Here is a 69,886-nt window from a genome sequence, read left to right as displayed (position 1 = left end):
TGAGTTTTTCTGTCCTAAAATTAAAATTCAATATTTTTTTTTACATAACCCAAGGCATCCAAAAGCCCTCCCAGGTTCGCCCACACCCACCCGCATGACTTTCCAACACACATTTGACTGATTGAATTTCTAATTAAATCATCGTAGTTTTAACTGTACAGCTTCTTAGAATATGGAAATATGATTATACTTCAGAATGGATTCTTAAAATACCATACTACCCTCCATCCACTTTGATCCTATAGTTACATTGGTCATAAAAAAATAAAATAAAATAAAAAGTGATATTGTCATGGATGAAACTCACACCTGAGAGGGAGGGGTCATTATGATTTGGTGTGTGTTTGTTGTTGTAAATAAGACATGCACATCCGTATTTGTTTCCTCAATGTTGACCTGTCAGCCTTTGTTATCTAGTCCCCGTCTGTGAAGAGAGTAAGGAAGGCCTTATATGGACATAACCCACCTACCACACCTCCACCTCAACCTTGGTTTGTTGTCTCCATGCTTTTTCTTTCTTCTTCTTTTTATGAATGTATTTTTTTGGAACTTCTGTAAAGTCTTGCCTGCTCACCCTGTATTTTCTTTGCCGTCGGTTGTCTCAGTTGAGTATTATGGGGGACGACGAGGCATGGATGTTGATTGTAGCAACGGTGCTGTTGTTAAGGGTTTAGGTAATCTAAACAGATGTTCCTGTGTGCAGTAGCTACAGAGATGGTGGACCCGTCGGTCAACTTGTGGCATCCCGTCCCGAGGAAGTCTTCCTGCTCTTCCTGTTCCCAGAGCGGATCGTCAGACGGCTCTCTGCCAAACGGGTGCAACCAAGACAGGTACGTCTGTCCTACTGCGGACAGAACCAGTCAGGACGTGCCTCCTGTCTTGTCTAGCGAAATCTGTACCGGCAGCAATATATTGTTGTTTTTCTTCCTTCTGAAAAATGTACTTATTGTAAATTGCTTTGGATAAAAGCAGCTGCTAAATACCATAAATGTAAATGTCACGATAACTATTGCTGTGTAGTCCCACGTGTATATAAGTCGTAACGTATCCAAACTCGTCTTTTACCTTGAATTCCTTCTGTATATATTTGTTCCCATTTTCCAACCTGGCAGGGCTCCACTGAAGCTCCTCTGTGACACCATGAAGTACCAAATCATCTCCCGTGCCTTCTATGGATGTGAGTGTAAAAATAAAAGGATTGCATGGGAATTTGTGTTGTTCTTTCGCCGATGTCCTAATGAACGCGCGATGCGTCTCTGCGTCTCCAGGGCTGGCGTACTGCCGTCATCTGTCCACCGTTCGGATCCATCTCTCGGCACTGGTCAACCACTCCATCGTGGACCGGAACGCCCCCAGCGACGCCCGGGGAGGTCTCTCCGTGGAGATCTGGACCAGCTTCCTCAAGGATTGTTCTGTAAGAACCCCCCCCCCCCCCCAGTTATTCCCAATCATTTGGCCACATTCTTTTGATAGTTGGGTTGGGAAAAATACAGTTTTTTTTGGATGGAAGGAGTTTGGCAACCCCTGGTATGGTTGATGATGAGGATGGTGATGATGATGAGGACGACGGTGTTCATTTGGGTTCATTTGTTGTGTTGCAGAACTACCAGGAGCAGGACATTTACAGGCTTGTGTATTTCGGCGGCGTGGATCCGACATTGCGCAAAGAGGTGTGGCCCTTCCTGCTGGGCCACTACCACTTCACCATGACGGAGAAGTGCCGGACGGAGGTGAGCGACACTCCGCTGCTGTTCAGCTCAAAATGTGAAGGAAAGAACCTCACCGTCTGAGCCAGGTCATGTCCCCGCTAATGTGGATACATTAGTGCACATCCGTTTTGGCCGACCGTCCTTGTCTGATAATCATCCTGGATTCCTATTTCGCTTCATAATTCAGTCTGAAGTTTCCGATGTCTGAGCTGTTTTTAGAGACGGGTCAGGGCTGTGTCCCTCTAAACCAATCAGGAAGCTCATGACGATTCTGCGAGAGACGTTGCCCTCTGTTGCAGATTTTTGAGCCGACATTTCTTTGAAAACTCCATTCAAAGATTCAACGATTTTAGGGACACGCAGAATCCAGACATGACGTTACGGTCATCTCCGTGTTGTTTTACTGTTACAGCAAGCAGATTTTGCACGATTCTGATGACCTTGATGGAAAATAATGCAGAGCAAAGAAACTGCACACGTTTCTCAAAAGTAAAAAAAAAAAAACACACTTGTGCAAACGCTGGTGCCAAAAAAGACTGAGACTGAGAGAGTAAAGGCTTAGATATGGTTGCACGTCGACGCAACGCATTGATCACCCCGTCGCTTCGACGCATTCGTGAACCTGTTTTGGTTCTGTGTCGGGTTTTAGTCAGCGGACCAATCCCAGCCCCTTGCTGCTGCGTCGCCTCCTCCTTTGCGGTGGACGCAAGGATGTTCCACAGGGACGTAATCGGCCCGTTAAACCCCCTTGCGTTGTGTCGACGTACAACCATAACTAAGCCTTCAAATGCCTCGCTGTCTAGGTGGATGAGAACATGCAGACGGCTTACGGCGTGACCATGAAGGAGTGGCAAGGCTGTGAGGCCATCGTGCGCCAGCGGGAGAGGGAGAAGCACGCCGAGGCCCTGGCAAGGTGCTCCTCTGGGGCCAGCGTGGAGAAGGGGCCCCTGAAGAGAGAGTCCACCATCAGCACAGATGTGAGTGCTGCTTCAAAATGGGCAGAGCTGTGAAACTTGCATAACTGCAACCTCCATTATGAATTAAAAGTTATTTGTTTGTGTTTGTATTATAAGTTCAACCCAGGTTTCTTATTAACTCTCTGCATATATATTCGTTTTTACAAATCATTGCGAAGATATGTAATGACCGCAGTGAGAAGAACATCTGTAGTGTAGTAGTGTATGTGTAAAACAGAAGAGAAACCTATGACTTATTTTAAGCGGGAGAGGTAAAATGACCCTGTCTGTCATTTATTCTGTTTGCGGTCTTATTTGACTCCAGTACTCTCAGGGTAGCAGCTCAGCACAGCAGAACGCCCGCTCACAGAGTGACTCCAGCAGTAGCACACAGGTAGACTCATCACTACTTCAGATGTTGATCTGATGTTATACTAATGTGGGTGACCTAAAACCCTACCAAATTGTCACGGAAAAACTCTATGCTCTCTGTTGGTTTTCCAGGTTTACGGATCGGTTGAAGACATGGATCAAATGGAGTCAGAGCCCAGATCTGAGGAAGGCGAAGTCAAAGACGTCAAAGTGGACACTGCTGACCCTAAAATACCTCCCCCTTGCGACCCCTCTTCTCCAGCTCTGTCCGAGAAACTTCAGGATTTAGACGTTAATATTTTTGTATCCGGTGCATCTGTTGGATCCACCGTCTCCCAGCTGTTGCCAGGCTCAGCAGAGCCTCCCGGCAAAAGTGTCAGCGAGGAAACAAAGTCTGGACTAGAGATCACAGACACGCAACCTGCTGTCCACCAATCACACGGCGAGAACGTTCCCAAGACCCCAGCACCGAAGGACATCACCAGTGACATCGCCAAAGTCTCGGGAAATGAAAAGGTTGAGGGTGTCTCCGAAGTCAACACCGCCGCTGAGGGGAAGTGCACTGAGGGGAAGCGCACTGAGGGCGAACCCTTGAACAAACCCGAGTTGGGCACGGAGAAAGTCACGTCACCGAAAACGCCGGTCAAGGTGATCCCCGCGGGCAAGACCCCGACGAGAGCAGAACCGGAGAACATGAATGTATTAACGCTGGAGAAGGAAGTGCACAACGAGTACTTCCAGGCCCCCCTGCTCGGACAGTCCTTGGCCCTCAAAGCACAAGCGGGCAAAGACCTGGCGCTGTGTCTCCGCAGAACGGGGGAAACCACCCCGGACGTAGTCGCGGCGGACCCCGACAAATCCCCTCTCCCGACCCCCGCCAACGAGCCGGAGGGAGAGGACACCGACGCCGACATCTCCGAGCTGTCGGAGCCCAAGAAGGACAAACCCGGGGAGCTCCTGTACGACCGGCCGGGCTCCGACTCGCCGGTCCGGCAGGTGCTGCTGAACGCGCTGCAGACGGCCTCCAGGGGGAGCCTGTCGCTCTCGTCCCACTGCAAGCAGTCCTCGGACACGGCCGACTCGGACGACTCCCCCTCGGCCCTGGAGATGGAGGACATCCCCACGGGCATCACCTGCGTGAGCTCCGGGGACGGCCGGCCCGGGACCCTGATCAGCCTGGCCGCGCCGCCCCTGTCCCGCATCCGGATGAGACTGCTGGACGGCCCGGCAAGCGAGAGGGTCCCGGTCGGCTTACCGGACGCCGGCGCGAACACCAGCCCCGAGGGAACGGAGGCGGGCCTCTCTGAGGACGAGGAGGAGGGAGAGCCGCAGATGGAGAGCCTGCCCACGAGACAAGCGGCGGTAGAGGAGGCGTCTGTCGTCTGTCCGGAAGGCTCCGGCGATGGGCCCCTCTTGTCGTCTGGGGAAAGTGCCTACACGGTAAGCTGTGACAACAACAACAACAGCAACAACAACAACGCCACACATACCGTCCATTAGTCAAATGAGTCGGGTTACACTCTTTTGCAGCAAGAGCAGCTAGACATGTATCTGCTGAACTTGCATCGCATCGATAAGGACGTGAGGCGGTGCGATCGGACGAATTGGTACTTCACCCCCGCCAACCTGGAGAAGCTACGCAACATCATGTGCAGGTGAAATATCAACGTTATGGAACACAATTTGGACTTCAGTGCTGAAGTACTTATTTATCAGCTGCCTGCAGCTTGCACCTTAGCATCTTAGCTCCTTTTCTAGCACTAGCACCTTTTCTGTTTCGAAGCATGCTGGGTAAATGAGCCTACTAGTTGAGCGTACTTGCCAACTTGTTTGTACATTTATTCATTGTACATCTGGGTGAACACTCCCACTTGTGATATCGCTAGAGGTACATTTTGAAATGGCGTGTAATGGCTAATCAACAACTCACCTGACGGTAAGATAAGAGCCCTTCAAGTGTTGTTAATTCCCAGGCTTTTAATGGGGGTAAAAAGGGATATGCATTAAAAAAAGACCCCATGTCACAATTTGGATGTATATACAAAGTCAGTGAAAGCATAGAAATATCAATATGACTTTGTGTCAACAGTTATGTTTGGAAGCATTTGGACATTGGTTATGTCCAGGGGATGTGTGACCTTCTCGCTCCGCTGCTGGTCATACTGGATGACGGTCAGTAAAGAAATTCATCTATAGGAGCCTTGTGTTAACAGTAGTCTCTCACTCAATCACTCACTCACTCACTCACTCACTCACTCACTCACTCACTCACTCACACACACAGCTTAACGTGTGTGTTGTAACGTTCCACAGAGGTGCTGACGTTCAGCTGCTTCACAGAGCTCATGAAGAGGATGAACCAGAACTTCCCTCACGGGGGAGCGATGGACTCCCACTTTGCCAACATGCGCTCCCTCATCCAGGTCAGACGGATGGTTTAAAGTTGAACCAACACACACACGCACACACACACTCGCACTCAAACACACACACATACTCAATCTAGGGCTGTGCAATTAAATGATTATTAATACATTTCATTTTGGCCTTTGCAATTAGCTAATCGTGAAAGGTTAAATGAAAATAATCAATAGATAAGATCTATGAAAACAATGTTGTACAAAATAAATCTTATTTTGTTTGCATTTTACATTCAAATAAAATGACAAACTGTTACAACTCAGATGTAAGCAAATGATTCCCAGGCATTGTGGTGAAGGCTGCTAGAATCTTGGTTGCCAAGCGGGGTCTGAGGAATGACCACCCCTAAATATATGACACAAATAATGTGACAGGATGGCAAGATTTGCGAATTGAATTAATAATCTGTCAATCGCAATAGATAATCACAATCACAAAATGGGGTAAAAATGTTTGATTCACCTTTTTATCACAATCACGCAGCTCTTGCTCACAAACACACACACACACACACACACACACACACACACACACACACACACACACACACACACACACACACAAACACCTTGATGACCTCTTTATGACCTCTGTTGTGGTTTAGATCCTGGATTCTGAGCTGTTTGAACTGATGCAGCAGAATGGAGACTACACCCACTTCTACTTCTGTTACCGGTGGTTCCTACTGGACTTTAAAAGAGGTGAACACACAGTATCATGCCTAGCATCGCCCACCAAGCACAAAGACTGGGTGCTGGCAACGGCAAAATAAGCCATTTTAATAATTTTGTTGAAGTGCTGTTTTATAAGAAAAGGTAAGCCGGAATAACGATTCCTAGGCTAAATTCCCTGGAAGGATTGACTTGTATGGGAATGGTTTATTCTTGAGAAACAAATTATTGAAAAGTTATATAGTGCAGATTTAAGAGATTATATTCATACAAATACTTCAATACAAAATATATATTTTTACTAATTTACTACCGTTTTTATTTTTTTATTTGTCAAATATGAATATTCTTATTGGTGTGCATTGTGTTTTTTTTGTTGCAGAAATGGTTTACGATGATGTGTTTTCGGTGTGGGAAACCATCTGGGCAGCAAAGTACACCTCTTCTGACCACTTTGTTCTCTTCATCGCCCTGGCGCTCGTCGAGATGTACAGAGACATCATCCTAGAGAACAACATGGACTTCACCGACATCATCAAGTTCTTCAACGGTAAGGCTACCCATCACACCCAGACTGTTGGAAGATTAAAGATATCTACGGACAAAGCAAATCAAACCAGATCCTAATATGTTGTTATGATACCATGCATCCACCCTAACCGAGCAAAATAGGAAATAACGCATAAACTCGTTCTCATGTATTTTACATAATGTTGAATTGTTTTCCGTCTTTCACCTCCTCAGAGATGGCTGAGCACCACAGCGTGCCCAAGGTCCTGTCGCTGGCTCGCGACTTGGTGTACAAAGTCCAGGCGCTCATAGAAAACAAGTGACGACGCACGCCTGCCCCTACTCACTTCTCTGTGCTATCATCATCGTGTGTGCCAAGTTGTGACCACAAAAGAGGTTCTAGTGACACAATCACATTATACTCATGTACTCTAAGAGGAAAGACAGAAACACAGACGACTCCACAGGAAGATGTGTTACCACAGCTGAGTATTCTGCAGTAGTCATGAAGCAGTTTTTTCGGTTGCTAGTCCCTTTTTCAGGTGACACAATTATTTCTGGGAAGTGTATAAATGTGCGTGTGCTTTTGTTCACTCGGTGAATGGGACCTTGTTAAAAGAAAAATCGCTTCAGGACATTCATTATTTTACCTTAGATTGAGCTATGTGTTCAGGGATAGCGTTACCAAATGATTCAGTTATTTTTGTTCAGTTCTTGCAGAGCTATGAGAGAGAGAGAGAGAGAGAGAGAGAGAGAGAGAGAGAGAGAGAGAGAGAGAGAGAGAGAGAGAGAGAGAGAGAGAGAGAGAGAGAGAGAGAGAGAGAGAGAGAGAGAGAGAGAGAGAGAGAGAGAGAGAGAGAGAGAGAGAGAGAGAGAGAGAGAGAGAGAGAGCGCGCCATGCCTGGGTGGGCAAAGGGTGGACCAGAATGAAAGAATTTGGAGGAAGATGATCTTGATGGATGTACTTGTGGATGGGTGCGTGATTTACTCTTGAGAATCTTTCTAGTTCAGAATTCTAATATACATTTATTTATTTATTTATTTATTTATATAAGACAAATTTAGAAAGTGCAGGTTTATGATCTCATTTTCGAATATATTGGAACATAATGTGCAGAGCACTCATTTAGTTCCTGGAAACTGATCACTTTCCTCCAAAGCCATCATTAGATAAAATAGCCTCACACCAGTTCTCTTGATGATGTGTGGGGATATAGGCGCAACATGGCCATGGTACAATCAACGTGTACCCATTTGAGCACCATTGGTCAACGTTGGTCAATGTTTTAAACCACATCTGAAACGTTGCTCTTCAAGGTGTCTTGCTGACACCTTGGGTGGGCCTGAGCTACCCTGTCATGGCAACCGACCAAACCTTACCCTGTCCCCCTCTCATAAACGTTGTTATGTTCATAGTTGTATAGTTGTCCTACAACATCTATACTAAACGGTGTTCTTTTGGATATCTAGTTTCTATGCAAACAATGCAAACAAGAAGTCAACAGAGGTCCGATATCTGAGAGATGATCTTTTAGCCGGTTTAGGGTGAGGTTAGCCTGGTCACCGGCCAGGGGCTGAACCCCCATTTGAGATACCCCTTAGACGTTAATGCTATGGTTTCACGAGATCCACATGGTTTTAAATACAGGCCATAATACAGACCTTTGCCTTTCAGCTTCATACTGACTGCTGCCATCAAGACTGAGCATTGTCTGAGGTTACTAGTAAAACGGTTATGGCTAGGGCAAAGATCCCTAATGCATAGCACAATGAATACAATGATGAAGATACAGTGAAGATGTGCAGCAACATCAACCTTTGATTTCTCAAGTTCATGTCATGAGAGTGGCTTTTAGTTTGCCTTTGCGTTCTAATCAATTTGCCTCCAGAACTTTCCATTTGCAACACATCCCATCGACATAACTCCTTTCACCGTTTAATTTGCTGGCGTCTCTGATGGGCTGTCAAAACAGCCTACGGTTGCCTTATTTCTGCATGGCTGGAGATGTGTTTGAAGGCGGTGATCACGGTCTGGATGTTCTTCAGCCTTTCACCAGAAAGGATGCTTCCTCACCAGCATTCACATCCTTGCCTTGTGGATGATAATTCCCCCTTCTTATACACAAACTGTAACACACAAATCTATTATCCCTCGAGTTTATCTCTATCTATATTGACCTCGGTCTTCTTTGGAGTTCCTTTACTCGATGGACTGATTTTTGCCTTCCTTGTTAGTGACGTTTCTCCCAAGCAGGGCAGAGAACCTTGATTTTGCTATCCTAGACGTAAAAGATGAACACAATGACTTTTAGTCATCCACAGCCATCTCTAGTGTTGGTGAAAGCCTTAAGTAACTATATTGCCCGGGACGCTGCATTTGAACTGTTCACAAAACCACCTCTTTGGCTGTCTTCTGATCATTATGCTTGAAAAACAAACATCACGGATAGCTTTACACAACAGACCAGAATGGGATGGTGGATTTATTACGCAAATGAAAAAGAGCACATTTACTCTCTTGTCATTGATACTTCTCGCTCGCACATCTGCTGACATGTTGCTGTGTCCCTGCTTTATTCAATCTCTTGTCTTGGAGTCGACTTCACCTTTAGAAATGCCCCATCTTCATCTGACCGCCCTTGCCTTACGCAATTGTCCGTTGTCCCCACTGCGTCTGGTCCCTTAGTAACTGTTGTGCGGCATTCGAGCAGAATGAAGAACCATCTGAGGCCATCTCTTTATTTATGTTTTTAATTTATTTTGCTCAGAGAAACGCTGCTGCTACACCCACCTTTAGGTGCAAATGAAAAAATTGACCTTCCTTTGGCTACCGTGGACAGTACACTCACACACACACACACGTTTTGGCTATGGATTTTTCAGTCACAATTGCACAATGGCCAGGATAATTCCATAACATTGGGTCGACCGTGGCTTATTTTCCAGTGGTTCTGTATCAGTGCTAACATGTGTCTCAATATTCAATTCTGATACATTTACTATGTGTGTTGTCTTTGATGTATATGTCGTGAGATTTGCAGTGTACTCTATGCTATGAAACTAATTAATTTGTTGTGCAATGAATCTGATATATTAATAGTCCATTAATATATTCCACATGTTTGAAATGCAATACATGGTCCGTGCGTGTGCTTTACCTAAGTAGAATCATCTGAAATAACATGAAAATGAGCCAATGAAAATAAATATATTTTTATTTTTTCAATGTCCTCTTAAATTGTCAATTCACTATTGCAATTATTAATTTACTGTCTATTAAACAATCGGTATATTTTCAGTCCTTGTGTCTTAGTATCATTTTTTGTAGGCTATGTATTCTGAAGTGGTAACGGGTGGAAAAAACAAAGAACTTTAAAATGCCCTAACCCTATGAGGTAACTTGAGGTTAGTTTATTCCAGTGATTTCTGAACGGTTGTCACCTGATATTCCTGTTGACAGTGTACCTAACCTCCAAATTCTTTATAAGAAAAACAGAATCAATGCAAAGTCCATTTGCTTATTTGATCTGTGGCTTTCAGTTCAAAGTTCACTACAGACGTACCTGTTTCTGACTGGAATCTAAAACTAAAGACTTTAATTTGTGATTTGATTTGATGAGGTCATTATTTGGATTCGTTTTTTGGATACTTCATAGCATTTTGGACCAGAAAATACATTTTTCAGCAAGATAAAGATAAGGTACAGTTGTTGCGATAATCTTTCTGACAATCTTGATATGATCAAATAATACTGAATTATTTTTAATTAATCAATGTTATTAATTATCACAATTTAGTATCAACTGGTCTCTATTTGAATTAAAATGGTAGGGTATCCCTCTGTATTACAGTTTTTCTCAGTCGCTTTGGTACATTTCTCAGATCAGAAGTGAAATTTGCAAATTTGTAAGTGCATTTCTCAAAACAATTCGTACAAATAGTAAAACACCATGGCTTTCATGCAAAAGCAAGTCTCTTGCTCAAAATCCTTAGTCCGTTTCTCAAAAGTAAATATCTGTGACAATGAACACAACTAACCCGGTCATCAAAATGACAAGTCCTTGTGTCATTGTGTACGGATACATGTTGTCAATATAACAGTGTACTCTGGAGGGATGTTCTGATGTAAACCATGGCTAGAAGTTTTGAAGATAATTATTGTAAATTGTAAGTTACACCTTAGTGTCTGTGGGAGATTGATTGCATGAGACTGGACAAGTAATGTAATTTGTTGACAGACCATGTCATTGCTAGAAATGTGAACATAGGAAAATCTCCTTAGGGTAAACTGTACATGCATTGCTGCAGGAATTACAGTGCAGTCCTCCTACACCTCCTGACGTTCCTGTCTGTTGGGCCACAAATTCTCAGACAATGTAACATTGTGTTGTGCTCCAGCTATATATATACTTGCCAGTTCATGGTTCAGGAGATGCACCTTTGATCAATTCCAGTAAATTGGTTGATCGTTGGTTGATCTAACACTTCACACATTTCCCTTCTTTAGAGAAAGTCAAGATTCACCTGGTAGCAATTTACCAATTCAGGACAGATTTAGAAAAAAAGTCGAATGGAAATGTATAGAAATATGCTTGACATATTATGACAACTTGTTCAACCATTTTGCATGTAAAGACTTATGCAAAGAACTAATGTTGTGGGGGTGAGACTATTAAATAGAGACCCATTACAATACATTTTTATCAACATGACATAAGCAATTGATAATGTAGGAAAGAGCTGAGAATTGGGCATAATCATTTGCATGGATGTACCAAAGCATTTGCAACTTGTTCAAAGAAATGAGAAACTGCTTTTTTGATGTGCACAAACGACACAATTATGTGAAGATTGAACAGGTAGTTTTGAGAATTTCAATTCTGATCTGAGAAATGTACCAAAGCGACTGAGAAAAACTGTTAAACCCTCTGTATTAAAGCACATTGTTTACGTCACCTTTTAAGGCCTACTCTAGCTTGGGGTTAGCTTTGATGGTGACTGCATGATATGTTTTGCCTACAGGGTTTACTAATATTGAGTGTTTGATGCTCCATTTTAATCCATTTTATTATTATATATAACTCACTAATAAATGATAGATGGCAGCAACCGAGTACGTATGGGGTTGATACGTTACCAGACTACTTGCGGAGTGCTACGAAAGATGGCAAAAAACCCACTTTCATTGACAGCGGTCGTTATATGCTTAGCAACGGTGAATTATCCAAATTTATTATAGATATAACTAGAGGGAGCACTGTACTATCAGTGCACACTCCTTCTCAAGCCTCTCTCTCTCTCTCTCTCTCTCTCTCTCTCTCTCTCTCTCTCTCTCTCTCTCTCTCTCTCTCTCTCTCTCTCTCTCTCTCTCTCTCTCTCTCTCTCTCGTTTCGTTTTGTGGAGAATGAAATTCACCAGAGAAACGCTCCCATTCAATATGCATTGGTTTACATTTCATTCGGTGGAGCACGTTTGTTTCAGTTTTTGAGGAGGTCTGCTTCCATAATCTGAAATATTGACATATATATAACTAGGGTGCAGCTTACTGTCTGAATTTGAATAAACGCTCCCATTCAGAATGTATTGGTTTACATTTCGTTTTGTGTAGCACGAAAAAAGTCGGACAATCGTGCTCTGGGGCACGATTCAAAAGATTAACGTTTGTGAAATCGCGTGATACCGGGTTGCACACACACACACACACACACACACACACACACACACACACACCTCAAACACACAGACACATACACAAACACACACGCACACACCTCAAACACACACACACACACACACACACACACACACACACACACACACACACACACACACACACACACACACACACACACACACACACACACACACACACACACACACAGTTTAACGTGTGTTCTGCCGTTCCACAGAGGTGCTGCTTCACGGAGCTCATGAAGAGGATAAACCAGAACTTCCCTCACGGGGGAGAGATGGACTCCCACTTTGCCAACATGCGCTCTCTTATCCAGGTCTGACGGATGTTTTAAAGTTGAACCAACACACAAACGCACACACACACTCACACTCACACACTCAATCTAGGGCTGTGCAATGCATTTGATGCTATGCATTAAATGCATATTACAGTTTTTTTCAATTGCTTGAACACTATAGACACATGCTTAGACCAAAGCAACACAACTTTAAGTTTTTGTTTCTATACTTTAAACACATGTAACCATTCCTTAAACAAAAGCGCTGCTTTGCACTTTAGTTGCAATTGTGCAACACAATTGCTCCTTTCTGCAACACACTTGCTCCTGCACACTACACACTATTTCATACATAAGACACTTAATTCAAAAATGACGTCTCATTGTACCATTGGGAAAACACATCTATTCAAAATCCTAAACACATTGGTTAACTGAGAATACTTACTTACACACCTGAAAACACTTTCTTCCAAAACTGAACACCAACAGTTTCATCCATAAATAAGGACATTCCGACTCGAAAACAGGTATGTCTTCAACTCTCTACTTTCTACTCTACTCAGACTGCATCTAGAGTATTTGCAGTACTGTACCATATCACATGTACTGTATTGCAGGGTGGCTAATGCTTTTTGAACGAAAGTGGTAGTTTTGTGATTACAGTTTTTTTCAATTGCTTGAACACTATAGACACATGCTTAGACCAAAGCAACACAACTTGAAGTTTTTGTTTCTATACCTTAAACACATGTAACCATTCCTTAAATAAAAGCGCTGCTTTGCACTTTAGTTGCAATTGTGCAACACACTTGCTCCTTTCTGCAACACACTTGCTCCTGCACACTACACACTATTTCATACATAAGACACTTACAGTTTTTTTCAATTTCTTGAACACATTTTGCAAATTTTGGCTCATTGTGTCAAAACTCAACACACAAGCAAATAAGACACAACACTGGGAAATAAACCATTCACATCTATGTCAAATTGAAACTCGGCTATCGAAACCTAACAATTCTTTGTAAAAATGGCACTCTGATGACAAAATGATACACACTTGCATCATATGAATACACTTTCAGATCAGCAGCAACACACTAGTCAACTTTATATAAAACACTGCAGTCTTCCATATTCACTGTTTTTATTCAGTTCCACAGAGGGCACGTTTTCACCACAACCATAATGTACTGTAATGTAATGTACAGTACATTGCAGTACTGTACATTACAGTGCAGTAAATACAGTTTGAGCAAAAAAAAATAAAAATAAACCCTACTGTAGTGTAAACACAGAAAAACATGGCAATTGTGCATGGGTGGGCTTATGGATCCTGCCGTCTGTTGGGGTCTGGCCATAGGATCTCATCAACATCACAAGCAATGTTTTCTCCCGCTAAGCATCGGGGAAAATATTGCCTTGTGTGCCGAATCCATCCATGGATTGACCCTAAGTCGATGTCTCCGCAGGCCTGTTCCATTGCCTGCAGAAGAGGCATGCAAGCATGTGGTTGGCGGTCATATACGCGCCATCTCCAAGCGCTGCCACGGGACTGGCACAATTGCCCTTTGGCCAATTATGTTACAACCCCGTCGTCTTGTTTTGCTGAGGTTGAATCCAGCCTCATCAATGTAACTAAATTCATGAGGCTGTGCAGCTCCATCCATTTCCAAGATGCTCTGTAACAAAACAAAATACATGCACTACATATTTTGGATGGCATTACTCAAAACACTCAACGACAGTACTACACATACAGAACCCCCACCCCATCGAACAGGTACCTGGTACCTCTCTGAATGTATCTATGTGGTACTGATAAAATGGCACATATTCAGCTGTAACTGGATGACACCAATACTGTATTGTAAATGTAAAGGACTGTAACACTTACCGGTACATATTCACGTTGAAGTCCTTTGACACTGACACTGTTCCTCTCAAATGGGACCCTGTACAATTGCTTCATGGTCATTTGGTGCTTTACCAAGATGCGTCTGATAGTGGAAATGGTTACTCGCTCTATGTTATTGAGCTGGTTGAGACGGTTTGCTCAGACTAGGTCCACAATGGCAAGTTCCTGCTGTTGGGTGAACAGGCGTTGGCGTCCGCCCCCAGAAGGTCTTCTAGTCATTCTATAGAAAAAAGCAACCACAATATGTTACTGTATTGGTTTGCTTCTTTTTACAGTGCTGTATACACTGTACTTTACTGTATATACCATAGAAAGTAGTGAAACACCTCAATGTAGGTAATCACAGTATGTCACAAAACTACCACTTTCGTTCAAAAAGGAGCATTAGCCACCCTGCAATACAGTACATGTGATATGGTACAGTACAGCAAATACTCTAGATACAGTCTAAGTAGAGTAGAAAGTAGAGAGTTGAGTTGAAGACATACCTGTTTTCCAGTCGGATTGTCCTTATTATGGATGAAACTGTGAAAAGGCTTAGATTAGGGTGGACTCCCTGCCCAGCTTCCCTCATAGTCAGGCCATGGTTTATGACATGGTCCTCCAAAGTGGCTTTTATGTCATCGGAAATAATGTTCCTCTTCCACCACGTCCTCCTCTATGTCTCTGTCCTCCTCTTCCTCCTCTACCTCTGCCTCTTGCTCTTGCTTCATCCATGCTTGCAAAGTTCTCAAAATGGCTTAACTGAGGCCTTTTTGTAGCTGGCTGATTGGTGTTCAGTTTTGGAAGAAAGTGTTTTAAGGTGTGTAAGTAAGTATTCTCAGTTAACCAATGTGTTTAGGATTTTGAATAGATGTGTTTTCCCAATAGTACAATGAGATGTCATTTTTTGAATTAAGTGTTTTATGTATGAAATAGTGTGTAGTGTGCAGGAGCAAGTGTGTTGCAGAAAGGAGCAAGTGTGTTGCACAATTGCAACTAAAGTGCAAAGCAGTGCTTTTGTTTAAGGAATGGTTACATGGGTTTAAGGTATAGTAACAAAAACTTCAAGTTGTGTTACTTTGGTCTAAGCATGTGTCTACAGTGTTCAAGCAATTGAAAAAAACTGTAATTCAAAAATGACGTCTCATTGTACCATTGCTAAAACACATCTATTCAAAATCCTAAACACATTGGTTAATTGAGAATACTTACTTACACACCTGAAAACACTTTCTTCCAAAACTGAACACCAACAGTTTCATCCATAATAAGGACATTCCAACTCGAAAACAGGTATGTCTTCAACTCTCTACTTTCTACTCTACTCAGACTGTATCTAGAGTATTTGCAGTACTGTACCATATCACATGTACTGTATTGCAGGGTGGCAAATGCTCCTTTTTGAACGAAAGTGGAATTTTTTCTGATTACCTACATTGAGATGTTTCTGTACTTTCTATGGTATATACAGTAAAGTACAGTATATACAGTACTGTAAAAACGAAGCAAACCAATACAGTAACATTTCGTGGTTGCTTTTTTCTATAGAATGACTAGAAGACCTTCTGGGGGCGGACGCCAACGCCTGTTCACCCAACAGCAGGAACTTGCCATTGTGGACCTGGTCCGAGCAAACAATGCAATCCGTCTCAACCAGCTACAGCAACAAATACTTGCAGATAGAGAAGTACCGGTATTCAATAACATAGAGCGATTGAGCATTTCCAATATCAGACGCATCATGGTAAAGCACCAAATTACCATGAAGCAATTGTACAGGGTCCCATTTGAGAGAAACAGTGTCAGGGTCAAAGGACTTCGACGTGAACATGTACAGGTAAGTGTTACAGTCCTTTACATTTACAATACAGTATTGGTGTCATCCAGTTACAGCTGAATATGTGCCATTGTATCAGTACCACATATACATTGTTGGTTTCCATCGGGCTGCTCTGGTCCGCAACTGGTTCACCAACCATCATCAATTTGAAGTCCAATACTTGCCCCCTTACACACCATTTCTAAACCCCATAGAATAATTATTTTTGGCTTGGAGATGGTGCGTAGATGACCGCCAACCTCATGCTCGCATGCCTCTTCTGCAGGCAATGGAACAGGCCTGCAGAGACATCAACATAGGGTCAATCCATGGATGGATTCGGCACACAAGGCAAAATTTTCCCCGATGCTTTGCGGAAGAAAATATTACTTGTGATGTTGATGAGATCCTATGGCCAGACCCCAACAGACGGCAGGATCCATAAGCCCACCCATGCACAATTGCCATGTTTTTCTGTGTTCACAGTACAGTAGGGTTTATTTATTTATTTTTGCTCAAACTGTATTTACGGCACTGTAATTAGTACTGCAATGTACAGTATTTAGTATTTCTTTTGGTTGTGGTGAAAACGTGCCCTCTGTGGAACTGAATGAAAACAGTGAACATGAAAGACTGCAGTGGTGTTTTATATAAAGTAGACCAGTGTGTTGCTGCTGATCTGAAAGTGTATTCATATGATGCAAGTGTGTTTCATTTTGACATCAGAGTGCCATTTTTACAAAGAATTGTTAGGTTTCAATAGCCGAGTTTCAATTTGACATAGATGTGAATGCTTTATTTCACAGTGTTGTTGTCTTATTTGCTTGTGTGTTGAGTTTTGACACAATGAGCCAAATTTTGCAAAACGTGTTCAAGCAATTGAAAAAAACTGTAATCCATTTCGATTTTGGATTTTGCAATTAGCTAATCGTGAAAGGTTGGATGGAAGTAGTCAATAAATAAGATCTATGAAAAAAATGTTGCACAAAAAATATCTGATTTTGTTTGCAGGTTACATTCAAATCAAATGACTAACTGTTACAACTCAGATATACTGTAAGCGAATGAATCCCAGGTACTTGGGTTAAGGCTGCTAGAATCTTGGTTGCCATGCGGGGTTTGAGGGATGAACACTGCTAAAAATATGACACAAATAATGTGACGGGAAGGCATGGTTAGCAAATTGAATTAATAATCTGTTCATCGCAATGAATAATTACAATCACAAAATGGGGCAACATTTTTTGATTATCCTTTTTGTCATAATGATGCAGCTCTTACTCACAAACACAAACACACACACACACACACACACACACACACACACACACCCACACACACATACAAACACACACAAACACACACACCCTGGATGGATTGACTCGTGTGCACGTTTTATGCATGTGCTAACTGTGTGTTTATTCTGGAGAAACAAATTCCTGAAAAGTTACATGCAGATTTAAGAGATATAATCATGCAAATATTTCAATACAAAAAAAATAAAAAATGCTACCGTATTTTTATTTATGTGTCAAATATAAATATTCTTATTGGAGGGCATTGTGGTTTTTTTGCAGAAACGGTGTTCGATGATGTGTTTTCCGTGTGGGAAACCATGGGCAGCAAAGTACACCTCTTCTGACTGTTCTCTTCATCGCCCTGGCGCTCGTCGAGATGTACAGAGACATCATCCTAGACCTAGAGAACAACATTGACCTCACCGACATCATCAAGTTCTTCAACGGTAAGGCTACCCATGATCACACCCACAGTGTTGGAAGATTAACTCTATCTAAGGACAAAGCAAATCAAACCAGATTCTAATATGTGGTTATGATGAAACCATATATCCACCCTAACCGAGCAAAATAGGAATTAATGCATGAACTCGTTTTCATGTATTTTACATAATGTTGAATTGTTTTCCGTCTTTCTCCTCCTCAGAGATGGCTGAGCACCACAGCGTGCCCAAGGTCCTGTCGCTGGCTCGCGACTTGGTGTAGGAAGTCCAGGCGTGCATAGAAAACAAGTGACGACGCACGCCCCTACTCACTACTCTGTGCTATCATCATCGTGTGTGCCAAGTTGTGACAAAAAAAGAGGTTCTAGTGACACAATCACATTATACTCATGTAGCCTACTCTAAGAGGAATGACAGAAACACAGACGACTCCACAGGAAGCTTTGTTACAACAGCTGAGTATTCTGCAGTAGTCATAGAGCAGTTTTTTGGTTCTCCTGAGGATTTAAAAAAAAAAAACGCCCCTCTACTCAGGAAATGCAACATTTGTTTATCAACCTTTACAAAGCAGAAGGAGCTTCCCTCAAAACATCACATCCTTATATTAGATATATTAGATATATATATACACATATTATATGTATTACATCTTCTTGACCGAATATTCTCTTCAAGTGTTTAATCTACGACAATCAGTCTAACCGTGAAGGCGACTGTGCAAAAATTTGTAGACAAGGAGCTGGCGAAGCTTTGGGGGGCTCACTTCCCAGAGTACCCACAATGCTCAGTAGGTCAGGCGAAGGATGATGTTGGGAAGGGCGATGACGAGGTGGCACTGGATGAAGAGGAAGAGCAGCAGAGGAAAAGTGCCATCAAGGGAGTTGGAAAGATCACACTGCTCTGCATGATGAGGATGAAGGAGGATGAGATGGCTCACACTCTCAAGAGCGGTAAGACTCTTGGTTATGAAAATGTGAAGAAAAGAAGCAAGACATTTAGTTATTTGGAATACAATTTCCACTGACATTGACATTTACTGCTGTTGTTTATTCATTTAGAAACTCTTGCGGTTAAGTGCAAACAAAAACTCAAGTGTCACATGATGGAGAAGTTCAAGAGTTGGTTTGAGGGAATCGCTAAGGCGGGACAGCTGTCACTTCTCAATGAGATCTACACAGAGCTCTTCATTACGGAGGGCGGCAGTGGAGACATCAACAATGAGCACGAGATCAGACAGATTCAAATTGCTTCCAGGAAACCAGCAGAGGAAGAAACGTGTTTCATCAAATGTGAAGACCTCTTTCAAGCAACTGCTGACAACTCTCAACCAATCAGAAGAATATTGACAAAAGGAGTTGCTGGCATCGGTAAAACCGTCTTAACACATAAGTTCACTCTGGACTGGGCCGAAGGCAAAGCCAACCAAAACATAGACTTCACATTTCACGTGACTTTCAGAGAGTTAAATTTACTGAAAGACAAAACGTTCAGCATGGTGGAACTTGTCCATCACTTCTTCATTGAAACCAAAAACGCTGAAATCTGCAACTTCGAAAAGTTCAAAGTAGTTTTCATCTTTGATGGTCTGGATGAGTGCCGGCTTCCTCTGGACTTCCACAAGAATGGGACCTGGACGGATGTCAAAAAGCCCACCTCGGTGGATATGCTACTGACAAACCTCATCATGGGCAACCTGCTTCCCAATGCATGCATCTGGATAACCACACGTCCTGCAGCAGCCAATCGGATCCCTGCTAACTGTGTGGACATGTTGACAGAGGTGAGAGGGTTCACAGACTCACAGAAGGAGGAGTATTTCAGGAAGAGATTCAAGGAGGAGACGCTGGCTGGACAAATCCTCTCACACATCAAGAGATCGCGAAGCCTGTATATCATGTGCTACATCCCAATCTTCTGTTGGATCACTGCTACAGTCCTGGAGCATTTCTTCCACACATGGAAGAGACAAGGAGATATGCCCAAGACTTTAACTGAGATGTACATCCACTTCCTGATAGTTCAGTCCTTACAGGAGAACATTCGGTATAATGGAAAACGTGTACCAGATTCACAATGGTTTAAGAAGAGCAGGAAGATTATTTTATCTCTAGGATAACTGGCTTTTAACCAGCTAGAGAAAGGTAACCTGATTTTCTATAAGACAGACCTGGAAGAATGTGAGATCGATATCAGAGCAGCCTTAAAGTACTCAGCTGTGTTCACCCTGGTCTTTAAAGAGGAATGCGGGCTTTACCAGGAAAAGGTGTTCTGCTTCATTCATCTAAGCATTCAAGAGTTTCTTGCTGCCATGTATGTCTTTTGGACCTTCATCAACACTGGTGTCAATTCACTTTCAAAAAAGAAATGCATAATGGATCTCCAACACCTCTATAATATGGCTGTGGACAAGGCCTTAGAAAGTGTGAACGGACACCTGGACTTGTTCCTTCGCTTCCTCCTGGGACTTTCTCCGGAGACCAATCAGACTCTCCTACGAGGCCTGCTTGGAGAGACAGGAAATAGATCACTGACTAATGCTAGCACAGTTGAATATATCAAGAAGAAACTAGATCAGGATCTCTGTCCAGAGAAAACCATCAATCTGTTAAACTGTCTGAATGAGCTGGACGACCGTTCTCTAGTGGAGGACATACAGAAGTACCTGACATCTGGAAGTCTCTCCAGGAAAACTCCAGAACCTGGTCAGTGGGCTGCTCTGGTCTTCATCTTATTGTCATCAGACAATGAACTAGATGTGTTTGACCTGAGGAAATACTCTGCTTCTGAGGAGGTTCTTCTGAGGCTGCTGCCAGTCGCCAAAGTCTCAAAGAAATTGCTGTACGTCTGTCCATTTATTTCTCTTTAACAAGCTATTCATATTATTATTATTATTATTCTCATTATTAAAATCATTTGTGAAATATGAACATTTATAAGATCTCTGAAGAGTTACGCATTCTTTTACAATTTGTCTAAAGACTGAGTGGCTGCAATCTGTCAGAGGGATGCTGTGAAGCTCTGGCCTCAGTTCTCAGCTCCAACTCCAGTCTGACAGAGCTGGACCTGAGTACCAATGATCTGCAGGATACAGGAGTTGGGCTGCTCTCTGCTGGACTAGGGAGTCCACACTGCACATTGAAAATCCTTAGGTCAGTCATCCTCTTATGTACAAAATGTTAAAACCAGTGAAAAGCAATACAACTAATATATGTATCATTAGATGAAATCCCCTCAGAATTATTTCCAAATATAGATACATAACTTTTTTATGTTCTACTAATTTGGTCTACAGGATGAATGGCTGTCTTCTGACAGAGAGATGCTGTGGAGCTCTGGCCTCAGTTCTCAGCTCCAAATCCTGTAGTATGAGAGAGCTGGACTTGAGTACCAATGATCTGCAGGATTCAGGAGTGAAGCTGCTCTCTGCTGGACTGGGGAGTCCACACTGTACACTGGAAACACTCAGGTCAGTTTTACTCAGTGTGCAAAGAATTACCCCTGGCGTTGGGTAATGTAATACTATTGCATGGATAAATAAGTATATTTAAATGAACCATTCCCAACTCAAAGCCTAACATTTTTAGTTTCCGAGCAACAACTTTAACTACAGATGTCATAGTTATATCCATGTTATATTCATACTGAAATACAAGCAAGTCTATTATATAATTAGTATTCCAGATTACATAAAAAAATATTTGAATATACGCTGAGTTGTGTCTTGATATGTTATATTAATATTCATAAGATAACAACATATTCTGACTGTAAACATTTGTTTAAGGCTGACATACTGTAGTTTGTCAGAGAGATGCTGTGAAGCTCTGGCCTCAGTCCTCAGCTCCAACTCACCTAGTCTAAAAGAGCTGGACTTGAGTACCAATGATCTGCAGGATTCAGGATTAAAGCTGCTCTCTGCTGGACTGGGGAGTCCAGACTGTACACTGGAAAAACTGAAGTCAGTCATCCTCTTATGTGCAAAATGTTAAAACCAGTTAAAAGCAATACAAATAATATATGTATCATTTTATTGAAATCCTCTCAGAATTTTTTCCAAATATAGATACAAAACTTTTTCATATTCTATTAATTGTGTCTACAGGATGAATGGCTGTCTTCTGACAGAGAGATGCTGTGAAGCTCTGGCCTCAGTTCTCAGCTCCAACTCCTCTAGTCTGAGAGAGCTGGACCTGAGTTCCAATGATCTGCAGGATTCAGGAGTGAAGCTGCTCTCTGCTGGACTGGGGAGTCCAGACTGTACACTGGAAACACTCAGGTCAGTTTTACATGATGTGTTTAACTGATTAATATAGATTCATGTACATACAGATGGATCATTTCAGGGGTATTTTCTCCACTGTTGAAAATGTACGAACTTTGCACTGCGGTCATAACTCTATGAACTGTGCTTTTTCAGTATAGAATAAATGTATGGAGTTAGAATCATGCCAAAACCCCGCACACACGCAAAACGTGTTTTGCTCACGCATAACGATTCACACGCACACAAAACGTGTTTTACTCACGCACAATAATTCACACACTCGCTCAGTGTGGTTTGCAAATACAAGACATCATTCACAAACTAATGCATTTTGCTTCAGAAACAATTACAGTATGTTTTACACAAAGTAAAAAAAAAAATCCTTCAAGTACACAAAACAATTCTACAAGTACGGAACACGAAAGCTGCGCGTGGATCGGAATGCATTTGCGCACGGATCGGAATGCATTTGCGCACGGATCAGCAAGGCGGAAAATTAGTGCCAAAAGTCACGTGACAAATAAATGTCCTGTGATTCACACTACACAACAGCAGGTGGCGCTGTTGAGTCAGTTTAAGGCCGCCAGGACGATCTTTTTTTTTCTCCCCAAAATCTTTATTTGATGCCGGCCAACCGTGAGTGGATTCTATGGAAAGCCAAGAAGGACACTAACTGGCCCTAGAATGGCGCGGTAAAAGTGCTAAACCGCACGGAAACCGTACGGAATCCGTGCGGTTTGGCAGGAACAACGCCACCTGTTGTTGTGTAGTGTGAATCCCAGGACATTTGTTTGTCACGTGACTTTTGGCACGAATTTTCAGATTTGCTGATCCGTGCACAAATGCATTCCGATCCGTGCGCAAATGCATTCCGATCCACGCGCAGCTTTCATGTTCCGTACTTGTAGAATTGTTTTGTGTACTTGAAGGATTTTTTTTTGTACTTTGTGTAAAACATACTGTATTTGTTTCTGAAGCAAAATGCAAAATCTTCCACATTCAAGGGGGTCAGTGTGTCTCAGCCAGGTGATGGGGGCCGTCGCAAGGCAGAGGTGTTTCGCGATCGATTTTTCGTCTCCCTGGCTGACAACATTGAGCGCAGGCTGGATGACAACGGGATAATCTCTGCCGCCGCCGTTCTAAATCCATCAAACTGGCCATCTGATGAAGACGAGCGCATCCTCTATCTACGGCGATGAAAAACTTCTCGCCATACACAAAACTCTTGCTGTTGAGGCCGCAACCAGTCCCATACTCCTGAAGGAGTTCCATGAGTTTAAATGTCACGGTGTCACAGGAGAGAGCATGCGCAAAGTGTCCACAGCCGAGTGTGATAGAGGTTTCAGCGCCATGAACCACATTCTTACAGATGGCAGAAACAGAATGAATGTGTCCACACTGCACAATCTGCTTTTCATCTCTGTAAATGCACCAGATGTTGCCTCCTTCCCGGCCCTCAGATTTGGAGAGATGTGGTTGAAGCAGGGTCACCACGCTGCTATCGATCCGCCAACAGGAAAGCAAAAAAAAGAGGCTGAAGTGCGTCATCAGAGCAGACTGTTTTCGTAGTCTGACCTATAGTCTACCCGATTAACCCATAAAAATAAAAATAAAGTCTTGACAGCACATTGTGGTATTTCATATTTTCTGTTGAACTGATATCGGGGAAAAAAAATATATATTTTTTTATTTGGCACATTTAAAAACAATATTAGCTATGAGAAAATAGCTAATATTGTTCATTAAATTCACGTTCAAAATAGGCCTACCGCCTACGTTATTATGAAGCCTAAGTGTAAGGTTTAGATACACAAGGTCACAAAATCAACTGTTTTCATAAGTTTTCACACTGTTGTGTGGTTATTTTTCCTGAATAAAATGTTTCTCAAAATTATCCCCCCCTCTGGTTTTTTCACAAATCGCACCCTGTATATATATATATATATATATATATATATATATATATATATATATATACACGTCTCGTTGAGAGTGCTGGTGGGCGGCGGCTTCCTGCTGGGCATTTCCTTACTTTAAAACGAGGGACATCGCGAACAGACGGAGGCTCATTCACAAAGCAGTTAGGCGCTTGTACCGCGGGAGTGTTTTTTCACATTCGAATATTATGAGGGACATCGCGAACAGACAGAGGCTCACTCACAAAGCAGATAGGCGCTTGTGTAACCGAGCGTTGGCACTTAGATATTTATATGACAAGAATGACACAAGCGTGGAAGGGAAAATAGTCTCGTTTACTTAGTACATATCAGAAGTCACCCAGTCACAGCGTGAGAGCTGGAATACCTATATCCAAGTACGGAAACCCCGAGGGGATAAAATACATTCGCTCTTCACAATACTAGTCTGTTACACTTGTACCGCGGGAGTGTTTTCGACTTCGAATATTATGAGGGACATCGCGAACAGACAGAGGCTCATTCACAAAGTAGAGGCGCTTGTACCGCGGGAGTGTTTTTTCACATTCGAATATTAATTTTCATGTTCGAATTCGCGTTTTTGGATACATTTCGAACGAATATTCGAACTTCGAATATTCGTTGACAGCCCTACACTGGACCCAAACACAGTCCACACATATCTCTCTCTGTCAGAGGGCAACAGCAGAGTGACGCTGGATGAAGAAGATAATTGGTATCCTGATCACCCAGAGAGATTTGACTTCTTTCAACAGGTGTTGTGTAGAGAGGGCCTGACTGGCCGCTGTTACTGGGAGGTAGAGGTACAAGGAGACGCTTCTATAGGTGTTGCATACAGAGAAATAAGGAGGAAAGGACAGGGGGACCTCTCCTATCTCGGAGGGCAGAATAAGTCCTGGTGTCTGAAGTGTTACGCTGATCATTACATTGCCTGCTGCAACAACAGAAGAATAGACAGACGTCTCCCTCGTTCCACCCGCAGAGTAGGAGTGTATGTGGACTGCCATGCTGGCACTTTGACCTTCTAGGTGACACCAGAGGTCTGCGACAAAGTAGAAGGACCCTCCTCAAACACATGGGCACACATCCACACCTTCCAGTCCACATTCACCCAGAACTGCTACCCTGGGTTTGGGTTCAAGTTTTGGAGAAATGGTGACACTGTGACCCTGTGTGACCTTTTTCAATGGTAACACACACACACACACACACACACACACACACACACACACACACACACACAGTTGCAGGGCGGAGTGGGCCACTGTTTCATATCAGGAGCTTCCAGTACCGCCACTGATTTGTTGACGGGGGGGGAATACTATAACTACTGTACACTTTATTTTATGGATCGCCTTCAACAGATCACTGTGGTCCCCCCATTGTTGAGATCATCTTGCAGTCCAGTAAAGACCAGAACAACTTGCAAAACCTAACTGGATTTGCAAACCCTTTAATTAGCAGTGAAGCTATCTTCCCGTGTAAATATTTTTGTTGTTGATTGTATATTAAGGTGATCATTGGAGCCATTTGACCTATTGTCAACCATAAGACTATGATCTGGGTTCTGCTTAAACCGATTAATTTAGAATCAACATGTAATAACCTTGGACATGTATGCAAAATATATATTTTAATTTAAAAATCTCATCTGATAAATATAAGGACGTATAAAAGCATTGTACTATGTTTTACAGCAAAAAAAATGTATTCAATAAATCGTTTTAATTCTTATAGTCTCTCCTGATTGACAGCTTTAAATTGCACTCAGAATTAACTACATTTAAGAAAATATTAAACTACCATTGTAAACAATAGCAATCAGATATATAACTGTAAACCATACCAAATTGGTAAGCCACATTACATAAAAATATCCCCAATAGCACCTGAGCTGAGAATCACTGGTTTGTCATACAATGAGTCCTCTGTTGAAAGCACCTATTCAGTTGGTAAGGGATTAAGCTCATAACTTGTACCTTAAAATCTAGTGATAACACATTTTATGTCATCTTTCAATTTATATTGTAAACATGAACATAGCTCCATTTCAAGACAGCAATGTGAGCAGCCATTCCTGACTTTTGACTGACCAACTCTTCATTTCCCAAGGAGACACGATTAAAGACAACTAAAATTGAACATTTTTATTTGAAATAACAAAAAGGAAATCATGTTCAGTCCACCACAGGCCGAATCCCCATAGGTCCGCCAACAAGAAAAGACAAGAGATGCTCATGTGTCACCATTAAAAGTAATTTGCATCAATGGGAGCAACAATCCATGGGCTTGCAGTTACCGTCAAAAGACCAAGTTAAAAAAAAGGCTTCTCTGCATGTTGGATCACCAAAGGCTACACAAATGTCAAGAGAAAACTAAAGATTTTATCCACATGTCATTTCAAAAAGCAGAATTGAAGTTCGTTAAACAGCTGTCGACTTTCCTTCATTGTTGAATTCCATTTTATTTCCATATCGACTCTCGTTTCCTTCCCATGATTTCTTTATAAAAGAAATTGTGATTCATGTCCACAGCTGTTTCATCAAAAGTCAATGCTACTTGAAAGGCCCTCTAGGGGCGCTGTTCCGACATTACGTGGAGGAGAAGGGGGGCAAAAGAGTGGGGGTTTGTGATGGAATGTAAATGACAAAACAAGAAGGGGACAAGGGACACAATCTCAGATGGGGGGGGCCCGGAGTAAAAAAAAAACAACAACAAAAGTTGAATTATAAAACATTTGCCGGTTTTTGGGAGTACGAATGGCGGCCGCTCTATCGGTAGTGGCGGGGCGGGGGGCTATGGTGCTGTGGTCTCCTTGAGGGGGGACTATGGCGGGACATGGCGTGGCGCGGGGGCGGCGACTGGTAGCGCTGTGGCGGTGAGCTGCTCTGGTACGGGGGGGGCGAGTAGCGGCCCCGGGAGCGGGAGCGTGAGCGGGAGCGGGAGCGGCAGTAGCTCGTGGCGCCCCGCTCCTCGTACACCCGGATGTACGCCGTCTCCCCCTGCGGGACAAGAGACACTGGTGAGGCTTCTGGGCGCACGGTGAGGTGGGAGAAAATCGGTCTAAATCTTCTAGGTTTCCGTTTCTTAATCCTAGTTTGTATCTTTAGCCACAGATTATAACTTGTGTTGAAGCTTGTTTCTTTGAGTATTTTATTGACGTCATTTGAAGGACTTGTCCCCACTAGTGTAGGGCTACTTAATTACGGAAAAACATCATGAAAACACTTATTTTGGTCAATATTGAAACCACGATTATTCTAATGATTATTTATGAGTTTGAAACATCAGCAATTCCCCTTAAATTTTTTTCACAAAAAGTTAAAAACTACAATGTCCAAATTGAGTATGTACAAATAAAGTTCCTGCAATTTCTATAAAACATTTATTCATGAATACATTTTATTTACTATTTACTACCATTTTATATAAACTATTATCTTAGATTGAAGATCGTTTGACCCAAAAATCGAAATTAAAATGTGATTAAATGCACAGCCCTACACCAGTACTGCTGTATCAGACAGGGCTCACTACAATAAAAACAAAAGACCACGGTCTCATTGTGCTCTCCTTCGTTTGAATAAAGAGTTACTAATCAAAATGGGGGGCGTCCTGCAGCGGCCACTCACCTGATGCGAGCGGAACTCGGTCCGGTCCAGGCGGCGCAGGGCGTACTCCATGTCCTCGCGGCGGAGGAACTCCACCACGCCCTCGCCGTCACGCTGCACGTCGGCGAAGCACACGTCGCCCGCCTCCCGCATGTGGTCCTTCAGGTCCTGCCAGCTCCCGGTGGGGGGAAGCCCTACAGGGTGGCACATCACATGGCTGTGTGGAGGGGTCGATCACACCACACCAACAACCCAGTAGAGCTGCATCTGGGCCTGTACGCCCTCACCCATTGGTTTAAGGTGGCGCAATACATCACCAGGTGTGGGTGTGATTTTCCGTTAAGAGCCGTTTGGAAAATCAGCCTCTTCTGACATCCCAGGTGGGCGTGTCCACCTAGATGTGTGCTGGATAGATCAGTCTACCCAGTGGACTGTAGCAAATCCGTCACACATCTAGGTGGACACGCCCACTTGGGATGTCAGAAGAGGCCGATTTTCGAAACGGCTAATCACACTCACACCTGGTGGTACAATATGTCAACTTTAAATGGCATATTATAACCGGTTTGTCAGCTCAGAAAGAAGCAACTATGGCTATCGATAAATGGTACAGATAAACTATCCACATCGGTAGTCAAAGATTGACCTGTACATTGATCCCAGAGCTGTTAAATGGTTGTATGCAAAAGACAAACAATAGCCCAGTCAGACATTAACCATAACGACCCTTTAACTTAATCAGTTGTACCGATTCTAAACATCAAGAAACCAATAGGAACAAAAAATGACACCTACCAGTCCCTATGGCCGGTGATTGGGGTTATGCAGCCAACATGACCGGTTTGACTTTAGGGGGTGGGGGTTTTGTTTTTCAAGACTTTAAGCAGCCGATTTGACCTCATCCATTTAGTCCCCTTGACCTCCAGTCCGCCATGAGAGAGAGAGGGAAACCCCAATTGCCTACGGCTCCTAACGTCCACCTACCATTCACTATCACGCGGAACTCAGATCTTCGAGTCGGGGGGCCAAATCTTCCCCTAGGGCCCCCTTCTCCTCCTCCTCCTCCTCCTCCTCCTCGTCCTCCACGTCCACCACCATCTCCTCCTCGGCCTCCCCCGTCTCCTCGTCCACCACCGTCTCCACCTTCTCCTCCTCCCATAGGACCTCCAAATTTAGAACCTGCCGAGCGCGGGTACTCTACGCGAAGCTTGGTGTCCCCATAACTATATCCATTCCTTCCATAGACGGCGTCGTCGGCGTCCCTAGGAGAACAGAGCACAGACCTTCCTTACCAACTTGGCACCCCCCCCGCCGCCGCCGCCGCCGCCTCCCCCATGTTTCTACTAAAGGGCCCAAAGCAATCCTCCATCCACTTCCTGCCGCCAGTCACCGGGAGTTCATTAAACCACAAGATTTTTTACGCTTTTTTTTTTTCAACAAGGGGCCATGAGATTTTGTGACTGGCCAACGAGCATCCGAGAAACTCACCGTGGATCTTCAAAGCGGACAAAGGCAAAGGGGATAGTTCCTCTGTTGTTTTTCAATTCAATATCCCGGACTTTTCCGTATTTGAAGAAGAGATCCTCAATGTCCCGCTCCTGGATGTCCATTGGTAGATTCCCCACATAAATACGTCCGTCCGCCATGGTGGTGGTGGTTGGGTGACTGGCTCTGCCAAGACAGAATTTAGGCACCTGTAGGCTTTAAGATAACTTCTTGGGGTCACACATGTAGACGTGGTCCTTATCCTAATCCTAGTTCCAAATCCTAGTTCCAATCCACAGTTTAGTCCATCCTCCAAAGACTCCTCTTTAATTTAGACAAAAATAATGCTTTAAAACCAGGGGTGCGGCCATAGCAGTTAATGTTGGGCTTAAGACACGGCACAGGACCACGGATCCAAGCCTGAAAGCTTTAAAACACAGGGTAATCAATGTCTAACACCCTGACTCATGTAAAGGATTTTTTAAGTGAAGTTAAAACGAAATAAATAAAAAGAAATACAATACAAACAATAAAATAGGACTACATATAAAGATGGCATACATGTATTCAATTAAAATACAAAAAAATGAAATGAACTATGCAATACACATTAATACAATTTAAAATAAACAACATCCTGGCATAACATGGCATGCAAAATTATTAAACAATTATTACCGAATCGAACAACAAATAGAGTCGCGCTGTTTGGGAAATGTTTTGCAATATGTACAAAACGAATAGAAGATATAAGACTTTAGGCCTGTGGGTGAATCATTGACCTTACAAATTATAAAATAAATCCAAACGGTGGCGGCCAACACGCCATTTTATTCAAACCTATCTCCGAGATTGCAAATGTCGTCAATGGTTTCGAAACAGAGATACAGCCTAGACCTGGAGATGCGTTCATAGCCGCTGAACTACCGGACATCTGAACAGTGAAATCGCTACATTTATCAAACGCTGAAAACACACCAACTATTGTCTGTGTCGGAGGACTACTCATGGGTTTATACAATTCGTAGATATTAAATGTGGTTATTCATTGTTGTTCTATAGCGATCAGGTGACCAGGTGACGCTAAATCGTTCCCGTCGGCAGCGACAGGAAAAGGCCTAGTCGACATGTTAGCCACCTAGCCGGCTGACAACCAGATACGCAAAACTACGGATCGTAAAATCGTAAAATATGTATTCATGGCACTACATCGGTATTGGTTTACCTCCAATCCCCCAACACAAATCCAATAAATACTTTAAGCAATCGCTTAAAATACCCAATTAACCTATTTGAATGAATTCAGTCGCGAACGCAACTCAGCAGCCGTTCCAGCAAATAGACCCAATCCCTTTGTTGATAGAGTATAATGTAGAAACCACCGTCAACGTTAAGGTATGCAACAAACACACTGCTATGCATGCACATATGCTCTCCTAAAACAGTACACGAGTAAAACAGCAACTAATACGGTAAAAACATTGATTGTATTACCTTGTGAACTGTGGGGAACCGTCTTTGGTAGATGCTAATGTTCCACTAATGGCACACTGTGCCTTGTAAGCCTCTTCTTCCGCGCTACAGGGCGAGCGGCTAGGCGGAGGCTTCTGTTGTTTTACAAATGAACTGTAATGTAGTATACTGCCCCCCACAGGTCTGGCAGTTCAAGTCTACTCCATATTACTGTATACGTTTTTATTATGAATCAAATTCATGGATCAGGTAGGCGTAGGAATTCGACTATTGTCTCTGAACAAAATCAGTTCAGCAGCGATAGAGGAAGCCATGAATGAGAGTTCCCGGAATTTCTGACCACTGATTCTGACCACTGAGGATAGCCTACTTCATTATTATATAAAATATAAATTACATACGGTAACAACTTATTATCTGAAATTAATTTTTCGTTTTTTTATTTAAAAATAAATTAATCACTTCTACTCTCTTGACAACTCTGAAATCTCAATGTTTTAAAAGTGCATCACTGGTCAGTGTGGAGTTTAAATTGATAGAGCTAAATTGATAGCGCTTAGCTTGAAAACTGCCATGCTGCGTCAAGGGCTTGTTCCCTTCTAGGGTCATCCATTCAGGAATTCACGGTATTCTAAGACATGAATGAAGGTTCAATTCATGATCACGTGTGTTGTTCCATATTCTAGCAGAGACCCAGAATACATGCCAGCAGGGTGGCTTTCCTGGTTTCCGCTGACACCAGGACACAGGTAGATGTAATAGAAAACCAGGTTACATGAATGCAGAGCAGCTTGTGAATTCTGATACTGAATAGTGTGTGCGGTAATGGTTTATCTGTTGTATCTTTAGTCCAATGCACCAGAGGGGTGCGGCCCCAACCAGCCCCAGTGTCTGATTAGACGACCAAAGTTTAATTAACAAAATTGCAAAAATAAATCTATCGAAAAAGGTCATCATATTCAAATCAAATTCAACAAGCATGTAAACAGAAAATAAATGAAAAAAATAGAAAGCCATTCTGTACAAGCGTCTTCAATGCTAGCCTGTCTGCATGTAATATTTGCAAATCGCACAATGACACGGGTTAAAATCAGCACGCTGCAAACACAAAACACAAACAACGAAATGAAGCCCAAATATGATTTGCGACGAATCAATTAATTTCCCACGATTACTGGAATCCAATCTTTAATCCAGCCCCATAATCTCGTGAGCCACAGATTCACCCCGAGGTCCGATAAATACTGTATCTCCGGTGTGAGCATTTTACGACAGAGCTCTCTGTATTTGGGCTCCAAGTTTGTCCTCATGTTGTATCCGAGGATAGACTCCTCCCCCACGGGTTGCCACGGCAATAAACCTCTATCCTGAATCTCGGCGGCCTCCACGGCCTCGCCGCCCTCGATACAGATCGCCCTCAGCTTGGCGTTCATGTCCCTTAGCTCCTTCACCTCCCGCTCCATCCGTTCCTCCCCGTACACCGCCACCCGGGCCCAGAGCGTGGCGTTAAAGTGCAGGTACAGCCTCCAGTCAGCGCCGTTCCATGCCAACGCCTTCGCCCTGAGCCGAGGCGTGAGCCGAGACACAGAGGACCTCCGGCGTGCGTTCAGCTGAAAGAAGACCAGGTCCTCTGTGGTCCAACAGAGCGCCTCCTTCAGCAGGACGAGAGACTCCTCAAAGTGTTCCGCGATGAGCACCAGACGGAAGCGATCGGAGAGGCGCCTTATCGCCCCGGCGACGGCCGGGTGCTCGGGCTCCAGGTTGTTGTCGATGCCAAAGTCAAACATGAGCAGGTTCCTGAGGTAGAAAGAGTTGTACGCCTGCGGGCTGTAGTACGCCCAGGGGTCGTGCAGGAACTCGGACACTTTGTTGTCCCCGCCGATGCCATAGGTGAAGGGGATCGTCTTGTGGTAGTAATTGAAGGAGGACTCGAACATGACGGCCGGATCGCGCAGGATGGTGATGTAAACAGAGTTTTCCGGCAGAAGCCTGGCAACCTCTCGGGGGTCAAAGCGCATGTGGTTGCACACGATGTTGAAGCAGTCCCCGGGGTTGAAGTCTTTGACACCGGAGCACAGGAACGGCGAGGGGTAGGAGAAGTCATTGCGGCTGTCGGGGAAGGCGAACTTCAGCTGGTGCTTCTCGCCGAATCGGAAGAGGATGTTGAGAATTGTGCTGCTGGCCGTTTTGTGGGTCTTCAGGAACATGATGTTCCTCGTAGGAGTGCACTCTTTCGCCCTGAACAAGCTCTCTGGGGAATCTGAATGACCTGGTTGGTTCCCCAACTCGGGCATGTTTGGAGAACATGACAATGGTGCAACGGAGAGCCTGTCAATTAGAATACACATGTAAATAACAAAGGTCACTTTAACAGCAACAAACTCATTTACATTATATATGCATTTCATATTTACCTATTATCTCGTGCAGGGCTATCCGACAGGTACCTTATCACCATCGTGATGCTGGCCAATACAACCCAGATACTGAGCCTTCGAATGAGTTTCATCTTCTTTTCCTCTGTTCCAAACATACCTCAACCTCAGACCACGAGCTGAGGTTAAAAAGTAGCAGACATACCCACACACCAACCGATACACACACACACAGACACACACACACACACACACACACACACACACACACACACACACACACACACACACACACACACACACACACACACACACACACACACACACAGAGACACACACACATACTATTATATAACTATCATACTTTATTATTACTCTAACATAATGAAGAAGAACAAAGACAGATATGCTGAGTGAGAACATGAGATTGTACTGATAGAACAACTGCTGAATGAGTCAAAAAATCTAAGGCACAGGTGTTTACACAACAAACATGTTTATAGTTTTTTAGTTGAACAGTATAGCAGACTCCCGGAGGTAATCCCCTTTTTACGTAGGTTTGAGTTAAATTGTGTTTGAATTTATTTCTACGGTGGACATATGTACATTCTGAAAGTGAAAATCCATTAAAATGAAAATCTTTTGTTTTTCATCAACTTGAACTACCATTAAAATAGAAAACATAGCCTAGCAGCTGAATGATAAAAACACATTTCCAACCCCTACTTATTAGTTGTAAGCATACACCAAATTAAAATAATGTATTACATTTTGAGAGAAATTATTGACAAACAATACAACACACTTTAAAATAAGAGACTTAATTTGGAAAGATAAGAGGTTATCGGGTGTGGCATAAAAATAAAATATGGTTTACCTGGCTGTCGAGACCATCACACAATGTTGTCAAACTGAACGCATTATTAAACTCCTGCTGTGAGATCGCAACCCTCCTCCTAGTTCCAAATAGGGCTTGAATGCTATTGGTCCCCACACCACCACAAGGGGCGGACACCTTGCTGCCGAGCAAAGTTTGCTACAGGCATATTTCAGGCAAATAAAATCCCAATTGACCAATTAAATCTGTGTTCAACCATGTTCATATTTACTAAGCTTAACAAAATTCTTCTCCATAAAAGTGTTGACAGAGCAGCATTTTTCCTCCTCCGACAGCAGGCTCCGGAGGAAAAGTAGGAGTGTATTGGGGGCAGGCCCAGCGTTTGGCGATGGGACTCTCTAAAAATCGACGCCACTTCGCCCTGGGCGGGACTTTACGTCCTACGTCACTCGCTATGGGTGTGTGTGCGCGTAGCCGTTTGTCTCAGGGATCTGTGTGCACGAACTCCCTTGCACACGCGAGTGACGTAGGACGTAAAGTCCCGCCCAGGGCGAAGTGGCGTCGATTTAGAGAGTCCCGTTGGCGATATGGTGTCCTTGGTGACATAACGGCCAGTTATTCCAGTATTTTATCGGGCCTGACGCTAACGTCCTCAAACAAGTGCTTCAGCAACGTGTCGTCCTCTGGCATTCCTGGTAAAATAATAAAGCTTTGAAACTTTCACTGGGCCATTGTATCTCTCCGCTAGCACGACAGCGTTTATTTGCCTATTCGCTTTAATAACATTCGATTCTCTGTGAATAATCCTTGTCTCTGCAGTTATCACGGTGGCCCACAGGTTTAACAAAAGTACAGCTGACTTGTGGTGTTTAAGTTAATATTTCATTTTTAATTATGGTTTCTTGCACCTTTATATAGCCTACCTTGGTATTGACCTTTCATTTCAGTCAAATCAAACCCAATTCGGAAAAAACACCATTCCATGGTCTTTCATTTATTTTAGTAGTTAGGCCTGTATGGTAAGGATGCAACCAATTATTCTTTGTGTGGCCCTGCCTAGGCTAATTATACAAAAAAACACCACTACAACCATTATCAGACCGTTACTTAGCAGGTTATTAATAATGGAAATAAATAATACAATAGCAAGGCCTGGCACTCATCCTGGTTACCCATCTGGCAGTAGCCTAGTTAAAAGTTGCAACTCATTACAACGAAATTAATTTAACAACACTCAAAAGGAGGGAGAGCGCACAATGAACAAAACAACGCTGAACCAATGTTGTAAATTGTTTTCTATAAATATTGTACATGTGTACAAGGTAATGGCTAAAGTCGAGGCTGCATTGTTGTGAGAAATTAGATGGTCAATCTGCAAGGCAAGACTGCTGAACTGCTTATGTAGACTTCCACTTTGACTTTCTGGAATGGGAATGTTCACCTTTGTTTAGCAATCACGCAAGTTTGACCTAAACTGATGGCGTTCAGCCTATTCAACTAAAGTGCCCAACATTTTTAAGGATTTTCTTTTGCATTGGGAGTTGTCGAAGTGTCTAAAATCCACTGGTTTTGCTTGTTGATGAAAACAAAACCCACATCCGCAGGCGTACAGGGAACTGTCAGCCATAATGTGTGCAAATAGTTAGTTATTGTTAAAGACACATGCATTGGTCCTCTTAAGCACACCAACATTTCAGAGGAGAAAATGTGTGATTTTGAGCGATGGCTTCCATTTATGATGCTCTCTTTAAACCTCCTGACACGAAGACATCAGAACCCAGGGTCAGACCTCCAGCGGGGTCCCTGGATCAAGAGAAAGGATCTGGTTGAATAACACAGCTGCTGCTGGTACAGTGTTCTCCACATCGAGGCTCCCATTCCACTATTTAAACTGGATTACAGAAAAAGAACAAACACTGATTTCTACCAGGGTATTATTATTTTATTATTATTATTTGCAGAAATTGACCCTACTTGGTCAATGATTCAGAAACATTTGACAGTGTCTGACAAAAATAAATACTGATCCTGTCCTCTGTTTTCTCCAGTAGCGCCGAGATCGTTTATTGGCCTGTGGAAAGTGGCACAGCGACCACTGACATACCATGGCATATGCCGTTTAGGAACGTTAACTGCCGTTCTGGAACGGTAACTGTTGTTCAGGTGGAACGGCACTTACCGTTCCTGAACGGCAAATGCCATGGTATGTCAGTGGTCACGGTGGCACATGCCACAGGCCAATAAACGATCTTGGCGTCTCTCATTTTTTTTGCGCCTGTGATTACACTTTGTGAAGTACACTTTGACTTAATATCATGTAAATCAGTACAGGAACATTTCAATACGGCAATTACTGTTAAGCGGAACAGAAAGGTTAGACTTGATCAAAACCGTTGCAACAAGAGAAAGTCAAAAGCCTCAGCAGCTTTGGTGACATGGGTTGTCTCAATGCAGCTGTACTCTTGTGATCACACCCCATCCCTGAGTCCTCGGGAGCCTTGAACGCAAAAGATGTGGCCGGATTTGTGATCAGATCCCTTAGCTCCCTCACGGATTGTGTCCACACTACCGAGATTCGATCACGATAGAAATATAAGACAAAAAAACAATCAGATCACAAATCGCACCAGGTGTCTCCGAATGACAACCAGACACATCCGGACAGGATGTGACTGAGAACCCATTGGGTGAAAAGTCCACACCTGACAGATGCGTGCTCGAATCCCGGAGTTCACAGTGAACAGACCAGTGTAACAGCCCAACAGTTTCGTAACGAGCAATGTTCATTAACTATACTATATTGAATATATCAAATAATCAATAGACATCCGCAACAAAGACACTTAAAAACAATCAATAGTCACACTTTATAAACCTGTCACTACTCTTCTAAGGAGTGTATGGTAGTAACAAAGAACCTGGTGAGAGATGATCACCTCCAGTCGGTAGGTGAGAGGGCCTTCACAAAGGCTTGCATTGCTTTTGAAGCACTGAATGCAAACGCAAGCACACTCGAGTTAAAGTGACTTAAAAATACAATGTGCACACAGTAACATGTTCAGAGCAGGAAGAAAATATTTCTGAAGAGGAGGCACTTCTCATAGAGGTCTTCTTTCTACAACACAGTGGAATGCTTATAGGGATTGGATGTGAATGGAGAGGTCAGGGGGTGGGTGATGGTGATGATGGTGATGGTGATGATGATGATGATGGTGGTGATGGTAGTTTTGTGTGTGTGTGTGTGTGTGTGTGGGGGGGGGGGTTTCAGTAAACAGGCTTGTAGAGGATCTGCCCCCCCAGGACCCTGCGCATCAGCTCCTTCCACAGCAGGGTGCGCTCCCTCTGGGACCCCTTCATCATGCCGCGGTTCTCCTGGGCCCGACGGGACAGGTAGGGAATGACCTCGTTCACCGGCCCGTACGGCACGTACTTGTACACTGGAAAACCGGCCTGACCTGAGATCGATCAGGAGAAGGGAAGACGTTTCAAGAGAGATTGGCGGACGTGATGTCACCACACAATCTGGTGACCCCTTCTTTGAGCAGATATTAAACGTTTTTTTTTAAATGCACTACTGTATCCAGTTTATCGAGCTAGAGCGGATAACACATCCTTGAAGGTAAATATTGTTTTTGTTTATCTGTTGTTTGTTCGGCTGACGTCTGAAGGGGACGTCAACAGTGGACATCAGGAACATTCCATGTTGATTGGTTTGAGTTTTTTTTTACCCAACCCAGTTTTCTGATTGCACAACTTATGATGCACGGTATCTGAGCAGGGAGCTGACGTACCTAGGGGGAAACTGATCTGGTCGCACATGCCCAGCAGTTGTCCAAAGTAGACTTTATTCTCCGTGGGTGAAAGTCCCATCTGATTCATCCTGGGATTTGGTAAAGAGAAAACACTTTTAAACCATAGGAATACCACAACTGACGTTCAAAACGAAAACCTCATCATAACCTGCATTGTTAATCTGTGCGATTTCCATGAATCTTGCACATGTTCTTTAAATTTATCGATAGCCACGCACTTACACTGGTGACAGAAGGCCATTAGCTTTTCATGCTTGTTCAAAACAAGTGACATATTTCTAATTCTGACACAAGTGTTTACTCACTTGTGTAGGGTGAATTTCACGGTGTCTTCATTGTGCGACGCTACCATGACATTGGCCTTCCTGTTCTGCTCGATCTCCTCCAGCACCAACTCCAAACACCTAATCGGAAGAACGAAAACACACGTAATCATTTATCGTTCACAAAAATATCGCGATTGGCCTCGAGGCGCACAGCGACCCGCCCCCTCCTTACTTGTGGTACATCTGATTGGTGGCCTCGTAGTCAGGGTTGATGGGGTCTTCGTAGCCGATCTCCCGCGCCCTATCCCTCTCCTGGTACATGTAGGCGCCCCGCACCAGCTTGGCCCCAAAGTGCCATCCCTCGCGCCGCGCCAACTCCACGTCCACGATGACGTTGTCGTAGGCTTCCTTGACGCGGAAAGTCAAACGTTAAACGTCGGTTTGGTTCCCCTGAAGAGCTCTGCGATATCTGAGGCGTTCGTGCAGATCAACGTTTTTCTCCCCTTTGAAGTTTTACTGACCGGGAAAGGGGTGAACTTTAGTGAAAGATTATTTGGAATTTTGTCTTGCTTGCATTGTGTCGTCATCCTCCCCCACATAACGGCGCTGCCACAATCCTCCCAAGATAAGTCACATTGAGCCGTTGTGTTTGTAGGAATACACCGATCATAGCTGGCCAGGGGACTTGGGTTATATAATGCTCATAAGCCCAACAGCTTATAAACACAACAAGGATAATGCATATAAAGCCATAATCACATGATGAGAGTCTTGAACAATACTGTTTTATTGCTAAGTTTATTGAATTATGTTTAAACATTCTGGTAGCTGCCATTCACTGAATGCCCAACAAGAAGTCTAAAAAAAACATACAATAACAAGGGAGAACTAGTGAAATGTGTTTTAGCAAATTATAAAAACATAGTTTAGTAGTACTGTAAAACAACTATGCACCAATTAAAAAACCCACCTAAAACCAATGTGTGGCGTAATACAAATAAATCAGAACAACCTTCCTAGCTGTTATCTTCTGCGTGCTTTAGGGTAGAGTTTTACGCAAACAGGAATGTCGTGGACAGACCACAATCCACAATCCACAATCCAGCCACATGATTGATCAACAGATGACACAAAAGAAAACGATCCCATCCATCTCATCCCCCAGATTTGAGCTCAGACTTGAGAGACTAACCTTGAGGTAACACTGGTAGGTGTTGAAGATGGTGGGCTTCTCCTTGTTGAAGATCCTCTGCATCTCAACGGTGAGACGGCTAATGGCGGGCTGGAAGTACGTCTGCTCCGCGTCCACCATCAGGCGAACGCCGTTCTCCATGGCGTGCTGCAGCACAGAAATACAATAGCCGTTTATGTCAAGTATAACTAAAGACGCGCGGTTAAAGCTTCACTGGTTTAGCACCAGGTGGGATGTTCATTGGCCATTGCTTAGGAGCTGTCTCAAAATCTACCAGTAGGTGACATCACAAGTGGGAGTGTTCACCGCAACATGCCTGAATGGTAGATCATCATCCAACCACCAGTTCCTACAGTACCCTGGGTAGGCTGGTAGACATCACAGCTGTTGCTAAAGGAGAGACCCTTTACCTTGTGTGGTTTGTGACCAAATCATGTGTAGAATGTTTAACCCGTCTAACACTGAGGGAAACAGTGGGGTAGTTTCTTTCTCATACAGACGACCTACCTTGGCCAGAACATCCACACGCTGCAACATCCTCTTCATCTGCTTCTCCTCTTCCACAGTAAACTTCTTCAACAAAGGCTCGAGCTTCCCAGTCTTAAAGGTGAAAGACAGAGAACAAATTTATTCAAACCTTATCCCAAATTTAGAATAGAAAAATATTGTACTTTTTGTTTTTTCAATTATATTGTATTCTTATACAAATATTTGCACCATCTGCAGATTTAACCTTACCTGTAGATTTGGGACCATCAGTAGATTAGAAATTTCCGTCCTATCATCGATTAAACTATTCCAGTCAAGTAGATCTATAGTACTGGGGAGTAATAAAAGAACAGACCTTGAATAAAGATATTGTGTGAAATCATAAAAGGGCATTCATTATTGGTAAAAAAAAAAGAATGACAATAAATGAAATAAAATAAATCATAATTAACGATTTATAATTATCGCCCTACCCTGACGACCCAAGTTTCTCTCCAGTCAACAAATTATCAATGTCATTCTTGGCTCCAACGCCGAGTTTGGTCAAACTCTCCTGAAGATCAAAGAGCCAAGAGGTCAGAGGGGGAAATAAGTCAAATGTAAAAAAGGTCCGTCAGTTAACCACAAGTTAAAGTTGCACAGATGCAACAAGATACTGAAAGGAATGTCAAAGATTCTCAAGATAACGTGGATAACGTGGGCCTCGGACCTTCAGCGGTTCCAGATCCAGCGTTTGCTCTAAAGCAGTCAATCCGGATTTCCCTTGCTGTGCAGCGAGAACATTAAAGAACCGCCTCCATTTGACCAGGACCTCGGAAAACTGGAGCTGTTGTGTAACAGAACAAATGAGTTCACGCAAACGTTTTACCGACCGGAGCCTGTGTACAGGTCGTTCAGGGCACTGAGATTAGACCAACAGTCGATATAGTATTGGTATAGTACAACATGGTTTTTGTTGATAAGAATTCCCATTGTAGATAAACCTTACGAGGAACTGCGGTCGCCCCAGAGCGGTCATTTTAATGGCAGAGAATCCATCTACAGAACTTCCACCTGAAAAGGTCACAAAGAGAAAAAGTTGTGTTTAAGGCCCAATGCGCATGGATTCCAGTTCATATTTGTGTAAGCGAGCGTGTGTGTGCATTGGCATTATACCTCGCTTAAGAACATTTTGGAATGCAAAGAATTCTAAAACGTTATTTTGTCCCTGTTAAGACACGGTAATGTGCTTGGGGCAATATGTTTATATACGTATAATATAGTGACAAGATACTTTGTGTTGTCGCGGAGGAGTCAGAACAGTTACTAAGTAATACAGGAATGTGTTTTCACTTAGATCGTCAGTAACCAGTAACCAATAACGACAGAGGTAGCTCAAACACTAGGGGATGGTAAGTTGAATGCAAGTAGAACGACGTTCATCCAGCTGCTTTATACCCAAATTGTGTTACAACTAAAAAGTGTGATCTTTGTTTCAGGTAAACAGCATCTCTGAAAGAAGAACCTGCACCAAAACGAAGACCGGGTCTACAACTCCTTACTGCCATTTTTGTGGCGTGGGCACCCCACTGATAACCTCAGTGTATACTTTGTCGTACCGGAGGCCCGGATGCAGTTGATGAAGGTCTCCATCTGGTTGTCACACTTGGATTCATCGGCGTAGAAGTACGTGCGGGCACTGGTGACACCTCCGCGCCGGTCGCTGAACTGGCGATGGGCTTTGTACTTCTTCTCCCGGTCGTTATCTGCACTCAAAACACAACTCAATAAACGGATGTAAATGTTTGTCCACGTGTTTATCACCGGGACCCCCACAGGCCGCCACCAAGGCTGTTTTTATCCTTATGTCATCGGGGATTTCACTGTTTCTTGATATACTTTATTTCCTTTCCTTATCATCTTCCTTATCTTTTAAAGGGAAAGGAAGGGAATAATAAGTAAAGAATATAGCATTACAGTGAAATCACCTCGAAAATAGAACATTCACCACAGAGGATACCAGCATAGCGCAGTCACCTCAGAAAGGCGGGTCACAGAAACCCACACACAACCCCCTACACCCCCATGCGACTTCACTACATGCAGACCCCCTCTACCCAACCCCTACTCCATACGCCCAGAAGATATCCAGAAAAAACCAGTCCGAACCAGTCCCGTTCTATACATAATAACAGAGCCATGGAAACAGAAAACCCTGATATTTGCATTAAGGTTGGTAGAGGGTTGTGATATATTGGTCCCAATGAAACCTGAGTAGTAAAGAGAGGTACAAGGAAAGTAAAGAGACCATTCTGCCAGTGTAAAACTGTTGTTAAACAAATATACAAAAACTCTGTACTGTGGTCAAGCTCTTGCACAAGGAACTGATGAAATGCCGGTGCTGCAACAAAGGAATTACGCATTGTTTTGATGAGATGAGAATGAAAAGCAATACCTGGACAACATGCCTATTCACAATTTGGATTTACTTTGTTGAGAAACATACAAACCTGGACTTTCTTTCTCTGCCTCAGATACGCACGAGCTGAAAGACAGGAAATACTGCACATCAGAACCAAATTGCAGAACACATTTAAATAAATGCTAAAACTGAACACAAAGTGCGTGACCCCATTTGGACACTTTGCCTGAACACTACATGCATCACATGCTATTATACAAACATTGTTACAATCTTTCCAGTTTTGTTTCCAACGCATTATGAGTTTAGATTAGATTGAAGTTGTACAGAATGATCATGTGTTACACTGGAAATTTGATAATAAAACCCCTCAGACTTTGCTTAAAGTTCCTTTGACTCAAGGGGGGGTTGGTGTAAATATCTGCTCTCCCAGTTGGAAGCCAACAGGTCAGGCGCCCTTACATCTGTTGGGCTGCACGTGGGGCTGAACAATTCCCTGCATGCAGACTTTCCCGAAATATGTAACAGGAGTACAGTTACATGACTAGGACGGGCAGAAATCCAAACTCGAAAGTAGACCTGCTCTGTATTAACCTCATCACTTTTGCTTCCATTCTTTATAAATTATAAATGACATGTTGATTTAAAACATGGAAACCTGGGTTCTAAAATGTAATTGCATAATGACATGGTAATTAGAATAATAATCCTTCATTTTATACGTCCGTGCTTGTACAGCAAGGGGTTACATAACAAGCGCTATCCACCAATCAGCAGAGAGGGGTGTGTATCCCAAGCTTCTCTATCCAGTGTTTATTTACAATTTGGCTTTAGGTTTTAACACATGAGCGGTAGCGGTTAATAACACATGACAGATGGCTTTGGTTTTGTGTTTGGTTAAGCAATATTTCTATTTCATAGTTTTAAATAGTCGCAATGGCAGTGCATCTACGTGAGGGGTAGGCTATAGTTTGAACAGTGTTCAACTCCGTGTATAACTGTAATAAACACAGCCGCACGGACCATATTACATTATTATTCTACCATATGTCAGACTCAATGCGATCTGCACTTACTCCATTTCTTTCTTCTCTGCCTCCTCCGGTGTTAAGTCCTCTTCGACACTGTAGTCCAGAACGGCCCCTACCCCGAAAGCCTGATTCTTCCGAATCAAAGGTTTGATGGACTCGTGGTCTTCTCCAGCCACAAACTGACCGTAGAAGGTCATCCTCATCAGCTTCTCAAATAGACGCTGGCCGAACACCTTCTTACTCAGAGCCATCAACTAACAAAACAACAACACACATATGTCTTATTAGCCTATAATATACACGTTTAAATGTATAACCATTTCAATGGATCTTAAAGAGATTCCTTCAACCTGTAGGCTTCTGACAACACCAACAACAACAACAACCCAATAAGTAAACAACTTACCTCCTTGTTTTTGTCAACAAGGATATCAAATGTACATAATTTGAAGACGAGGAGACTTCTGAGCAGCTCGATGTTGTCTTTGCTTCTGTATGCTTCTTTTGTGTTCTCAAAATCGATTTCAACCTTGCATGGTTGAGCATTTGCCACATGTTTTGTTTCACTTATTAAGTCGACCTGAACCGGTTTCACCAGTGCGAACTCTTCACCTAGAAGCTCCTTTGACTTCTCTTTGGGCTGAGTGGATGCCACTGTGGATCGAAGCCTGCCGGATAAAAGTCGTATCCTGTTGATGTTGTCCTTGTTGGCCCTAACAAGGGCCGAGGTGAGTTTGGTGTACGACATTAGTTTAAATATATAAGCAGTCCTGTAAGTATGTCGTTTCCTGAACACGGGCCGGTTCAAATGCCTCTTCAGCCTCCCTGGGTCTGACACATGGTGGATGACGATGAGAAAGGCGTTTGAGATAAATTCCCGCCCACGATACTTGATTGGTCGACTAACGAATGTGTTCCGCGTTCTGGGCCAATAGGAAAAATTGCAAGAATGTATACGCAGTGTTTCACGGTTCATCACAGCTCATAACCTCCAAGGTTTGACCCGAGTGACTTTATAGGTAACTTTTTACTTTATTAAAAAAAAAAAAATTGCTTTGAACTGATGCCAGATGGGCGTACCAGGCGGGAATAGGACCTTTTGTATATCCCAAATGGCATATTTCATAAAGAGGGCCAACTTAACCCTTTCGGCAAACAAGTCGAAATTCAAGATAGGCCAGGGGAAAAATCCTCGATAATATGTATTACATAATAGAGGACAATTTATATAAATATATATTAAATATCTCTATATATTAATATTTATTATGAAAAAAACATTGGATAATTATAACCAATGGATCTAGTAGGACTTTATGATGTAATGGGAGTAGTAGCTTCTCTATTTCACCACTGGATGGTAGTGATACACTTTCATTTTGTGGTAGGCTAATAGGTTTACGGTGTCTGTGTAGTGTTTGATTCAGATTTTCGTTCTGATCTGTAACTATGGACAACAACGACGCTGACATGAACCAGAAAACGACATAACGAAAGGTGTGTGGTAACTCTACACAATAGTCCTATGTATGCACCTATATTTACGAATATGCCTGGACAAACAGGGAATTTTATGCATTTTAGTAAGGCCTATGCCTATGCAGGTTCTTCAATAACCAAAAGCGCACATAACGTTCTTACAAATACCTATTACCGGTCTCAAACTGTAGGCCAAGGTCTATCTAAAATGGATTGGTCTGATGGTTTGTTTGTTTTGATGTGCACATAATATCAAGGCGCACGCAGAATCGACGCAATAACGGGAACGGCGGCGAGAATAAACACGAGCTTACAGTATATTACGAACCTTCACAAGGGGGCGAGATCGGACTATCTCTCCCCCAAATGCAATTAGACATATTATGTACCAAGCATTCATTTCAATGCATTATTTCAAGTAGACTTAGTAGAGCGTATAAAACGTTATTGGACCAGTACCTTGTTCCTTTTTCTTTACCAAATATAATGATATTATAATTAGGGCCTGTGGCTAAATCAATGTATATTTTCCTGTAGAATTCATGGGGAAAGCTGCAATTTTAAAATTATCTATCGTATTTAGCGTATCTAGCGTATTTATGTTTGATGAACAAAGTCAATGGAAGTCCTTATCGACGGTCACTGCAAAATACATAGCCTGCGCCCAGCCGTCAGAGATTAAAGCCCTACATAGTTTCCAATAATATATTTAGTGAAGAACAGTGCGCAACGTAGCAATGAATCACGAGCATGAATATTGAATGTAAAATTAATATCTTATGTTAAACGGTGAAAGTCCATACTTTCTGCTCGTGCATTTAATTTGCATATCAATTAGGTCTATGTTGAAAATCATCCCCGAAAGGGTTACATATTGAAAAGAGGCGGGGCCAAAGCCTTGACGGAGAGCCCTGTTTAGCCCAGTCAACAATAGAAGGGGCGTGGCCTGTTTCAGAGGGGCTGAGCGGCTAGGATGAAAAGGGAGTATTCTTAACCCTGTGAGACCAAATGAGGTAGCTCCTCTGAATGCTTGACGGAACGCATCAGTATGACGTTGTCGGGCTACAGGTGCTAGTAGGGCGGGACCCAACAGACGGAGAATAGGGGAGAGGATCACTCTAGAGAGGGGGAGAGAGAGCGAGCGAGAGAGAGAGAAAAAGAGACTGTGGCGATGCATGCACAATAAACACCGCTGCAGGTACGCGTCTAGCCTTCTATAGCTTGCTGTCTCACGTCGGGAAGACCCGTCTCCTCCCCGGGAGACATTCACTCTCTCCTCCACCATGTCTGGCGGAGATGTCCGCGTTCTCCGCCAAGAGGCTGGGCAAGAGAGCCCGAGGATGCCGGCCTGGAAACGAGAGATCCTCGAGCGAAGGAAAGCTAAAGGTAGCGGGTCTGGAGGAGCAGGTGCCGTTTCCGAGGTTTGTCCATCTGGGAGCTCACAGCGGGTTAACGGTAGCGAAGTCACGGGCAACGAAAGTGGACTCAAAACAGACAATGGGACGAGTGCTACTGGGTCCAGTCGGGGCTTCACGATCAGCACGGCCAATCAGCACTTCGGAGGCAAGCGTGGCACCCTCGCATCCCCAGACCTATCGCCGTTGAAAACAAACAAAGACCCATGGGTGTCTGCTGGTGATCTCCACGACACCTCGGAGACCACGGAGAAAGAATGCGTAGGACCAGAGAGCTTGGTTCTGCATGACAGTTTGGGCCCTTTGCAGGAAAACCCCTTCATCAAACTGGAGAAGGAAAGGAAAAGGCAACAGGACAGGGTGAACTCGGCTCGTCCCGTCCAGCACATACTAGAACTGTACGGGAGCGTTCCGGGAATTCGGACTATTCGTGCAGACAATATCATAATAATAGAATCCGACCCAGACTACTATCAGGAAGCTGGGTCCAAATTGCAACAAAATGGTGTCAGTAGTTATAGCTCCCTTAACGATCTCTTGGACCGGAGAGGGAGCGGAGTGACTGAGATAAGGGCCAGGGAGGTGGTCATTTATGACACCACATTAAGTAAGAGCGAGGAGAACCTTAGCACTCTGGGCCGTAACGATTATGATTACTCGCCCTATGACACGGAGGAGGGACATGGTAGGGTGAGCCGGATGCTTCAGAAGTTTGACAGTAATTATGGAAAACTGCACAAGAAATCCCAAAGCATCGATGACCTGCTGGGCCTGGACTCCATCCCCGGTAGCCAACACAGGGCCCGACCGAAGCCACAGCCACACCTGGTGCCAAAGCCCTATGCGGTGCACCCCCAACCAGGCTCACCGGTTCGCAACCTGGGCAAGACCCACTCTCTGGCTGCCTTCCAGACCGGCGGCCACCAGTCTTCCAGGTCAAAGCCCTCGCCAACCGCCACCGACGCTCTGAAGGACGAGGTCCCGTCGGGACCCCCGCCATCAGAACCAACCCCGACGGGACCCCCCCCGTCGGTGTCTTCCTACCGCCAGCACTTCGAGGACGGCGGTGCTGATGTCAACCAACGAGACGAGACCAACGGGGGTCTTCAGTCCCCCCGGCCCGCCAGGCAGAGGGACAGGGAGTCCTCTGGGGAGTCGTCCCCCAAACCCAAGGTGCCACGCTCCCCGGACCCCCGGCGGGCCGCCGGCGCCGAGTCGCCTACGGGCGCCGCCTCTCCCAGGGTGCAACGCTCCCCCGGGTTTGAGATCCGGCCCACGGCCAAACCGGACCTCTCCCTGATCCCCGAGGGCGACTCCACGGCCAGGGCGCTGGCCAACCTGCGCCTGCAGTCCCGGAACACCTTCACGGTCATCCCCAAACGCCATGGCGCCCCGCCGCCCGCCTCCTCGCCCGCCGCCTCCTTCCCCAAGCACCCCCCCACCCAGTGGGCCGAAGAGGAGCCCCGAGTGCCAACGGCCCCCGCTCCTGTCACGCCGCCGGCGAGGCAAACGGACGAGGACGAGGACGAGGAGCTGCTGATGGGGAGGCCATCGCCCAGCCCCACCAACACCACCACCGACGTCCCCAAATCGCCCTCTCCCGCCCGTCTCCTGACGACCTCCCCCTCTCCCCCCCCGGCCGTCTCGCCCCCTCCGTCCCCCGTCCCGTCCGTCTCCCCGCCGGGCCTGTCCCCGGTCCCGTCCGACCCCGACCCGGCCGGGGAGTTCCTGCCGGTGACCAACATCGACGACATCGAGGTGGAGCGGCCCCCCGCGCCCAGCCCCATGATGCAGAAGACCAAGGGCAACACCTTCAGGGTGGTGCCCAAACGCAAGGCGGAGAGCACCACCACCACCACAGACTCCCCGGACCACCCACCCGATCCCACCTCCTCATCCTCCCCGGCGTCCGGTGGGGTCCGGCCGGGCCCCGCCGCCCCCGCCACCCCCCCGGCTCCCTACTCGCAGCTGGGCACCCTGCTGAAGAAGCGCTACCCCGCGGCGGACGAGATTGAGGTCGTCGGAGGCTACCTCTCCCTGGGGAAGTCCTGCCTGGCCAAGACGGGCTCGGCCGGCAAGAAGGTAAGACCGAGGGGCTCTCTTCTTCTCTGGCGTCCCATTGGCCGAAGTCCACTTCCTGTCCTGAAGGGAGGACGAAAGTGTGTTTTGGTGGATTGGGCTTCTGGGTTGTTGTGAGGCGCAGCGTCAAAACAATAACATGGGAGGGTTGGAAGGAAGTTGGCCTCTTCATTGTCATGTCCTTCACTAAAGACAGGTTTTGTCTGAACACACAAGGGCTGTGTAGCAACTGCTGTTGTGTTGAATGTCAGCCTGATAACCGGCTCTTTAGGGTCAGAAAATTCCTGTCAGGGAAAACTCTCTATAATGCCAGACATCTGAGCCCAAGAAACATTGAATTGAATATTAAAGAAAGCGGAAACTAATAACATTAACAACATAAGAAGAGAGAGGCAACATTCCAGGCACTAATGATTTGAGCTTGAGATGACTGTGGTTTAGTCAGTGCAACAAGTTTGTTTGGAAGTGGTTAAACCCATATTTGCACAGACCTGGAATGGTTCGGCTTATCGGCAGAAAGAATGTGGATATTTTAACATTGCTGGTGGTGTTATTGGTGAAAAGTTTGACGTCTTTGACTGGGAATTTGTGTTGTACTAAATACCTTTTTTATGTAATAATACTAATACCGGAGCTACTTTTCTACTACAATAAAGTGGATTACATGGTTCATTTACAGTACACCACCGGCTATTGCGACAAAAGTCGGTCAGAATCTATATTTTTTTATATGACACAGCGTTGACCAGACAATGTTATCAAGTCTGGATCTCCAGGCTTTAGACAGAGATGTCTTTACTCATGGGAGCGGTCCCAGATAGGCTACTGCCAGCGAGGAATAAACCTCCTTCCCATTTATTCTCCGAGACAAAGCGGTGGACTTGAACTCCCGTTTTCTGCTTTCTGCTGAGCCACAAACTTAGACTCTTATGCTCGCCTTTTTGGTTCAAAACAATGCTGTGGTGTAAAAAACAATCTAATCATAAAAGGAACTTCAAGAACGCCACTTGTGACCTTTGTCTACCACCTGCAACCGTCAAAGAAGTGAAAAAGCTTGTCCAACCAATGCATACATACAGTACTCTGGGTGGGTGCCTACGAATGTCTGTTGACCTTTTCAGGCGTTCTATGAGGTGTTCACATTTGGACCAATCATCCGCTCCCGAGCTGGGCAGTGCCAGTACTTTGCCGTACCCATTGAAGTCCACTGAGGCACACCTCTGTTGATAGTGATTATGTTGAGACTGCTGGCGGCCCTTCAATCTAGGCCAGTGTCTCTTCTGTTTCTCTCCAAAGACCTTGGCGAGGTGAATGCCGATCCCTGTGGCCAATGCCATCCCCCATAATCCTTCACTCTATGCCAGCGTATCACCAAGGCCTCTCGGTAGCCAACAGAAGCGGGGAACATATTTAGTGACGGTGGGGATGTTATGTTCCCCGTGCCCCCTGCTTTTCAAATTGTAGATGATGCGATATCAGAAATGGTCAAAGTCATAAATGAGTTGCAATGATCATTATAATTAATTCAAGTATTTGTGCTAAATTTGACCTGAATGCATAATCTACAATTACGGCGTACTCTACTGATATGTAACATTGGAAAGATACATTTCAGTAAATAATAAATGCACAGTACTTTTAAGGCTATTTGTTTTCAAAGTGCCTATAGTTGTGTGTGTGTGTGTGTGTGTGTGTGTGTGTGTGTGTGTGTGTGTGTGTGTGTGTGTGTGTGTGTGTGTGGTGGTGTGTGTGTGTGTGTGTGTGTGTGTGTGTGTGTGTGTGTGTGTGTGTGTGTGTGTGTGTGTGTGTGGCCTGTTTGAGTAGCTACACACGCCTATGTGAATGTGTCTGTTAGACCGGGACTGGCCCAAGTGTGTGTTTTGTCCTGCCCTTCTCTCGTTCTTATGTGTTGGAGCTCCACAAATGCCAGCTGCTTTTGTGTGTGTGTGTGTGTTGCTCTCTACTCGGCCATCATTTAGGCCTGATATGGGCCAAGAGTTTCTGGGCAGGGCCTCACATGTAATTACAAAAGCAGGGGGTTAGATGGGCCCTGTGTAATTTGTGTGTGTGTGTGTGTGTGTGTGTGTTGTGTGTGTTGTTTGAACACACACCAAGTGTGTTGTGTGTGTGTGTGTGTGTGTAAGAGATGGCCTACGCTCAGCATTTTGGTTTGGGTGGTTTCGTGAGAGAGCTGCTGTTTCAACCCCAGAAAACCCTTTCATGATCAGCTACAGGCCGGAAAATGGTTTCAAGTTCGCACACGCACACGTAACGCAGAGCGCATGAGACTTTGAACATCTCTGAATATGTGGTTGAAACACTACTTCAACCTCTTCCTCCTCCTCCTCCTACACCTCCACATAATAGTTTTTACGCTAACGTTTCCAAAAACTATTTCCATATCCTCCTTCCCTCGTTCGATCTTGGATCAAAGCCCTGTTCATCTGCTCCGTTCCTGGTGTGTGGGATGTGAACCTGTGCCTTGGTTGTGTGAGGGGAATGCTGCCTGGGATCCAGTCCTCTCTCTCTCTCTCTCTCTCTCTCTCTCTCTCTCTCTCTCTCTCTCTCTCTCTCTCTCTCTCTCTCTCTCTCTCTCTCTCTCTCTCTCTCTCTCTCGCTCTCTCATCTCTCTCTCTCTTCTCTCTCTCTCTCTCTCTCTCTCCTCTCTCTCTCTCTCTCTCTCTCTCTCTCTCTCTCTCTCTCTCTCTCTCTCTCTCTCTCTCTCTCTCTCTCTCTCTCTCTTCCATCACATCAACCGGTTACGAGAACCCCACAGTTTTTACAACTGAGTCGGTTAATAATTCTTCTTGCTGCCACTCTATCTCTCTCTTTCTTTGATATCTCCCTTTTGATTTCTCTCTTTGTCTCTCTTGCTTTAACACTATCTTTCTTTTATCTAATTTATCTCCCAGCTTTATCTGCGTCTCGTGTGTCTATTGCTTTCTCTGTGTCTCGGGCCCTTTTGTCGCCTTCCCTCTCTGTCACGGTTTGTTATTGTCTTCCTGGTTCGCGGAGCAACGGTGTAGGTGCTAAATAGGTCAAGTGCGACTTCTGGTGCCGCATCCCTCGTGGATTTGCATATCATCTCCAAGGGCTCGCTGTATCGAGTACTTGCTGCGCTCCATACAGAAACCATTTTGTGGCGGGGTTTCAAAAATATTACGGTTTTTCTATGGTTGACATAATTCCATTTTTTATTTATTTTTGCCCAGAAGTACCTGCAGCTGGAAATCAGACGGGGAAGGGGTTGAGTGGTGTGTTGTTGTTTTTTTCTTCTTCTTCTCCTTCTCTCCTCCTCGAGTAGTTATTATGGGATGCCGTTTGTGAGCGGGACATCAGAGGAAGAACATGAAGGAAAAAGAGAGAGAGAGTGACAGAGAAAAGGAGGATGTTTTGTTGGCCGCTGTGTTCATCTGCGTAGAGGAGGTTCTCCACACTTAACACACACTTGTTTAATAAGAATAAACAGACTATGCTAGCCATTTCATCCAATCAGTCAGGCTAGTAATTAGAATTGGTGAAGGCGCGGCGCATCTTCCACACTTAAGTTCTCTGAACGTGACTGTTTTACTGATTAAGCCCGCGAGTCTCCTTCAGCTAGTTATATAACCGCTCTGTGGCTCATTTTCCAGCGCTGCCAATAGATTGGCTCTTGTATGGTACACTTCAATGAAACGTTCATTACACTTTAAAGATGACGATTTAGTCAACCTCGACTCGGACTTGGTTTAGGACTGTTGTAAATCAGAGGAGGAATTCAAGCCATATTGTTGCCGTTCTATCGCAGTCATTATTTTGGCTTGCTGATACATTTCTGAGCGTACTTATTTAACTTGGCTAGCGGTTCTTAAACAGTATGGCAGGGACCAAAAACAAAATACTGTCTCCAGCTACGGAACTGAAACAAACATGGATCCAAAACCACTTCGCCCAACCTACCATTTAGTGTACACCAAAAAAGCCTTGACTGAATTCATGTTTTATTAACCAAAGTCAAACATACTTATGAAATATCTTAGGGTGTGTTCGAGTGTTCTGTGACCTCTAAACCTCTGTAGAAATGTGTTCTGGCAGAGGTGTATTTTAAAACCAACTTGCCACAATGATGTCTGCTCTTAATAACCTCACCAGTCGTGTGTGTGTGTGTGTGTGTGTGTGTGTGTGTGTGTGTGTGTGTGTGTGTGTGTGTGTGTGTGTGTGTGTGTGTGTGTGTGTGTGTGTGTGTGTGTGTGTGTGTGTGTGTGTGTGTGTGTGACAAGGGCTCTCTTGGCTTGTTGCAGAAACATTTTGTGCCAAACACCCAAGTTATTTGAAGTTGGGTGTTCGGTGTGTGTGCGTTTGCTTCCCGTGGAACCCCCCGCCAGCGGTTAAATGTCATGGCATGCAGATTTAAAATAAGACTGGGAATGGAATTCCCTCCCGAACAGGAAGTGCTCTGTGAAAGGGTGAGCTCTAAGCATAGCTTTGCATTGTTTGTCTTCTTGGCATAAGGTGTGAAAGTCCATTGTGTTTAATAATTTACCCCTCATGGCACTACGGCCAGCCATTCCTCTTGGCTGCACCCTTCTCAATCCTGAACTCCCGTTCTCCCTCTCTCACGCCCACTGGCTCTCTCTCACCCACTCACACCTGATGCTGGGTTATCATTGTTGTGACTCGGGGGTCAAGAGTTGACAAGATTATTGCTGCCCAAGTTTGTTGTTGATGGCACAAGATTGATCCGTGTCAGCTTATATGAGTTAACAAGCAAATCGAAGACACACACACACACACACACACACACACACACACACACACACACACACACACACACACACACACACACACACACGCGCTTTATAGGCTTGGCTTTTTCTTGTAAGTAATATAAGAGGTAGACAGAAGGTCAAGCTGGTTTTTTTCACCCCAGACTAGAAAACAAAATGGTATCCTTTGTCATATAAGGCAATCCCACCTGTCTACGGCCTTTCACCTGTGCCTCCACGGTAGGCTGTTCCACGTGGAGAGGGGTGCAGGGAACAGCCCTGCGCAGGCCATGTAGTTAACATTCAGCCGGCGAAGCCCCAGGATCGGCGTCATGTTTAATTCAGTGTGTGAGTGTCTTCTTTTTAGTGCATGACAATAAGCAGATGAAGGGATAAGTGTGCTGTACACAAGAACTGTTCACACACCAGCCCTCAGCTGAGTGTGTGCGTGCGTGTGTGTTTGTGTGTGTGTTTATCTAGAACGGCATCTGGACAGGTAGTATCAGTGGTTTGCTTTTTCGAAGTTGTTGGTGAATGAATATCCCATAATACCCCAGCTGGTTCCCTGGTTTCCCTTTAAGGGTGGATATAGGGGGGTTGCATAATGCATGTCTTTGCTGAAAGCCGTCGCTTTGGAAAGTCAATGATTTCCGACAGACCTCATGATGTTGGGGTTGTACAATGGCAAAGGGTACCCAAGCTTTGTTTATAAATATATTCATGCTGGCCGCGAGCGACGGCGATATCCGAGATATATATGTAGGCGACGTTTGGGCCATGAACGATCGTTTGATTCGGGGGTGTCCAGTGTTGTGCTGCCTGCAGGAAACATTGATATGTGTGTGGTGGAGTGGTTTTTGCATGTAGTTCTCAAAGGGCAGTCTGTGTTCTCTCTCTCTCTCTGTCTCTCTGTCTCTCTGTGTGTGTGTGTGTGTGTGTGTGTGTGTGTGTGTGTGTGTGTGTGTGTGTGTGTGTGTGTGTGTGTGTGTGTGTGTGTGTGTGTGTGTGTGTGTGTGTGTGTGTGTGTGTGTGTGTGTGTGTGTGTCACTCCACCTCCACTCTCCCATTTCTCTCTGTCACATAACCATGGTGCCCGTCGCCAGGGAAACGCAAGCAACTGCTATACTATCCTGTCATTAGGATGCCTGGAAAGAAAACACACACTCGCACAACACACGCTCACTTTCTCTTATGTTAGTGTTAACTTCTTTAATTGCTTGGCCTATAAGGCAGAACATTTCCTGGGTAGTTAGTTTAGAAATGCCTCGATTTGTCGACGCTTGTCTGTAATAAGAGTGTAACTAAGATATAAGATCAGACTATAACCCAGGTGTATGCCCCAGCCATGAGTCTTGGATGTGGAAGAGGAACAGAGTACAGTCGCAAACAGGTGTAGCTCATTTACTAAATGATGGGTCTGTAGGCATGCCGGTGCCTGTAATTATCCTCATGAGATACACCTGTGTTCACCCCGGGTATTGTCCATCTGTGATAAAAGGTCCATTCAAGACAATCCCATCTTGTGTTTTTTATCGCAAAAATCTTCTTTTATTCCGAAGGTAGCAACAGGCTGTTACTCCTTGTAATCCTGTTACCACGGCATGCGCTATAAAAAGAACAAATATTAAATCACTCTCCCACACAAAGAGCGATATAAATACCCGCCGGTGCGCAGAGTTTCGGAGTGCGCCAAAGCAGCAGCAGTGACTCACGGTATCTCCAGACGCGTAGTGTAAACACAGAATTACCCCCACCCCACACACACACAAACACACGCACACGCACACGCACACACTATGGATGCTAACTAGCTTTGCACCTCGTCACACACACGAATGTGGACACGTTTCCCGCTATAACACTGTAACACTTGACTTGCTAAAGAGGCTCTTTGGTGCTTTTAAGGACGTTGCTATTAATAAAAGCTTGTGAGTTCACTTATTTAACCTCCCGTACGCGAGGCAGAAGCTGTTAACCGCCAACGAGGCTAAATTACTTTCCCTGTTCTACATCTAACAGAGGTGTTTTCTGGGAAATGTCGAAAGGGCCTGTGGTGTGTGAGAGATACATGCAACACCAAGCTCACACACGCCAGTGGATGGAGGTCACCCATCTTTGCCGTTGCAATTTCTCACACTGGTAAAAAAAAAAATGGACACAAAAGGGAAATGGGTCATGTGATTTTGATTGATTCCTTTGATTGATTTAATGCATGTTTAAAGTCTTGGTGTGATTTTTTTTTTTCTCTTATATTTTTTGGCAGCTGATGTATGATAATTTTTGCCTTTCTGTTCCTCCTGCGAGGAACAGTTACTATACGCTTCAAGTGTAATTCTCCTAGAAGAGTTGTAGAAGTGTATTGGGAGTTCAGGTAGGAATCCTCCAGTAATGCTACACCCCCCTCCCCCCCCCCCCCCCCCATCAGCCTTGCATTCCCACAGGGCATTAAATCAGTGGTAACATAATCACATAATCACGAGGCTAGATATTCCATGACATGATTAATTATTGTCATAAAGCGTAAATGATTCTTAATTATATTCCCTCCCCCCTCCTCATTGGTGAACAACTCATTACAGGAAATTGGTGCAATTGTCACATCTAATTAGTTACAGCTGAGTGGAAGACCTCAATCTGTGTCAATTCATGTAAAAAAGTAAATAAATAAAAAACATTGTTTAATATCAATGTGTAGTACGATAATCCATATAGGCTATTGAAATCAACATTTTGCCACAGATAATATGTTTCCTCTTCAGTTTTGCATTTGAGTCCCACCTCAACAGGCACAATAGCGCCTGTGTATTAGGAGTGAATGTGGAGCAGCGTAGCCTCATTAGCCTCTAGCTAGCGAGATGCTGCTCAGGCTGCCATGGTTTAAACTCCCGGGTCAGGTCCTGGGCCACGCTGCTAATATTAACTGGCCAACTGGAGATTAGCCGGTAATCAGTGCGCTGGTCAGGCTGCTTGGAGAGATGTTGTTACTTACAGCTATACTCCTGTAATACGCCAGGAGTGGCTACAGCTTTTGAACACGTGCGTGCACACACGCACACACACACACAAAATACATGCAGAGAGGCATGCACATGCAGAGAATCACACACACGCAGAGAATCACACACACACACACAAACACACAACACAATTAAGGAACAGAAACAGACTTACACACCAATTCCAACAAAATGTTGTAGCATCAAAACATTTTCAGTGTCGCTTTCAGTTGTTTAAGGAAGCCGATGTTAAGAGTTTGCGTGCAAAGTCTGGGGGAACAGTGCTCTCGTTTGATTGGATGGCTGGGATTGGGGAGGGGGGATGGGTAGAAGCACTTCTGTTGGATGGCAGCGGGAGAGGGAGAGAGGGGCATGCTGGTGAATGTATAACAATCGTACAGATAGAGGACGCAATTGACCGCGGCGCGTAGCTGCCCTGAATTCACTTCATGATGGCTCTGAGTGCATCCGTGGTGGTGGGGGCGGGTGTGCTGCATCACTGAGGAAGTAGTGGCGGTGGTTTGCTTCTGTCTCTGTCTCTGTAGATGAGGGCCAACAGAGAAGCCTTTCTCCCCCGAACACACACTCCTCTGACAAGCCTTCGCTCCAATAGACGGCGTAAGCGACAGGGAAGTGAAGGGTTCCGACTCCTGCACATTTTCACTGGATCGCTTTGCACTGCGTCGAGTGTCGTGAACAGTATCGACTGTAAAGTCGTTGTAGTGAATATTGTTATGTGTCACGCTAACATTTGTTTAACAAAATGTGTGTGGGGGGGGGGGGGGGGAGTCATGACTTCTTGGAAGCGTGGGTGTGATGACTGATTTGGAGTATTCAGCGTCTCTGCTAGCAGCCAATGAAGAGCTTGTTGCACAACCACACTTGTTTTCGTTTTATGAGATCTACTTTTCTTTGCATGAGTGGGCAAAGAGCTGCATATAGTGATACACGGAGTATGGTGAAAGGAGGGAGAGACGGAGAAAGAGGAACAGTGGAAGAGATATGTTGAGGACGTGAGCTAATGTGCACTGGCTGCAGGAAGATGGGTGCACGCACGCGCACGCACGCGCACGCACGCGCACGCACGCGCACGCACGCGCACGCACACTTACTTTGCTGGTACTGTGGATCAGGGTGAACTTGCAAGTTGAGATATTACATTGCAACAATTACATTAGCAAATGAAGAAACGTGGCTGGAACAAATTTCGTGCGTGTGTGCGTGTGTGTGTGTGTGTGTGTGTGTGTGTGTGTGTGTGTGTGTGTGTGTGTGTGTGTGTGTGTGTGTGTGTGTGTGTGTGTGTGTGTGTGTGTGTGTGTGTGTGTGTGTGTGTGTGTGTGTGTGTGTGTGTGTGTTGTTCCTGGCGTTATCTGTGAGATAATGGGTTTAAAATAATAACAAACAACTTCTCGGATGAGGGAGGAGATGAACGTTTTGATCTATCTTCATCCACCTTCAATCTAATCTTTGAATATGGCTCTGTGCACTTATTATTTCCTTGTTAGATTGAATATTCTGTGATGTCAGCAAATATAGATAAAGAGGTGCTCATGCTGGAAGACACAAACAGTGCAGGGAAAGGAGGCGAGATTGAGGAAGCGCAGGGTCTGACTTATTGATCAACTCTCGGTTTGGCATCAAGTAACTTCCTCAGAGATGGGATGTGTTACACTTTACAGGAGGAACTGAAGAGAAAGCAAACCGGGCTAAAAATGGACACTGCCTCCAACAGATTTGTCAGTCTGAGCGGCTGACAGTGGCTTGCTGAGATTTTTTTTTCCTAGTCCTTCGGCATAGGGGACTGAGTGAGAGGGGCAATCGGAGGGGAGCAAATCTCTAAGTCTACATAACTGGAAAGATGAAAAAGAGAAAGAATCGAGGTACTATTTGGAAAGAAGCCGTCCACTTTTTTTTAGATTTGAAATGTTTTTTTAAACATGACAAGGTGTGGGTGGAATCTGCTGTCGAATAAATGGATTCTGAATGTGTTTCCAAAACGTTTATAAAAGCAATGCCCTCACAGCCTTGTATAACATGGATGGAGCTGGGTATGTGTCCCCCAAATCGATATCATACAATTTAATCAATATTGTGGATATAAATCAATATCCACACTTGATACCAGGCTCACTATTTCAACTCTTATAGATGGTTGAATAATAATATAAAATAATAAAAGGTTGAATAATAATTTTTAAAAGGATACGTCAACGTTTTCAAATCCAGCATTAGACGAAGCTTGGAAAAGACTGGTTATAAAATACAGCGGTCAGTACGAGCCCTGCATAGCCTCTATAGGTTATAATGAATAGAGCCGCTGCTGGTGTTACTGGGTTGGCGGCCTTCAGAGGGTGATTAGGGACAGCTTTAAAGCACAGCCTGTGTCTTATGATAGGTGCCAGGTACACCAGAGAGCCCAGCCAGCCCTCAGCTGACTGCTACTTAGTAAACGTGTGTGTGTGTGTGTGTGTGTGTGTGTGTGTGTGTGTGTGTGTGTGTGTGTGTGTGTGTGTGTGTGTGTGTGTGTGTGTGTGTGTGTGTGTGTGTGTGTGTGTGTGTGTGTGTGTGTGTGTGAGAGTCTCTGGTGGTCAACCCCCATTGGTCAGACCAGTCTCTCCAAGGCCCTCTCCTGGCTGGTTGCAGAATCCTTCTAAAATGTTGTGATAGTCACCAAAGTCAGCAGAAGTTGGGTGTTAACTGTAAATATGTGCTTGGAGGAATACGTATATAAAAAGGAATTGGATGGTAAATATTGTACTGTTAACGCTGGATTCCAATTGTGTATATTCCCCTCCTCTCCATCTGCTTTTGTTAACTGGAGCATATGCTTGTTACCAGTTATATGTACTCTGGATGCAAATCAAAAACAAATCAAATTCTCTCCAAGTACCACTAACAATGTTGTTATATTGAAGTATACGGAAATGTAAAACCCTGTCATTTACAACCTTGTATTTTGATAATTTTGAGGGCGTATCTTCTACCTGTCCTTAATTGAGACTATAAAACTTGGTCGATATCTTCATTTCATGACTATACAATACCATTCAAAATGACGATATGTTTGTAACCTCACTTTATCACCAGTATCAGGTGTGTGTGTGTGTGTGTGTGTGTGTGTGTGTGTGTGTGTGTGTGTGTGTGTGTGTGTGTGTGTGTGTGTGTGTGTGTGTGTGTGTGTGTGTGTGTGTGTGTGTGTGTGTGTGTGTGTGTGTGTGTCTGTCCACGTCGAATGTCTTCAAACCGGTCAGAGTGCAAAGGGCTTCCAATCATTAGATATTTGGAATGCATTAATCAGCAATGTAAACACTTACGTGATATGCTGTCACTGTGGCCACGTAAGCTGCCTGGCTGAAATGCCCTGGGAAAAAAAGTGCAGTAGGGTGCTGTATTGGGGGCAAGGGCCTCCTGGGGATTAATGTCACACCAATGAGGAAGCAATATCCCATGGGCGCTGGGAAAGGCTAACACCATTGGATTCACGTGGAGAGTTCAAAGGGGTACAATAATGGGGTTAAGGCTGGGGAACGGAACCGTTTTCTTTGTAGCTGGTGTGTGCTGCGCCTGCTCTGTCTGTACATGCTATAGCTAGCGCCTATCGGCTAGTTTCTCTTGAGATGATCTACAATACATCTGCTTCCTCCAGCATATGCTACGTCTTGATACTCATAACGTATAATATAATGTAGGGCTGCTCGATTATGTTTTGATTATTTCCTCGAAAATCCTAATCACGATTATTTTGGTCAATATTGACATCAGGATTATTCAAACTATTATTATTATTTTTGACTTTGACAACATGAAAACATTTATTCAGCATTTCCCTTCAAAAAAAATACTAAATACATACAATACAAAAAATTTACTTGATTATATTAGTTTGGAGATCGTTTTGAACCATAAATTTGATTAATTGTACAGCCCTAATATAATGAATCTCTCTGTCTCTGTCTCTCTCTCTCGACCCAGATCTCGTTCAACGAGTCGAGCCTCCAAAGCACCTACGAGTACCCCTCCGAGAGCACCGCCTGGGACAGCGACGGCGAGGACGAGGAGGAGGGCGGGGTCGGGCCCGAGGTGGCGGACGACCAGCCCAGCATGGTGGGACGCATCCACATCCCCCGGCCTAGCTTCACCGGCCCCGCAGGCCACTCCACCAACAGCAACGGTGAGGGTCCATTTCAACTTCGGGGCGCGGCTCTGATTTCATTGGCCACAGGCGGAGAGGGAAGAGGGGAAGGGGGAGGGGATTTTGAACTCTTCCCAGGTCGTAGAGCTGCATTGATTGGTTAGTTAAAGCGTTACAACTTTTCTGGATCAATTTGTAGCGAGAACACGCAACTGACGCCCACAGATGCTGTCATGGCCCTGTATCCTTTGGTTACATGTTTGGACAACTCCAAACGGCTCCTTGAAGTACTTCGACAATTCCTAGGGGTACAAGACATTTAACCTAGAGTCGTCTCAGAACATGCCTTCGAGAATAATAAAAAAGAAAGTACAGTGGTACACCTCAGACAGTTTGCAATTTAAACAAAACCTATAACTATCAGACCAAAGGCGCATTCAAATAGGAACTAACCCAACCCTTTTATGTCTGGTGAGCCATAGAAAAATGACATTTGATATTTATTTTACTCTATTCTATTCTAGGAATCAAAGGCAGACATTCGCAAACATTTTCAAACCATTTTTTTGGTGGCTTTGAGTTCACTGCGAATTTGTGCGAGGACTGTAAAATCATTAATATTAACAGATGCGGCAGCTATTCCAATTGTCTGATTGGTCGCCATCTTTGTTAACAGTTTAAATCCAACAAACAAAAACATTCATATTTAAAAGTTCAAAGAAAACCTGTAGCTGAATTTGAAAGCCCAGACTTCCATCCATTATCATGACTTCACGTAATCATTTGTTTGAGAATCAAAATACCCTTTTTATGGAGCATACATACTTTGTACTTCACATGATCATGTCCAGCAGGTTATGAGAAGGGTTATCAGTAGGGGTGTTGTTGTTTTGTGTGCTTGGTTGATAAATGATTTAATGGATCATAATGATACCATGGGGCTTGAGGTCAATAGTCATGACATGTGTCACATGTGCCCAAGTGTCATTCTGTGCATTAACTACTGGGTCTTGGTTTCAGGGTTTCTTCTAATTGTACAAGGGTTTTGGGTTTATATAAGAAAAGCTTTCATCTGTGTGTGTGTGTGTGTGTGTGTGTGTGTGTGTGTGTGTGTGTGTGTGTGTGTGTGTGTGTGTGTGTGTGTGTGTGTGTGTGTGTGTGTGTGTGTGTGTGTGTGTGTGTGTGTGTGTGTGTGTGTGTTCACGCAAACAAAATATCTAATCGACTAGGCGGATGATTATTGCTTGGCATGTTCTTCTTGCATTGTAGGACTGATTTTTACGTTGTATTTCTTCAGACTTATCCAACTACATTCCCAAGCATTCGGTGGATTACAACACCTGGCAAGAACACAAAATGGACGACCCCGCTCACCTGAGGGAAGCCAACGCACAGCAAACCGGGATTTCAGAGGAAGTCATGGTAAGAGTTCAAGGTGTACAACCTCAGAACCGTTTTGAAGGACACATTTGAAGGAAGCCATCTTGGTGACAAAATACCTAATGATGTAGGACTTGACCAATATACCAAAATCCGTACACCACAACAAAGTATTTGCATATATTTAAGGTTAGGGTAAGAAGGGATATTTGAAGGAATAATTAACTTTTGAACCCTTATGTGATAAGATTATCCTATAACAACTAAAATACAATGATTTGATATTGGCCATGTCATGTTACTTGTATGCCCTTGTTTATAAGTGAGTTATGTTGTGATGGGATTTGCCTGCACAAAGAAATGCACAGTACTGTTAAAAAAACAATTGTGGGGGGGAGGTAAAGATATAATGGCTCTAGGACATCATATATAATACAGTTGCTAAAATAAGACAATCAACAAAAACTCACAAAAAAGCTGTTAGTAAAACATGTACAAACTTCCGGATGGCAGAAGCAGCTCTGACTCCATTCCATCTGTGTTTGGTTTCTAGCTCACCCCAGCGGACACCTCCTCCCTGTCTGACTACAGCAGCGAGCCTGCCCTCTACTTCTGATGCGTCCCTAACCAAGCCACTGTCAAACACAATCAGCCAACCCGTCACCCCTGGGACCACACCGAGAGGATGGGATGGATTCCACTCCTGTGTCCCTCCTCCCGATTCCTTTCTGAACTCCACCACCCAGAAGCAGCCGGACTGCCTCTGACTTTGTTATTCCCGGGCAGTTGATCTGTCATCCTCTTTTCCTCCTCTTCCTCCTCCTCTTCATCTCTCTCCTCCTCCCCCTCTCCCCATTCATAGACTTGCTCATATGAAGGCAACAAAGTCTTAAAAACACAGGTCGTCAACGATGAAATTGATTGTCAAACTTCTGAACTGAGAGAACTTCCACACTCACTGTGTATCACTCCCGTCTCGTGGAAGTCTCCATAGCTCCCCCTTCTGGCTCCAGACACTCATGTCTGCCTTGATGTCTCTCTCTCACTCCCTCACTCTCTCTCGCATTCACTCTCTCTCTGTCTCTGTCTCTGTCTCTCTGTCTTGCTCATTTTCTTTCTCTGTCTCTGTCGTTGTCACTCTGTCTCTCTGTCTCTCTGTCTTGCTGTCTGGGATTGGGAGACCTTGTGTAAAAGAATGGCGACGAGACTGACTGACTGAAAACGAGTGACCAAATTCCTTTTTTTTAAGAAGGGGAAACCACTAGTGCCCATCTTGTACAGGTGACGACAGTGTTAGCATGGAAACATGTCATTGGGGAAGTTAATGTGTCCGCTAATAAATAGCAGAAAAAAAACTCCATGGTGAACGGGTGCCACAGTTGTAGTTTTGTACCTGCATGATCTGATTCAACCAACCACTCCCATTGGTTCTCATTTGCTGTAATGCTTCTAATGCCTTTTTTTTTGTTTTTGTATGTTTTCTTTTGTAGATGTATTTGATTTTGAGTTTTGATTATTTCCTGTTTTTTTTGCATTTGTGGTGGAAATGTGCAAAATGTTGAGCGCAGACCAACGTAACACTTTTTGATGAAAAACCATGTGGATTTTTGTTATGATTTCTGAGAAAATTATGAATTGTAAAGAGCTTGAAAAGTGCCCTTGGCCAATACTGTCTATATAACTAGTAGCAAAAGACACATACAGCAAAATATCAAATGCATACTGTACAAAAGTGATGTATATTCTCGTTATTCTCTTGTAAACCATAATCATTATTATTTGGGGATTTTGTTGAAAACGTAAGCCCACAACAATCTTCGAGAGGTTATTGTATTTATTACAACTGTAAGTTGAATTTTGCATGTCTGAGACTGTTCATGTAAAAACTTTTTTTTTCTTTGATATTGCTGGTAAACAGAGACACCTGGAGATGCTTTGAGACTAAAGATGAAATGGCACCTGATTTTTACAATCAGACCTCATGTACTCTACACATTCCACAGAGAAACAAGTCCATTCCAGGGATGAAGGAGCATGTAATGGTCATGCAAACTGTGTGTGAGCGAATGCAACATGTGGCGATATCTGCGTGTGTGCGTGTTTGTATGTCGTGAGAAATCCTGACAAAATTAACTTTTAACTTTTTATATACAAGATTGTTCCAAGTTATCTTTTTGTTAAACTCATAATGCCAATTGTTTACGTGTTGCTGTAAAGGCCACTACTCACAGACATTCTCTTCACCATAATGTACTCTTTGGCCAGTATTGATGTACAGTTGCAATATTTCAGCATATTTTCCTAAGAATTATTTATTACTTTTATTATTCAAATTGATTATATTCAAATTGTTTTGGACGGAGTCAATATGACTGTACTTTTGGGAGGTAGAATGCCGTATTGTATGTGTTTTGTCTTCAATCTCAGTCTATTTCTTTCTCCATTTGCACTGTTTTTGCTTATTAGCTTTGTTTTTTGCACCTCATTGGAAGGATTAGCATAGGGAAAATAAGTGTGCACTTGAATGCATGTCTAATTAAAGAGGTTAGTACAATAGTGAGATTAAATTACACAAATTACTTTAATTGCTGTGTAGTCAAAGCACAGATACATTCAGCAGTGATTTTCTTTTGTTTATATAGTGAATCAAATTTTCTCAATGCTCGATTTGTTAATGAAGTAAAGCTTATGCTTTTTTCTATTAAGTACATATAGCGTTTTGGATTGAAATCTCCAATCAGACGATGAATGCACTGCCGATGACTACTTGTTTTTGCCACAGCCTTGCAATGGATGATTGTTGGCCTTGTTGTGACGACCTATATCCTGCTTCACAACGCAGGAACGAGTCTTTACCACCACTACCCGTGTCCAAAACACATGTTCACTCACATTGACGTCAATTCAAGCATTGATTAGAACATGGCCCTTATTTTCTTCAGGGTTTATTTTCTTCGTATGTGGGTCTCTGTAACTTAAGGGCATCAGAGGCCATGTTTGGGGTTGGAAGGTTCCTGTGATCATGTCATGCGTCACATTCTATGGCAGCCATTATCGGATGTAAAATCTGTTGAATGAGTGCTTGAGAAATGTAAAAAAGAAAAAGAAAAGGGGAGGTCCCACAGGCCGCTCTCTGCCTTGATCCGCAGTATTCACCCATCCGTCTTTTTCCCATTTTAAAGTACGCCGTTTGTGTATGTTCTACTGTAGAGACCGTGGTTTAGAAGCTTTTTCCTGTTCGCCCTCATCTTTGTCTGTAAATTTGCATCGCAAGTGATGTACTTAATGTAAAGAAATGTACTCGTCAATCACTTTGGCAAACACAAGCAATGTCACAATTGTATAAATGAAAGCTCAATAAATAGAATACTTGAATATGTGCAACAGACTTCTTAATTACATTTGCCAATTCCATCCCTGGGCTGAAAGGATCATAGCCAAAGAAAAAAACGCACTTATCCTTTAAGAGATACTTTCACAATAACATTTATTGTGTCTAATCCAAACGTGAATGCATAAACTAAGCACAGGAGATAAAGTCACGACACCTTTAATATAAAATCATACATTTTTGTACAAAATAGGTACCATTTCCTATGTAAACACTAAATAAAAAAATATATATTACAATTAATCCCAAGTAGTTCTTAAGACCTCCGAGAGGGTGCTGCAGGTTTGACCGGGGTTGAGGTGTGTGTGTGTGTGTGGCCTTCGTTAGTGGCCCTTTGACCGTGGTTCAGTAGCTTTGCTCAAGTTTCCAGCTTCCTTCTTCAGCACACTCAGAAGGGTTTGAGAACTCTCAAGGATCTGGAAAGACAAAAACGGAAAAATGACTTCAATATTCACCATCACACTGTCAGCAATCAAGTTTTTGGATGGGGATCTCTATCCTGTTCCCTTGCCTAAAACAAAAAGGGATGACCTAAGTGACACATCCTGGAAACACAAACATGCATAGCGGTATGCATGCGCATGCTGGCCTTGTGAGCCATGTTGTCTTTAATCAGTGCAGCCTGGAGGGTAGCTGTCAGGGAGTGCAAGGATACCGTTTGTCTTGGAACTCCCTTGGTCAAACCACACACCAGTAATAGAGTGCTGCTGACCCAGCATGTAGGCCCACTAGGGCTTACACAATGCAGCATTCACCCTCTATCATCTTGGTATAGGATCAACACAAACCAACATGTACATGGCAGGACAAAAACGACCAGTAATCTGTCGTATTCAAAGAGCGCTTTTCAAGGCACTCAAAGCACTTTACAGAGAGTGTGTGTGTGTGTGTGTGTGTGTGTTGACACCTCATCCACTACCAGTGTTTCGCACCCATTTGGGAATGCTCACCGCACAATCACAGTCGAGGTCAGGAATGATGCAATCCAATTACAGACCAGAGGATTAATAGGGGGCCATGCTGCCACGTTGTGGGACGCTCGTTTTGTTGCACGGGATTGACCAAGATGATAACAATCATCATCCTCTTCATTTTTTACAACTATTTATACCAAAGAATATAAATAAAATGAATAACATATCTATAGTTCAGGGTCCAAAATGAACACTTGCCAACAGCCAATGGAGGATAGACTTGACCATTTGGTAGGTGAACACAAATGCAGGGTATTTTAAAACTATTGCCAGGGTGGTAGATTGTTCCACTCTATGGCAGTTCCCCTCCAGGGCAGCTAAAAAGACCAAACTGTTAGGGTTGGTTGTGGAGCCCATGTTTTGAGCGTGTCCCTCCCCGTCGGAGCACACCTTCATGTAGGCGGCCTCCGTCTCGGCGATGGTGCGGTCGAAGGTGGAGCGGGCGGCAAGCCGCTGGGCCAGGCTCTCGTTCACTCGGCTCAGCTTCTCCGTCAGGACGCGGATGTCGTGCTGCAGGCGGGACTTCTCCTCCTCCTCCTGTTGGATCTGACCGTTGAGCTCGTCCCGCTTGGAGCACAGCTCCTCGATACCTGGGGGGGGGGGAAGAGAGAGAAGAAGAAAAAAAGAGAGAAGAGTCGAAATCAACATTAAGGGGAAAAACTAAATTCATGTTAAATAATGTCCATTGATTTATAAAAAAAAAAAAAAAAACGTACGAACAAGGACAATATGAGCAAACCAATGCTTTTAGAGTCTGAATATTTGGCTGTGTCCAGGCAATATTGTCCCGATTTGCCATGTCACTAGTACATAGTAATTGTGAAATAAAAAATGTGGGCAGAACAGAAAAGTGTGCATCTTATCAACCTTCGTTTACAGATCGAATATCAGCATAATGCGATGTGTACTTTAAATGTTATGCTGAATTACATTTCATATTGATAAACATAACTGCATCCCTCTATACTGAATATGCTTTGGATATCCGTATCAAAAGCGCCATTGTTATGATGGACATGAGTTTGTAACTGAGGGCTCAAAGCAAACGCAATCCGTGACAGACGTTAAGAAAACTGTCCAAGCAAATGGCAACTTTCTCGGGCTGCCGACATAGGTATTATAAACCTTAATTGTTGACTTCTACCAGTACACACGCAGAGAGCTTAAGACTTCTCCAATCAAGGAATACAGACATCGCCTGCATAATCTACCTAGGTTAATCAGACCGGTCTGTCTCCGTCACCCCCTGTACATTAGGCAGAAGGTCAGGAGAATAAATAAATACACTATAAACGTGTGTAACGTTACCTCCAATCTAACGCAGGGAAAGCTTGTTGGACCATATTCACAAAAAATAAATAACCGTTCGACAGACGTCCCACCGTTTGAATGCAATAAAAAGCTGAATCATATCAATGACACGGCGGCTACCAGCAAAACCAGTAAACGACCTACATTTGACCAGCTCGTTGTTGTAGGTCTGCAGCGCGGCACCCTGCTGGGTCATATCGCCGCCTGTCAATCAGCTTTCCCGGGCTCCTCGCCCGCGCGACCCAAGCTGTCTGACTGAAGTCTGGTGGGAGCTAAGGTCGGCAAGTCCTGTATATGGTTAGACGTTTCTGGAATATATCAACAAAAGGTGTATCCAAAAAAACAGAACGAGTATAAAAAAGGCTTGGCTGTCACATTTACAACGTCCTACACTCTATTGAACAAGTTTCCAGGACAACTAACTGAGCTACTGATGCTTCCGCCACTATTTTAACTTCCGCCACATTCTGACGTCGCTATCCTGCGACATCCAACGTCACTAAGGCGACAAAAGAAAGGGAGGCTCGCAGGCTCGCCCGGACGCGATTTTTTTTTTTGCAGGGTGGTAGCGGGAAGCTCGTGAATATTCATGAGGGAACTGATCCCTGATTGGCTGGGACTTGGCTCGCTGGGACTTTGTCAGAGGGCTTGTGTGAAAACTGAAAATCACGAACGCAAATGAATTAAACGTTGTTATAAATCAACATAAATAATGTGACACATGATACCCACCTACTACACGGCAACTCTATAGCTACCTTTCTGTAAGTACAAACGTTAGCTCACTTGTCTAAAAGCCCCTGTGAAACGTATGTGTCACGGGGGCTACTGTAGTAAATCCTTTTTGTATTTATTATATTTTATAACGTTATGTATAGCGTATCGGCAAATGAATTAAACGTTGTTATAAATTAACACGAATCATTTTAGCAATAATGTGACACATGATACCCACCTACTATACGGCAACTCTATAGCTACCTTTCTGTAAGTACAAACGTTAGCTCACTCGTCTAAAATACCCTGTGAAACTGTTATGTGTCACAGCCTGGGCTACTGTAGTAAATAGTTGTATTTATTTATTATATTTTATAACGTTATGTATAGCGCATCGCAGTGCTTTCGGCAGCTGGTGATTGTTTCCAAGTTTTTTTTTTTCTAATTGTTGTCCATCCATGCCTTGATATTTCCATTAAGATTCCATTCTGTTCTGTTTCTAGAAGTAGTGAGCACAATGGCAGGATTTATCAAAGCTTGCAACATTTGCCAGACCCATGTCAACTTTGAGGAGATGGAGCTGCTGGAGGTTAGGTGTAGATGGATAAGAATAAACCGTATGATTTCTGATATTTGTTCATAGTGGTTCTGCCACACCCCACAACCAATTACATTATAAAAAGAAGGGCCATAAAATCTGTAGGCCTATCCATAGAATATTTTCGCGTAGGGCTAAATGAACTTTAATATTGATTTTCACCTATCAATCCACCTACTACACGGCAACTCTATATTTCTGTAAGTGCTAAAACAAACGTTAGCTCTTAATGCTAACTCGTCTAAAAACAACTACTGTATAACATGTGTCACACTATTGATACAATGATTTGTGTTGATTTATAACAACGTTTCATTTATTTGCGTTCGTGATTTTCACAAGCCCTCTGTTTTCACAAGCCCTCTGACAAAGTCCCAGCGAGCCAAGTCCCAGCCAATGAGGGATGAGTTCCCTCATGAATATTCACGAGCTTCCCGCTACCACCCTGCAAAAAATAAACTCGCCGCCCGGACACCTAGCGGTATCACAATATAGGCCTACCTAAATTAACTTTTTGCAATTAAATAAACGCATCATCTAAAGCCAATCTATTCCGGTATTGCTGAATGCCATGTATGAAAGGATCCAAGACTGAAATCTTGCATAACGTTGCTACATGTGTGAATAATAACTAGCGATTCCTTGAAGGTTAAACCTGTAATTTACCGGGAACTCTCGGTATGTGTGGAAGAGGAATATTAGGCGAGGGAGGGATGACACACACACACACAGACAAAAACACACACACACACACACACACACACACACACACACACACACACACACACACACACACACACACACACACACACACACACACACACACACACACACACACACACACACACACACACACACACACACACACACACACACACACACACACACATAAATACAAGTGTATTTCAACCAGAAGTAACCATTAGAGGGCAGCGTTTCTGCGTTACTGCTGTCTTGCCAATTAGAGTGCCCGAACATATTTCGATTTTGACAGCATATTTCAATTCTGACAATGCAAATCGATTTCCAGACCAAACCTTTCTAAATATAGGACTATGCCTTACTAAGTATTTATGAATTACATTTAAAGGTTTGAGATGCCTTTACCATCGCAGCCGTGCAAAGTACGAAGTAATTAGATCTACCTCACTGAAGCTTGTAAATAGGCTATTTAATTCTTTATTAATGCTTCAAAGTTGCAGATAGTAACTTATTTTTATTAAATACAAAAAAATATTTGGTAATTTCTCTTCCTGACACAAAGAAAATAATAGCGCACCTTCTTCAGTCCCGCTGGTGACGCGACTGGATCCAGTCAACAATCGTCTCACCTCGAGGTGAAATCGATTGTTGTTCAAACCTGAAAAAGAGAGCATGTCGGTTTCCAAGCGCTGTCAAGATGTCAGCCGTTATGCATGCAA

General features: G+C 43.9%; 6 protein-coding genes and 1 pseudogene across 12 annotated transcripts in view; 3 read left to right on the top strand and 4 right to left on the bottom strand.

The window, feature by feature from the left end:
* Nucleotides 1-18,562, top strand: part of sgsm1b (small G protein signaling modulator 1b) — a 27,907-nt gene extending 9,345 nt beyond the window's left edge. The window contains exons 13-25 of one of the 4 annotated variants that reach the window (XM_060049975.1): nt 707-830; nt 1,113-1,177; nt 1,269-1,414; nt 1,602-1,730; nt 2,513-2,686; nt 2,991-3,059; nt 3,170-4,477; nt 4,568-4,692; nt 5,127-5,209; nt 5,351-5,460; nt 6,063-6,159; nt 6,512-6,679; nt 6,874-9,937. In XM_060049975.1, coding sequence (XP_059905958.1) covers nt 707-830; nt 1,113-1,177; nt 1,269-1,414; nt 1,602-1,730; nt 2,513-2,686; nt 2,991-3,059; nt 3,170-4,477; nt 4,568-4,692; nt 5,127-5,209; nt 5,351-5,460; nt 6,063-6,159; nt 6,512-6,679; nt 6,874-6,962 — 2,687 coding nt within the window. In that variant the 3' untranslated portion in view covers nt 6,963-9,937. Of the gene's footprint in view, nt 1-703; nt 831-1,112; nt 1,178-1,268; nt 1,415-1,601; nt 1,731-2,512; nt 2,687-2,990; nt 3,060-3,169; nt 4,478-4,567; nt 4,693-5,126; nt 5,210-5,350; nt 5,461-6,062; nt 6,160-6,511; nt 6,680-6,873; nt 9,938-17,910; nt 18,078-18,277 lie in introns of those variants that run through there. The other 3 variants (XM_060049974.1, XM_060049977.1, XM_060049976.1) reach the window with 3 other exon arrangements.
* Nucleotides 18,563-18,783: 221 nt separating this feature from the next.
* Nucleotides 18,784-22,477, top strand: LOC132455899 (NLR family CARD domain-containing protein 3-like; annotated as a pseudogene).
* A 3,136-nt stretch (nt 22,478-25,613) lies between these two features.
* Nucleotides 25,614-30,989, bottom strand: srsf9 (serine and arginine rich splicing factor 9). 2 transcript variants are annotated; one of them, XM_060049972.1, is made up of 5 exons: nt 30,866-30,989; nt 29,375-29,557; nt 28,871-29,148; nt 27,908-28,080; nt 25,614-27,277 (listed from the first exon to the last, which is right to left on the bottom strand). In XM_060049972.1, the coding sequence occupies exons 2-5, from the start codon at nt 29,530-29,532 to the stop codon at nt 27,047-27,049; spliced, it is 840 nt and encodes a 279-aa protein (XP_059905955.1). In that variant the 5' UTR covers nt 29,533-29,557; nt 30,866-30,989; the 3' UTR covers nt 25,614-27,046. The 2 variants fall into 2 exon arrangements, with proteins under 2 accessions (XP_059905955.1, XP_059905956.1); XM_060049973.1 differs by having other exon boundaries at nt 29,375-29,580; nt 30,866-30,978.
* A 147-nt stretch (nt 30,990-31,136) lies between these two features.
* Nucleotides 31,137-34,251, bottom strand: gal3st1b (galactose-3-O-sulfotransferase 1b). 2 transcript variants are annotated; one of them, XM_060049970.1, is made up of 3 exons: nt 34,097-34,251; nt 33,259-33,398; nt 31,137-33,172 (listed from the first exon to the last, which is right to left on the bottom strand). In XM_060049970.1, the coding sequence occupies exons 2-3, from the start codon at nt 33,375-33,377 to the stop codon at nt 32,002-32,004; spliced, it is 1,290 nt and encodes a 429-aa protein (XP_059905953.1). In that variant the 5' UTR covers nt 33,378-33,398; nt 34,097-34,251; the 3' UTR covers nt 31,137-32,001. The 2 variants fall into 2 exon arrangements, with proteins under 2 accessions (XP_059905953.1, XP_059905954.1); XM_060049971.1 differs by lacking the exon at nt 34,097-34,251 and having other exon boundaries at nt 33,259-33,595.
* Nucleotides 34,252-35,977: 1,726 nt separating this feature from the next.
* Nucleotides 35,978-44,093, bottom strand: prodha (proline dehydrogenase (oxidase) 1a). 2 transcript variants are annotated; one of them, XM_060049966.1, is made up of 16 exons: nt 43,655-44,093; nt 43,294-43,502; nt 42,306-42,340; nt 42,155-42,196; nt 41,415-41,561; nt 40,805-40,869; nt 40,526-40,642; nt 40,290-40,369; nt 40,066-40,147; nt 39,835-39,927; nt 39,328-39,474; nt 38,368-38,543; nt 38,175-38,273; nt 37,849-37,937; nt 36,365-37,512; nt 35,978-36,099 (listed from the first exon to the last, which is right to left on the bottom strand). In XM_060049966.1, the coding sequence occupies exons 1-15, from the start codon at nt 43,994-43,996 to the stop codon at nt 37,322-37,324; spliced, it is 1,914 nt and encodes a 637-aa protein (XP_059905949.1). In that variant the 5' UTR covers nt 43,997-44,093; the 3' UTR covers nt 35,978-36,099; nt 36,365-37,321. The 2 variants fall into 2 exon arrangements, with proteins under 2 accessions (XP_059905949.1, XP_059905950.1); XM_060049967.1 differs by lacking the exon at nt 42,155-42,196 and having other exon boundaries at nt 43,655-44,092.
* A 1,268-nt stretch (nt 44,094-45,361) lies between these two features.
* tprn (taperin) lies at nt 45,362-64,858 on the top strand. The gene is made up of 4 exons (XM_060049965.1): nt 45,362-48,224; nt 59,935-60,133; nt 61,392-61,516; nt 62,028-64,858. Exons 1-4 carry the CDS (start codon nt 46,011-46,013, stop codon nt 62,088-62,090), a joined length of 2,601 nt encoding a protein of 866 aa, XP_059905948.1. The 5' UTR covers nt 45,362-46,010; the 3' UTR covers nt 62,091-64,858.
* Nucleotides 64,259-67,671, bottom strand: ssna1 (Sjogren syndrome nuclear autoantigen 1). Its single transcript, XM_060049968.1, has 3 exons — nt 67,295-67,671; nt 66,230-66,429; nt 64,259-65,281 (listed from the first exon to the last, which is right to left on the bottom strand). The coding sequence occupies exons 1-3, from the start codon at nt 67,344-67,346 to the stop codon at nt 65,189-65,191; spliced, it is 345 nt and encodes a 114-aa protein (XP_059905951.1). The 5' UTR covers nt 67,347-67,671; the 3' UTR covers nt 64,259-65,188.
* Between the last annotated feature and the right edge of the window lie 2,215 nt (nt 67,672-69,886).

Source organism: Gadus macrocephalus, chromosome 4, assembly GCF_031168955.1.
Source record: "Gadus macrocephalus chromosome 4, ASM3116895v1".
In the NCBI taxonomy this organism is placed as follows: domain Eukaryota; kingdom Metazoa; phylum Chordata; class Actinopteri; order Gadiformes; family Gadidae; genus Gadus; species Gadus macrocephalus.
Note: the sequence above shows the minus strand (reverse complement) of the source record. Positions and strands in the feature narration are given on the sequence as shown.

Coding starts and splice junctions, on each gene's coding strand:
- tprn (XM_060049965.1), top strand. CDS start 46,011: ATGTCTGGCGGAGATGTCCGCGTTCTCCGCCAAGAGGCTGGGCAAGAG. Junction 48,225..59,934: donor CGGGCTCGGCCGGCAAGAAG/GTAAGACCGAGG, acceptor CTCTCGACCCAG/ATCTCGTTCAACGAGTCGAG. Junction 60,134..61,391: donor CCACTCCACCAACAGCAACG/GTGAGGGTCCAT, acceptor GTATTTCTTCAG/ACTTATCCAACTACATTCCC.
- prodha (XM_060049966.1), bottom strand. CDS start 43,996: ATGTCGTACACCAAACTCACCTCGGCCCTTGTTAGGGCCAACAAGGAC. Junction 42,197..42,305: donor GGCAGAGAAAGAAAGTCCAG/GTTTGTATGTTT, acceptor CCTTTGTTGCAG/CACCGGCATTTCATCAGTTC. Junction 39,475..39,834: donor GTGTGGATGTTCTGGCCAAG/GTAGGTCGTCTG, acceptor TCTGTGCTGCAG/CACGCCATGGAGAACGGCGT.
- srsf9 (XM_060049972.1), bottom strand. CDS start 29,532: ATGGCGGACGGACGTATTTATGTGGGGAATCTACCAATGGACATCCAG. Junction 28,081..28,870: donor GTTCCGCGTGATAGTGAATG/GTAGGTGGACGT, acceptor GCCACCCTGTAG/GGCTTCCCCCCACCGGGAGC. Junction 27,278..27,907: donor CCGAGTTCCGCTCGCATCAG/GTGAGTGGCCGC, acceptor CTTGTCCCGCAG/GGGGAGACGGCGTACATCCG.
- gal3st1b (XM_060049970.1), bottom strand. CDS start 33,377: ATGTTTGGAACAGAGGAAAAGAAGATGAAACTCATTCGAAGGCTCAGT. Junction 33,173..33,258: donor AGCCCTGCACGAGATAATAG/GTAAATATGAAA, acceptor TCTAATTGACAG/GCTCTCCGTTGCACCATTGT.
- ssna1 (XM_060049968.1), bottom strand. CDS start 67,346: ATGACCCAGCAGGGTGCCGCGCTGCAGACCTACAACAACGAGCTGGTC. Junction 66,430..67,294: donor CAACAACGAGCTGGTCAAAT/GTAGGTCGTTTA, acceptor CCCCCCCCCCAG/GTATCGAGGAGCTGTGCTCC. Junction 65,282..66,229: donor CGGAGGCCGCCTACATGAAG/GTGTGCTCCGAC, acceptor TTGTCTTTCCAG/ATCCTTGAGAGTTCTCAAAC.